We start from the raw sequence: 72,089 nt of genomic DNA, 5'->3' as shown, positions 1-72,089 counted from the left end.
TGCTTTTAACTGTGTATTGTTTTTGTTGTTCAGTCGCTCAGTTGTGTCTGACTCTTTGTGACCCCGTGGACTGCAGCATGCCAGGCTTCGATATCCTTCACTATCTCCGGAAGTTTGCTCAAACTCCTGTCCATTGAGTCAATGATGCCATCCAAACGTCTCGACCTCTGTCACCTCCTTCTCCTCCTGCCCTCAACCTTCCCAGCATCAGGGTCTTTTCCAATGAGTCAGCTCTTTGCATCAGGTGGCCCAAGTATCGGAGCTTCAGCTTCAGCATCAGTGCTTCCAATGAATGTTCAGAATTGATTTCCTTTAGTAAATTTCCTTTAGGGTTGATATCCTGATTGACTGTTTTGATCTCCTTGCTGTCCAAGGGACTCTCAAGAGTGTTCCAGCATCACAGTTCAAAAGCATCAATTCTTTGGCATTCAGCCTTCTTTGTGGTCCAGCTCTCACATCTTCTGGAAAGACTATAGCTTTGACTAGACTGACCTTTGTTGGCAAAGTGATGTCTCAGCTTTTTAATACTCTGTCTAGGTTTGTCATAGTTTTTCTTCCAAGGAACAAGTGTCTTTTAGTTTTATGGCTGCAATCATCGGCCACAGAGATTTTGGAGTCCAAGAAAATAAAGTCTGTCACTGTTTCCATTTCCCCCATCTATTTGCCATGAAGTGATGGGGCCATATGCCATGATCTTAGTTTTTTGAATGTTGAGTTTAGGCCAGCTTTTTCACTCTCCTCTTTCACCTTCATCAAAAGGGTCTTTAGTTCCTCTTCTCTTTCTGCCATTAGGATGGTGTCATCTGCATATCTGAGGTTATATTATTTAATAAAATGACAGTTAACTTTCAAAAACACACAATCTCAAAAATTATACAAGATAATAGGTGTTATAAAGCCCCAAAACAAGATGTCATGATAAAGAATAATGAAAGAGGATAAACTATACATTTACATTCATCTTCAGAGAAGTGGGTTCTAAGAAGCTGCACTTTACACTGAGAACTTGCAAGCTAGCCAGTCAGCAAATTTAGGCAAAGGGGACTCCCAGGCAACGGACCAGCATAAGCAAAGGCACAGGGTAAGATCAAGCAGGATGATTTAAAAGACTTGAAGTGGACACGATTGGCTGAGGGTCGAAAATGTTCAGGAACAACTAACAAAGACAGCAAGAAGGAGATCATAAAGCCACCATGAAGTTTGGCAAAGAGATTGTTGACTCACTGATTGATGACACCATCAATTCATTCATAAGAATGTGTTGCAAGACCATGACGAACATTTGGAGCACATTTCTTCTTTTCATTATTTTTGTATAAAAAAACAGACTCAAATCCACAACCTGATAGAAGAAGCTACTGGGCAGTCAGAACGTTGAGCCAGATTGTATCTGTTTCCTTCAAGATGATGCGTTAGATGTGTTAGACTCACCCACAAGGAGTAAGGTGACTTTCCTACATCCCTGTGGGCTTTGCAAGTGACCTGCCTTTCTCCACAAAACTCCTGCTCCTATATCTTCCTATTCCATTCCCTCAATCCCTCCAGGAATTTTGGATGCAAGATTTCCTCTAATCTCTTCTCTGGCTCCTACTTACCTCTCTTTAATCAAATTCCAAAGTCTTGAGGTTTGCCATCACTTGACTGACTTCTTAAGTGCCCTATTCTCCACCCTCTCAACATTCTGTCCCAAATGTCATGAAACAGATTTGGATTTCCAAGGAAGGACCCGAGAGATGCTTTCTCCATACTGTCATGAGGAAAATGGACCCTGGATGCATCTTCCCAACCTCAGCCAACAAGCTGATGACAGAAAACCAGGACACCATGCAGACTGCACCCCGTCAGGTTGGTGAGGTCCTTCCTTTAAGACCTTATAGGAATAATTTTAAAAAAACCCAAAACACAGCTACTACACATCTATGGGCAGGAACCTGAACTGTGAAATTCTAAGAGGAGAAATTTCCTTTTCGTATCCGCTATTAATAGAGGATTTTATTAAAGAAATTATGATTAATAATAAGGAAACATGTTCTAATTACATTCTGCAATTCATGCCCTTCTGTTAACATATACCCAGATTTAAATGTTCTTGTTTAATAGCAATTATACTCCATGCATTAACTCACCTTCTAAGAAGCATCAGGAAGCCTCTACATTATTGCTGCTCACATTTTCTTGAAGTCATTACTAAAGATTAATTACAAATTATTTTTATTGTACAGCACTGAATTAATAATATGTCCTAAACATTAAGTTGGTCTAGTGGTTTTCCCTACTTTCTTCAATTTAAGTCTGAATTTGGCAATAAGGAGCTCATGATCTGAGCCACAGTCAGCTCTCGGTATTGTTTTTGCTGACTGTATAGAGCTTCTCCATCTTTGGCTGCAAAGAATATAATCAATCTGATTTCGGTGTTGAACATCTGGTGATGTCCATGTGTAGAGTCTTCTCTTGTGTTGTTGGAAGAGGGTGTTTGCTATGACCAGTGTGTTCTCTTGGCAAAACTCTATTAGCTTTTGCCCTGTTTCATTCCATATTCCAAGGCCAAATTTGCCTGTTACCCCAGGTGTTTCTTGACTTCCTACTTTTGCATTCCAGTCCCCTATAATGAAAAGGACATCTTTTTTGGGTGTTAGTTCTAAAAGGTCTTGTAGGTCTTCATAGAACCGTTCAACTTCAGCTTCTTCAGCATTACCGGTTGGGGCATAGACTTGGATTACTGTGATATTGAATGGTTTGCCTTGGAAATGAACAGAGATCATTCTGTCGTTTTTGAGACTGCATCCAAGTACTGCATTTCGGACTCTTTTGTTGACTATGATGGCTACTCCATTTCTTCTGAGGGATTCCTGCCCACAGTAGTAGATATAATGGTCATCAGAGTTAAATTCACCCATTCCCGTCCATTTTAGTTCGCTGATTCCTAAAATGTTGACGTTCACTCTTGCCATCTCCTGTTTGACCTCTTCCAATTTGCCTTGATTCATGGACCTGACATTCCAGGTTCCTATGCAATATTGCTCTTTACAGCATCAGACCTTGCTTCTATCACCAGTCACACCCACAACTGGGTATTTTTGCTTTGGCTCCATCCCTTCAATCTTTCTGGAGTTATTTCTCCACTGATCTCCAGTAGCATATTGCGCACCTACCGACCTGGGGAGTTCCTCTTTCAGTATCCTATCATTTTGCCTTTTCATACTGTTCATGGGGTTCTCAAGGCAAGAATACTGAAGTGGTTTGCCATTCCCTTCTCCAGTGGACCACATTGTGTCAGAACTCTCCACCATGACCTGCCCATCTTGGGTGGCCCCACATGGCATGGCTTAGTTTCATTGAGTTAGACTAGGCTGTGGTCTTTGTGATTAGATTGACTAGTTTTCTATGATTATGGTTTCAGTGTGTCTGCCCTCTGATGCCCTCTTGCAAAACCTACCGTCTTACTTGGGTTTCTCTTACCTTGGACATGGGGTATCTCTTCACGGCTGCTCCACCGAAACGCAGCCACTGCTCCTTACCTTGGATGAGGGGTATCTCCTCACGGCCAGCCCTCACGACCTTGAACGTGGAGTAGCTCCTCTCAGCCCTCCTGCACCCGCGCAGCCACGGCTCCTTGGATGTGGGGTTGCTTCTCTTGGTTGCCACCCCTGACCTCGGGCGTGGGGTAGCTTCTCCCAGCCGCCGCCCCTGGCCTTGGGTGAGGGGTAGCTCCTCTCAGCCAGGCTTGTGCGCGATCCATCGCAGCCGGGAAAGTAGGGAAAACCACTAGACCATTCTGCTGCTGCTGCTGCTGCTAAGTCACTTCAGTCGTGTCTGACTCTGTGCGACCCCATAGACGGCAGCCCAACAGGCTCCCCCGTCCCTGGGATTCTCCAGGCAAGAACACTGGAGTGGGTTGCCATTTCCCTCTCCAGTGCATGAAAGTGAAAAGTGAAAGGGGAAGTCACTCAGTCGTGTCCGACTCTTTGCCACCTCATGGACTGCAGCCTACCAGGCTCCTCCATCCAAGGGATTTTCCAGGCAAGAGTCTTGGAGTGGGGTGCTATCGCTTGACCTAAATCAAATCCCCTATGATTATACAGTGGAAGTGAGAAATAGATTTAAGGGACTAGATCTGATAGATAGAGTGCCTGATGAACTACGGACAGAGGTTTGTGACACTGTACAGGAGACAAGGATCAAGACCATCCCCATGGAAAAGAAATGCCAAAGAGCAAAATGGCTGTCTAAGGAGGCCTTACAAATAGCTGTGAAGAGAAGCGAAAAGCAAAGGAGAAAAGGAAAGATATAAGCATTTGAATGCAGAGTTCCAAAGAATATCAAGAAGAGATAAGAAAGGAAAACAACAGAATGGGAAGGACTAGAGATCTCTTCAAGAAAATCAGAGATACCAAAGGAATATTTCATGCAAAGATGGGCTCGATAAAGGACAGAAATGGTATGGACCTAACAGAAGCAGAAGATATTAAGAAGAGGTTGCAAGAATACACACAAGAACTGTACAAAAAAGAGCTTCACAACCCAGATAACCACAATGGTGTGATCACTCACCTAGAGCCAGACATCCTGGAATGTGAAGTCAAGTGGGCCTTAGAAAGCATCACTACGAACATGGCTAGTGGAGGTGATGGAATTCCAGTTGAGCTATTTCAAATCCTAAAAGATGATGCTGTGAAAGTGCTGCAGTCAATATGCCAGCAAATTTGGAAAACTCAGCAGTGGCCACAGGCCACAGTTTTCATTCCATCCCAAAGAAAGGCAATGCCAAAGAATGCTCAAACTACCGCACAATTGAACTCATCTCACACGCTAGTAAAGTGATGCTGAAAATTCTCCAAGGCAGACTTCAGCAATATGTGAACCGTGAACTTCCAGATGTTCAAGCTGGTTTTAGAAAAGGCAGAGGAACCAGAGATCAAATTGCCAACATCCACTGGATCATCGAAAAAGCAAGAGAGTTCCAGAAAAACATCTATTCTGCTTTATTGACTATGCCAAAGCCTTTGACTGTCTGGATCACAATAAACTGTGGAAAATTCTGAAAGGTCAGACCACCTGACCTGCCTCTTGAGAAACCTATATGCAGATCAGGAAGGAACAGTTAGAACTGGACATGGAACAACAGACTGGTTCCAAATAGGAAAAGGAGTACGTCAAGGCTGTATATTGTCACTCTGCTTATTTAACTTATATGCAGAGTACATCATGAGAAATGCTGGGCTGGAAGAAGCACAAGCTGGAATCAAGATTGCCAGGAGAAATATCAATAATCACAGATATGCAGATGACACCACCCTTATGTCAGAAAGTGAAGAGGAGCTAAAGAGCCTCTTGATGAAAGTGAAAGAAGAGAGTGAAAAGTTTGGCTTAAAGCTCAATATTCAGAAAACTAAGATCATGGCATCTGGTCCCATAACTTCATGAGAAGTAGATGGAGAAACAGTGGAAACAGTGTCAGACTTTATTTGTTTGGGCTCCAAAATCACTGAAGATGGTGATTTCAGCCATGAAATTAAAAGACGCTTACCCCTTGGAAGGAAAGTTATGACTAACCTAGATAGCATATTAAAAGGCAGAGACATTACTTTGCCAATGAAGGTCCATCTAGTCAAGGCTATAGTTTTCCCGTGGTCATGTACGGATGTGAGAGTTGGACTGTGAAGAAGGCTGAGCACCAAAGAATTGATGCTTTTGAACTGTGGTGTTGGAGAAGACTCTTGAGAGTCCCTTGGACTGCAAGGAGATCCAACCAGTCCATTCTGAAGGAGATCAGCCCTGGGATTTCTTTGGAAGGAATGATGCTAAAGCCGAAACTCCAGTACTTTGGCCACCTCAAGGGATTGGGGGCAGGAGGAGAAGGGGACGACAGAGGATGAGATGACTGGATGGCATCACCGACTCGATGGACATGAATCTGAGTGAACTCCGGGAGTTGGTGATGGACAGTGAGGCCTAGCGTGCTGCAGTTCATGGGGTTGCAAAGAGTCGGACACGACTCAGGGACTGAACTGAACTGAAACATTAATTTAATTTGTGGTTCTCAGTCACTTTGTCTCAAAACTCCTCAGGTTTTCAAAAACCAAACACCCCAAAGTGTGTGTTTGTATGCATTTATTTATAAATATTCTTAGACGTAAAACCTGAGGAACTTCAAGAATCTTATTAATTCCTTTTAAAATGCCAACAGTAAATCCACTCCATACAAATATAAATGATATTTTTATTTTTAAAAAACTATATGTAAAAAAAAAGTACTGAGAAGAGTCACATTGGTTTTACATTTTTGCGAATCTCTCTCGTGTCTGGATTAATAGGTGTCAGTTGGATTCTCACATCTGTTTCTTCATTGGGATGTGGATAAAACGCATCATGTGGTCTCTGGAACTCTCCACTTACACTGATGAGAAAAAGAGCTGGGAAAAGGCCAAAGTCATCTTGGTATTGTCATGAAAGTAGCTCTGACTTCACAGGCACCTTACTGACCTCAGTAGTCCTAGACCACATTTTGAGAACTGCTAGCTTAATTAAAATTTAAAAAGCAAAATATATTTATTTATTCTAATATTAGTGTTTTCACATGAGAGGTTTCTCTTAATATTACCAATCACGCAAGCAGAAGGTATGTTTATATCCTATTCCATGTAAGAAAGTGTTTGTTATTAAGTAAGGACTTTGGCAAATTTGTTTTAAAGCATTTAGATGCATAAGCCATATCTCAGGTTCTGTGGGACTCACTGGGACACCCAATGGCCAAAGTGATGACCTGCAAAGGAAGGTGCTAGACTTAAGACATAGTTCATCCTATTCTCGAGAACTCTGCTCAATGCTATGTGGCAGCCTAGACAGGAGGAGAGTTTGGGGGAAGAAAGGATACATGTATGTGTATGGCTGAGTCTCTACACTGTTCACCTGAAGCTGTCACAACATTGTTCATTATCTACACCCCAATACGAAACAAAAAGGTAAAAAAAGGAAGTAGTTCTCCCTGTTCTTGAGCAGTCATTTGTGAGCAATTCATTTGGATCCATCATTCATTCAATAGCTTATCTCAATTCTATTTCATTGTCTAGAATATAGATTCCTATTTAAGGAAGCAGGGTGTCTTATTTGGGTGCCACTTTTGGGGAGAGCACTGACCTAAAACTGGCATCTGCTGAGCAAAATGATCATCAGAGCAATAATCAGCTGAATAAACATCGATTTACACTTTGCTGAGATCTGGAGTCAAGGAGGAATAGAGGACCATGGCAATCAGCAATGCGTATAAAGTCTGAGGTTGTACAGTAAGAGCCGGATACGATTGAGCGACTTCACATACATACATACATAAAGTCTGAGGTTGTACATTAAGTTGGAATTGGTTCCTTTCTGCCACTTACAAGCTGGGCAAGTGAGTGAATCTCAGTATCTTCTGTGAACCTCAGTATCTTCACTGGCAAAATGGGGATGACAATGGCAGTCTCCGTGGGTTTGAGGGAAGTTCATATAGGATAATATATGGAAAGTACTACCACTGAGCCTGATATACTGAGAGCTCCGAAAATGGCAGCTGTGATGATGTGGACCATAGTAATGATGATGTTGGTAGCCAGTTGATTCCAGGACCCACAGAGGGGCCTCCAGGCTGAAGCTATAGCCTTCCTCCTCTCCCTGTATTCCAGCCACAAGAGCCATCTTTCAGATCCTCAATTATGCCAGGTTTATCCCAGCCTCAGCGCTTTCCTAAATGCTACTGCCTCTGCTCAGAAGCACTCTGAATCACTCCAAACTCACAGGCACCAAGTCTGTTATGTATGTTCCACAGCTAAACTCTTCAGGTTTTACAGAGAATTTGTAAACAACTGGAATGGGTTTTTGGTGTTTGTTTGTTTTTTTTTTTTTGTCACCCTCTACCCAGTCTTCTCAAGGATACAGTTCACACTGACTATCTGCTTGATGCCAGCCAGTCCATTTACCCAGAAAATGCACCCCTGAGTTCACTTTTCCTAGACTGCCTGAAGTCTTGTTTGTTTGTTTCTGTTTCCCTCCCCCTCTCTTCTATAAATCCTATTTTGGACCTTTGTTAATTAAAATGACTGATCCCTTTAATCTACAAATAAACACAGTGCTGTTAATCCACCAAGTTTCTCTGCATGATTCTCTGACATTGCTTAGGAAGCGATGGGTTCCAGTAAAATTCTGTAAAGTGCCAAAGTTCACACAGGTTACAGAATACTATAGTATTCTATAGTATACTATGAGTACTATACCTTCCTTCCTGCCACCAAATTAACAAGCTTAAAATCAGCGACTACAATTCACTTTTGCCATCAAGAATCTTGTTTTATTTCATTGAAGATATCTCACTGTGTTCCAGAATATAAAAAATTAGCATGGAAAAAGGACTGAGAAAATAACACCACATTTTAGGTCACAGCCATCATTTCAAGGATAGAAAAAACTGTTGATAAATGAATAAAACTTGATAAATTAATTCAGCAACGTAGCAGGATACAAGATTAGCATACAGAAATCAGTTGCATTTTTTACACTAACAATGATATGTTAGAAAGAGAATGTTAATAAAAAATAAAAAAAACTTAAAAAAAATTACTTAGGAATAAACCTGACCAAAGAGGTGAAAGACATATGTGCTGAGAACTATAAAACATTAATGGAAGAAACTGAGATGATTTAGACATGGAAAGATATCCCATGATCTTGGATAGGAAGAAATAATATTGTTAAAATGGCCATAATACCAAAGTAATCTACAGATTTAACATGATCCCTATTAAATTACTCATGACATTTTTCACAGAACTAGAACAGATAATCCTAAAATTTATATGGAACCATAAAAAACACAAAATTGTCAAGGCAATCCTGAGGAAAAGAATAAGGCAGGAGGCATAACCTTCCCAGACCTCAGATAATACTACAAAGCTATAGTAAGCAAAGGGACTTCCCGAATGGTTCATCAGTAAAGACTCCACCTGCCAATGCAGGAAACTCAAGTTTGATTCCTGGGCCAGGAAGATCCCCTGGAGAAGGGGATCTAAAGTATCCTCCCCTGTGAAATCCCATGGACAGAGGAGCCTGGTGGGCTATAGTCCATGGGGTTGCAAAAGAGTTGGACATAACTTAGTGAGAAATTGTGCTGCATAAAATACGAGATGAATAAATTACTTTAATGTCATTCAAAAAAATAAACAACAACAGTAATCAAAACATCATAGTATTGGCACAAAAATAGACATATGGATCAGTGGAATAGAGCGGAGAGCCCAGAAATATACCCACACACCTGTGGGCAATTAATCTCAGAGGAAGAAAGAATATAAAATGGGAACAAGGTAGTTTCCTCAGCAAGTGGTATTGGGAAAGTCAGCCAGCTGCATGTAAATCAATGAAGTTAGAACACATCCTCACACTGTATATAAAAATAAACTCATACTACATGTTAAAACTCTTAGAAGAGATGATAGGCAAAACCTTCTCTGACATAAGTTGTACCAATGTTTTCTTAGGTCAGTCTCCAAAGGCAATAGAAATAACAGCAAAAATTAACAAGTGGGACATAATCAAACTTACAAACTTTTGTACAGAAGAGGAAGCCATAAACAAAGAAAAGACCTACAGAATGAGAGAAATTACTTGCAAATGATGCGACCGACAAAGGCTTAACTTCCAAAATATACAGACAGTTCATAGAACTCAACAACTACAAAAAAACCCAAACAACTCAATCAAAAAATGGGCAGAATACCTAAATAGACATTTCTCCAAAGAAGACATACATATGCCCAAGAGGTACATGAAAAGATGGTCAACATCAATAATCATTCAGTTCAGTTCAGTCGCTCAGTCGTGTCCGACTTTTGCGACCCCATGAATCACAGCACACCAGGCCTCCCTGTCCATCATCAACTCCCAGAGTTCACCCAGACTCACGTCCATCGAGTCAGTGATGCCATCCAGCCACCTCATCCTCTGTCGTCCCCTTCTCCTCCTGCCCCCAATCCCTCCCAGCATCAGAATCTTTTCCAATGAGTCAACTCTTCACATGAGGTGGCCAAAGTACTGGAGTTTCAGCTTTAGCATCATTCCTTCTAAAGAAATCCCAGGGCTGATCTCCTTCAGAATGGACTGGTTGGATCTCCTTGCAGTCCAAGGGACTCTCAAGAGTCTTCTCCAACACCACAGTTCAAAAGCATCAATTCTTTGGTGCTCAGCCTTCTTCACAGTCCAACTCTCACATCCATACATGACCACAGGAAAAACCATAGCCTTGACTAGACAGACCTTTGTTGGCAAAGTAATGTCTCTGCTTTTGAATATGCTATCTAGGTTGGTCATAACTTTCCTTCCAAGGAGTAAGCGTCTTGTAATTTCATGGCTGCAGTCACCATCTGCAGTGATTTTGGAGCCCCAAAAAATAAAGTCTGACACTGTTTCCACTGTTTCTCCATCTATTTGCCATGAAGTGATGGGACCGGATGCCATGATCTTTGTTTTCTGAATGTTGAGCTTTAAGCCAAGTTTTTCACTCTCCACTTTCACTTTCATCAAGAGGCTTTTGAGTTCCTCTTCACTTTCTGCCATAAGGGTGGTGTCATCTGCATATCTGAGGTTATTGATATTTCTCCCGCAATCTTGATTCCAGCTTGTGTTTCTTCCAGTCCAGCATTTCTCATGATGTACTCTGCATAGAAGTTAAATAAGCAGGGTGACAATATACAGCCTTGAGGTACTCCTTTTCCTATTTGGAACCAGTCTGTTACTCTATGTCCAGTTCTAACTGTTGCTTCCTGACCTGCATACAAATTTCTCAAGAGGCAGATCAGGTGGTCTGGTATTCCCATCTCTTTCAGAATTTTCCACAGTTTATTGTGATCCACACAGTCAAGATAAATATAAATCAAAACTACAGTTAGGTATCACCTCACACCAGTCAGAAAGACCATCATTAAAATGTCTATTAATAACACACGCTGGAGAGGATGTGGAGAAAAGGGAACCCTCTGACACTATTGAAAAGAATTTAATTTGGTCTCGCCACTGTGTACAATAGTGTGGAGGTTCCTCAGAAGACAAAACATACAATTACCATGTGATCCAGCAATCCCACTTCTAGGCATATACCCAGACGAAACTATAATTTGAAAAGATACGTTCACACCTATGTTTCTGGCAGCACTATTCACAGTAGCCAAGACACGGAGACAACCTAAAGACCACCGACAGGTAAGTGGATAAAGAAGAGGTGGTGCGTATGTGTATAATGGAATACTGCTCAGCCACAAAAAAGAGCTGAATAATGCCACCTGCAGCAACATGCATGCAACTAGAGATTACCACACTAAGCCAGATAAAGACAAATGCCATATGAAATCACTTATATATGGAACCTAAAATATGACACAAATGAACATGTCTGCAAAGGAGAAACAGACTAACAGACGTGGTTGCCAACAGGGAGGAGGTTGGGAGAGGAGCAGACTGGGAGTTTGGGGTTAGCAAACACAAGCTCTTATGCACAATAGAACGGATGGAAAAGCAAGGTGCTACTGTACAGCGCAGGCAACTACATCCAACGTCCTGGCATAAACCATAATGGAAAAGAACATAGAAAAGAATGTATTTATATGAATCAATTTGCTGTGATTTCTGAAATCAACAGAATCAATTTGCTGTACAGCAGAAATTAACACAGAATTTTGCAAATCAACTATAAAAGAATTAATAAGACCACATAAGAGAGAACTGGATCTCTAATCACTGCCTCACACTTCTCCCCTTGGAGCTATCCTGCCTTGTTCTGCTTCACTACGTTTCTAAACACAGCTCTAAACTTGCCATTCTTCTCAAAAATGTCCAGTGTCCATCCCATCACAGCCCACAGCCTAAAATCCCAACTCTTTACCCTGCTGTTTGCATCTTTCTGTGATCTGGCTACAGCCCACTTTATCAAACTCCTTTACTTCTGAATGCCAGATGTGTTGTTGCTGTTCAGTCGCTAAGTCGTGTCTGACTCTTTGTGACCCCATGGACTGTAGTACACCAGGCTATTCTGTCCTCCACTGTCTCTCAGTTTGCTTACATTCATGTCCATTGAGTCTGTGATGCTACCTAATGACTCTTCACATCAGGCTGCCAAAGTATTGGAGCTTTAGCTTCAGCATCAGTCCTTCCAATGCATATTCAGGGTTGATTTTCTTTAGGATTGACTACTTTGATCTCCTTGCTGTCCAAGGGACTCTCAAGAGTCTTCTCCAGCACCACAATTCAAAAACATCAGTTCTTCAGTGTTTGGTCTTCTTTATGGTCCAACTCTCATATCCGTACATGACAAATGGAAAAATCATAGCTTTGACTATATGGACTTTTTCAGCAAAGTGATGTCTCTGCTTTTTAATACACTGTCTAGCTTTGTCATAGCTTGTCCTTCTAAGGAGCATTTTTTTAATTTCATGACTGCAGTCACCATCTGCAGAGATTTTGGAGCCCAATGAAATAAAATCTGTCACAGCTTCCACTTTTTCACCTTCTGTTTTCCATGAAGTGATGGGATTGGATGACATGATCTTTGTTTTTTTGATGTTGAATTTCAAGCCAGCATTTTCACTCTCCTATTTTACCCTCATCAAGAGGCTCTTCAGTTCCTTTTTACTTTCAACCATTAGAGGGGTGTCATGTGCATATCTGAGATTATTGATATTTCTCCTGGCAATCTTGATTCCAACTTGTGATTCATCCAGTCCACTGTAAAACTCTCTTTATGAAAGAAGCAAAGGATTGGTTTACATTCAGACAGACGTTTCTTCTGTCACTGGTACACACACTAGCTACTTTGAACAGTATTGCCAATACAGTTCTCTTTCCCTGGAATGCCTCCCAGTCATCAATATCTAAGATCTATCTATTATTTAAAGCCCCATTCAAATGCTACCATCCCCAGGAAGTCTCCTCTATTCTTCCCCACTGTCACTGATGCGCTCTCTTACACTACTCAAATCATGCCTTCTTATTAACATTCTGTATGTTCATATTCTGGGTTTCCTTGGTGGCCCAGCGGTAAAGAGTCCGTCTGCAAGGCAGGAGCCACCGGAGACACAGATTCAATTCCTGGGTTGAGAAGAACCCCATGGAAGAGGAAATGGCAACCCACTCCAATATTCTTGCCTGGAGAATCCCACAGACAGAGGAGCCTGGCTGGCTACAGTCCATGGGGTTGCAAAGAGTCAGACACAACTGAAGCGACTCAGCATACACTCACGAACATGTACATATTCTAACTCTCCCAGTGTTCCCAGTCCTCTTCCTACCTGATGGAAGGGCTGTGTCTTTACGCCTCTACATCTGCCTCCCTCACCCCCACCCTCTGCACAGGTCCTGGCATACAGTTAGTGTCAACTAATGACCTTAAGCAAACTGACAGACAAGTACATCATGTCTGATCCTGACATATCTGATCCTTGACTAAACTCCATCAATGACTTCCACCACACTCAGATTAAACCCAAACTCCCTAATAGCAGCTATAAAGCCACGAGTGATTGTCCCTGTTCACTTCTCCAGCCTCATCTGGTGCTACCTCCCCTTTGCCTTACATGTGTGTCTCTCCCTGATAAGTCCCTTGAGCATATAAAACTCTGTTGGGCTCACAGCTTTCACACACACTCTTCCCTCTTCTAAAACCCACTTCCTCCCATTAATTTCCTAGTCCACAATTTTTGGCACTTCAGGTTTCAACTTAAAAGCCACATCCTCAGAAAAACCCTCTTGGATACCTATCAGTCTGGACCCTGGCAGGAAGCAGGTGTCACATGTTAAGGCAGCTAAAAAGGTGTTAGAAGGGCTCTATACAGAGTCCCTTGGCCTGCAAGGAGATCAAACCAGTCAATCCTAAAGGAAATCAATCCTGAATATTCATTAGAACGACTGATGGTGAAGCTGAAGCTCCGATACTTTGGCTACCTAATGCGAAGAGTCAACTTATTGGAAAAGACCCTGATGCTGGGAAAGACTGAAGGCAAGAGGAGAAGGGGACAACAGAGGATGAGATGGTTGGATGGCATCACTGATTCCATGGACATGAGTTTGAGCAAGCTCCAGGAGATGGTGAAGGATAGGGAAGCCTGGCATGCTGCAGTCCATGGGGTCGCAAAGAGTCAAACACAACTGAGCGACTGAACAACAACAATCCAGAGGCCTGGACAGGCTTTAGGGACACCAGGAGGAGGGGTCCATTACCTCTCTCAGGCCTGACGCAGGAAGGGAGGATGTACCAGAACCTGGAGAGTAGTGTAAGAGAAGGTTACCTTAAAGTTTTGGTGGCAGAGGGCCACAACTAAGCAGGGGGATTGGTAGAGAAAGCAACTAAGGAAGTAAACACCCCAGCTTCATTCTTCTCCCACCATCCAAATAGCCAGTCTCCCACTGGGAGCAAAGGAGCCGTTTAAGGCAGTCCCTGAAGGCCAGCCTCTCCAGAAGGATGAAGAAAGGTGGGAAAGAGGATGGCAGGGATGAGCAGAAACTAACCAGCATGCCATCCATTCTCAGGTAGACCCTCCTATTTTATTCTGCCTCAGAGAAATCCATTCTCTTCCTTTTTAGTGTTTGATACAATCTTCACTTTCATATCTTTTTGCTGAATGTCTATAAGCACTTTCAGATGGTAAACTCCACGGCCACGGAAATCCCATGTGCCCACTGAAGCACTCTCAGAATCTAACATATAGGAGGTACTGAATAAATACTTGCTAGTGAATGTGTGAACACATTCATCAGCCAGAGACACGGTAGCACATATAATTACGCACGTACACATTTCAATTTCAAAGGGAGAAACCTTCTTTACAGAATTAAGAAATGCCAGGAAATTTCACATCAAAGTCAATTCGATGAAAACAAAATGCTGCCTAGCATAGAAAAATCACTCTAACTTCAAAAAGAGCTGATCATTTTCTAAGAAGAGGAGAAAAAATGTCCTTCCTATTAACTTGCTGTGAAAACAAGCTGAGCCAGGCTAGATAAGCTATCGCTGTATTATACAAAATTGTTATCGCCCCCAATCCACATTGCAGATTGAAATAAGGTCAAGTGGAAGAATTCCTCCCTGCAACCCCTTCTTCTCGATAAAACTCAGTAGCTCCCATATCCAGCTTAATAGCTTCAAAAGAAGGTAACTGGTAGCAAACCCTAAATTCCCTCCTCTTGGCCTAAGGGTTTTCTGCATCTTCCAAAAGCCTCGATTTCTCTGAGCTCTTGCACTCCCATTCTGAAGAACACAGATAAAACTTTTAAATGGAGTTCTGCATATTACCTGGTAAGAGTATTTTATTGATAGTTGAATCTGATACCAAAACACAAATGTTCACATTTGTTTCTCTCTCCTATCCCCCAACACACTCACACTTTGATGAGAAGAGGGGAGGTCTTTTTCCTGATAGCATTTTACACAATATGATTCCAAACACTTCATCTTTCTCTCAGCTCCTCAAATGACTCATGTGCCTATTCTCTGCAACCACAAGACTCTTGTGTTTGGGGCCCCTTTTACTGGAAGATGCACCCCTCTTTTCTCCAACTAGTTCTGTAAAAAACAGGCTAAAGTTAACACCTGAATCTTAAATTGGTTGGAGGAAGAATCAAGGCAGTAAGATAACTGATATCATACATGTAAGGCACGTACAATAGCTCCTAACACACAGTAAAAGCTCAAGAAGTGTTATCATCATCATTAATGATTACTTTCAAATGATCCTTCAGATCTCTAATCATGTATCACTTGCTCCAGGAAGATTTTATGTCCCCTAAACAAGATCAAGTGACCCAAGCACACCCATTCATGTAACTGGGTAACTTTCTTTCACTGCACTAACTACAATCCATATGATCCGAATATCGTTAACCCTTGAACAGCATGGGGGGTTGGAGGCGCCAATCCTCTGTGCAGTTGAAAATCCGAGTCCAGCTTGTGGTGCGCCCTCTAGTATCCAGGTCCTCCATATCTGCTGTTCTGCATCCTCAGAGTCAACCAACCACAAACCATGTAGCACTGTAGCATTTAAAAATCTGCATGTAAGTGGACCATGCAGTTCAAAGCTGAGTTTTTCAAGGGCCAACTGTCATCACAAAACAATGTGTGTGCTCTAAATAGGCAAAAAATTCTGTGAGGATTTGAGCAGCAAGTGAATTTGTTGTTAATCACCATTGTATTCCTAGTTTCTAGGCAAACTATTTCACACTTGTGGTCAAAATACATGTTAAAGGAAAAGATGAACAGGCAACCTCGCCTCCTCTGTGGCATAGTAATCACCACTCCTTTCCTTACACTTTTTCACGTTCGTTATTTCAAGAGCTCTAAAGGTTAAGTATTGGAGGAAATTGATGCATTGAGAAGCCACATGACCAGAGATCCCAGTTCCCAGAGTCACAAGTGGGCCAGAACCCAAGTATCTCTTTTTCCAACCATATAGAGTCCTGGGTCTTGGCAGAAGGTTTCTGTTGTGGACTGAATGTTTGTTGTGTTGCTGTTTAGTGATTAAGTCTGTGTCCAACTCTTTTGCTACCCCATGAACCTTAGCCTGCTAGGCTCCTCTGTCCATGGGATTTCCCAGGCAATAACACTGGAGTGGATTGCCATTTCCTTCTCCAAGGGATCTTCCTGCACTAGGGATAGAACCTGTGTCTCCTGCATTGACAGGTGGATTCTTTACCACTGAGCCACCTGGGAAGCCCTGGACTGAATGTTTATGTCCTCCCAAAATTCATATGTTGAAGTCCTAACCCTAAGTGTGATACTATTAGGAGATGGGAACTTTGGAGGTAATTAGATAGAGGTGAGATTATGTGGTCAGGTTCCTTATGACGGGATTAGTGATCTTTTAAGACAAGAACAGAGGGTTTTCTCTCTTTCTCTCTGCCATGTGAGGCACAGCAAAAAAGCAGTCATCTGCAGTACAGGAAGGTTGCTCTCATCAGACCCAACCTTGGTGGCACCCTGATTTTGGACTTCCCAGTCTCCAGAGATATAAGAAATAGATGCCTGGTGTTTAAGCCTCGTAGTCTGTGGTGTTTTGTTTTAGCAGCCGGAGCAGACTAATACCGTCTTCTATGGTGGGCAGGAGTGGAAATGGGGGATTCTGTGCCACACTCATGGGGCCTTCGATCTCATTTATATAGTTTCCTGTGCAACTGTTAACTCCAACTGTTAAAGCATAGTTCTAAGAGAGTGTGTGGAGAAAAGGCTTTTTGTTCGCCACTCTACTTCCTGTACACACAGAAAGGCTACACTTTTCAGCCTCCCCTGTATTTAGATTGTGGTCCTATGACTGAGTTCTAACCAATAGAATTGCAGGCAGCAGTGGCATAAGCCACTCCCTGGCCTGCCCATTGATACCATGTGCAATCTTCCAGCGCTTGGAGGCCATGAGGGCCATCTGTCACTCAGAAGACTTCACATAAGAGAGAAATTTTGATTTTATTAAGTTCCTGACAGTTCAGGGTTAACTTGTTACTGCTGCATATCCTAGTAGTATCCTGCTAATACAGAGAGGCAGAGTAGACAATAGGAAAAGAAATGAAGGCAACAAGAGTTTGAGGCCCAACTCCACCATTAGCTTATGAGATGGCACGGGAAATTCACCTGTTTAGCTCTGCATTTTCTCAAACATGAACAGATTACCATGGATGGTCCTTGACTTTGCATATTACCTGGAAGCTGAACTCAGCATTTCATTAAATTCCTCTCTCCAGCACATACACACAGCTCCAAAAGCAATGGTAAATCATACTGCTTGACTGACAAATCTGTTGGCTGATCACAAAATGGATTATATCTAGAGAGACCATATGTTTTGGGGTTTAGCGAGGACAGTGCTCCTTTAGGCCTATTCTCCCAGTGTATTTCAATGAAATTAATATTAGAAGAACCCCCTTTTCCTCTTAGGCATCCTGTTTTAAACAATGCATTGCAGGCTGGGCTGGTTATATCTCACACAACATAAAGCAACACTTACCAGACATCTCTCTGTTCAAACTTTTATTCTCCCTTTAGCTTGAGTCTCTACCATCTTCCACCCCACCCCCAACATCTTCCCTGGGGCTCTTTGCTGGATCCTCTGTCCCCAGCCCAGTAGCTAAGAAGGAGCTCAGAGAAATATGCCAACTCGTACCTCCTCATCATATTTCATTGCTTCCACATGGCTCCACTCTCTCTGTAAGGGCAACAGAATGCCATAGACTTCATGATGATCTTCAGAAACAAAAACAATTTGGGGAGCATAAGCAAACGTTTAACAAAATGCCTTTGTTTTCGCCACAGGAAAGTGACTACACATTAACTTCAAAGCACTATTCCCCGATGAAGGTGGAATGACACTGTGAACAGGAAAAATGATCTTTAAATGATAAACTGCCTCTAGACTGGGCAACTGTGAACGAACTATGAATACCGGGTGGAAAGCCATAGATTTAGGCTTCTCACCATGTGGGACCTGGAAGCTGTGCGTATAGACACTGGTTCTGGCGGAGCTTTGGGCTTTTAAACCAGAATGGCCCCTATGCCCAACTGTGCAGTCGTTACAGAGCCAACACCGGTGTTGCTGGGGAGCGACCGCCATGAAGACAGTGAAAAGACACACTCGGTGCTGCCTCTCAGCCTGCTATATTTCCTCTGCTGTATTCTAGGTGAGGTATGTCTCTGTGGTTGTGCAGATCCGGTTATTTATCCTTGCTATTCAAAGCATGGCCCTTGGAGAGATAGCATCAACATTACCCAGAACTCGTTAAGAGTCAGCCTCAGTCCAGACTGCCTGAATTAGAATCAGCATTTTAACAAAATCCTCCGGCAATTCCTATGCATAATTAAAGTCTGAGAAGCAGTAGTACAGATGAGCGCAGGACTAGAACCGGTGGTCACATAGCAGGCTCATAACCAATTGCTGCCACTCCTAAGAGATCTTATGCACTCCCAGATCAAATCAATATCCGTGCGTATTTTCCCCTTGTTGTTTCTACTTTTTATTTGTAATTCTTTAATCACAACATTATGATGTTTTCCACATAACCCTGTAAGAACGATGAGGTCCTTTTATTTTAACCTAATTAATCAAGTAACTCTTTGCCCAATGCAACAGGGACTACGGCTTCCACAATGTTTTAAATGTATCCAATTTGGAGCTTTATTTTCTCCCCCCAAAAGTGGTTATCAAGTTCCATCACTTCAAAGAAGAAAAAGGGGAAAGAAAGGCAAAGCCATATGGCCTCCAGGGTACAGGTCTCTCTGGTCCCATGAAAGTCCAGGAGACCTGGGCCGATTTTGCTTAGTCTGGATGCTCCAAGGGGCATTCACAGGGAAATCAAAGGCAGAACCTCATGGGAGGAGCTTGCCATTAAGAACACCTTGCCAAGCCACACCTGGGTATCAGTCCTTTAAGGGTAGGGCAGCTTCTAAGATTTTGCCAAACTGGCAGATGAGTCCCTTGTACCAATGTGTGTGTGTGTGCTAAGTCACTTTCGTCATGTCTGACTCTTTGTGACCCTAGGTCTGTAGCTTGCCAGGCTTCTCTTTCCATGGAATTCTCCAGGCAAGAATGCTGGAGTAGGTTGCCGTGCCCTCCTCCAAGGATTTTTCTGACCCAGGGATTGAACCTGAGTCCCTTATGTCTCCTGCATTGGCAGGCAGGCTCTTTACCACTAGTGCCACCTGGGAAGCCCCCTTGTGCTGATGCACTGCGCTTTCTCAGTTCCTATGGAAGATTTTCAGCTTGTCCAGCTACTTGTCAGTTACTGCGTACACTTCTCACCCGAAGGACAGAATGGGATATCCCAGAAAGCAACTTTACATGTCAGGAAGAAAAGGGCACATAGCACATGCTAACCACCTTGTAGGCTGGTTTCAGAGGGAGAAACTTAATTTTATTTTTTATATATTCCACATTCCCTGGAAAGAGGTAGTGAAAGATAGTATGATATTCAGACAAGAAAATAACATATTTCCTATGACCTATGGGAAACTACACACATTTAAAAAGCAAACAACGGTATAATGTATATTTAATACAATCCCAAGTACTGCTAGTGATCTCCCTATGGATATGGATTATAGGTTGTTTCCAGTATCTTCTTTACGAAAAGAATATATATTTGTTATAAACAATTAGGGACCAACAAAAAGACATGTAACATGAAAATAAAAGAGAGAAATATACTTGGTTAAATTGCAGCTGGGAAGTTAAACCAAGAAGGGCACAAGGACAGATGAGAAAAGAAAGGGAAAGAGTTTGGGAGGAGAGAAAGAGGAAGAAAGGAAAGAGAACAGACATCTTTGGACGGGGGACGATGGAGGAAGAGTTCTGTTGCCTGAATATGCACCCAGTGGTGTATTTCACTAAGTTAGCATCTAAAACTTCAAGAAGAAAAGTTCAGACCTTTCCAACAAATGTAAACCAAGTACCCGCTGTGTATCAGGAGGTGTTCTAAGGTGTTTTTAAACACAAGATCTATCTTTTAACTACCCTAAAAGTGACAATGATTGTTGTCATATTACCAACAAAAACAGCTGAGACTTGGGGTGACTAAGTAGGATCCCTCTCAAAAATCACAAGCATCTTGCTGCAAGTGCTCAACAGAGGTTCATTTCTGAGTAGAAGGAAGGGGAAGGAATTTGAAGTCGGGTCTGTGTTTTCAGGACACCTCTCTAAGCCCTCTCCAAACGTCTGTGCTCCTCTGTAGCTTCACTGTCAATGCCCTTCCCGGAGAGTGCTCCACTACCCGCTTTTCTAGTTTTTCACACCCTACTGCCCCACTTCCTGGATTATGCCCTGTGCAAGCACTCACATTTTGGCATTTTTTATCTGCCAATACCCTCTTTCTTTGCACAACTGAAAAGTTGGTGTTAAGAAGTTAGATTAGGTTGGGACTTCTTTGCTCTCCTTTCCAGTAAAAATAACAGCCACAAAAAATGGATTGGTGCATTCTGCTGTGGTTCACATCTTTTCTCCTTTGCTTGGCCCTTAACAACTAAAAATATGCAGCGCTGCACCAGTTAAAAGCGCCTATTTAATTTGAATTGTTTATTCCAGGGATAAATCAATTTTTACTGCAAAACAAAGACCAATTGAGCTGCAGATTTCGTAGAAATTGAAAAAAAAAAGAGTTAGCTCACTTTAAAGAGAAAAGAAAAGGTCATTTCCTGGTTTTGTTAACATCAGGAAACAACACTTTGGGACATCTTTCAGTGTCAATCTCCACCCTCAGTGAAGTCCGAAAATCTAACACAATCAGAGAATAGGGGCTGGACTTTACATGAAAAAAGTTTGAATATCTCAGAAACAAGGCATTCTTCTCTTCAAAAGAACAGATCCTGACCTTCTGAAAAGTTTCCAGACGTCTGCCGCTCCCTCTCCACACTTTATCTTTCTCCTTTCCTCCAAATAACATCTGTTCATCTGATTCTTCGTTCACCAAGTACATTCCAAGAACACCCTAATGTCCTTTGACATCTCTATGTCAGAGTTTCTCTCTGCTTCCATTTCTAGACATGGGTGAACACATATGCTTAGAAGCAAGGACTGGGGTAGGGAAAGAGACAGGAATTTGGAAGACAGAAGGCAACAAGAATTGGGGCGGGGACCCGGCCTGGGATCTCTTCTCTGGGACAGTCTCATGTTTAGACCTCATTTATGAAAAACTTTTTAAATGGCGTTTTTCACCAATATTATGTATTTTAAATGGGTTTGGTAGGTAGATTATAGATTAAACATTTACTGGGTGCCTGCTAGTTGCAGACACATGTAAGTCATTTCCTGCAGGGACATGCTGTGTTCTCAAGGTGATTATAGTCCATCTAGGGGAACGAAGCCCTTCGGTAGCTACCTAGAGTGCTCAGATGCTCAGTGTCCAACTCTTTGTGACCATTTTGGACTGTAGCCTGCCAGTCTACTATGTCCACAGAATTTTTCAGGCAAGATTACTGGAGCTGGTTGCCATTTCCTCCTCCCGGGGATCTTCCCGACCCAGGGATCTAACTAGCATCTCCTTGTGTCTCCTGCACTGCAGGCAGATTATTTACCCGCTGAGCCATCAGGGAAGACTCTGAGCCATCAGGAAGCCTAGCTTCCTAGAGTACAGGCAACATAATCACACAGTGCTTACAGCAACTTGCTCTGCCATCAGGCAGGCTATGTCAGAATGCCAGCTCCAAGTTTAAGTTTCCTTATCTGCCAAATGGGAATAACAGCATTTATGGGCTACTTGTAAAAACTAATATATGACATTATCAATGTAATGTGTGTGGCACACAATATGAACTCATTAAATGTAAGTGGTGGTTGTAATCATAAAATAATTACTCTCATCATTATTGCTTGGAGGTATAGGTGTGCTATGAAGTCCTACAGAGAAAAGAGGGATATATTATTTCTTACTAGAAGTTGGGAGTGGAAGCTCAGAGAAGAGAAAACATTTGAACAGCAACTTAAAAAAAAAAAAAAAAAAACTGTTGAATTGTTGGAGCAAGAGATATAAGATAGGGAATTTGATGTTGGAGTGAGGATGCTACCTGCAGAGAAATGGATTCAGGGGAGAGATTAGCAGGTGAGGGGATCAGCATAAACTGCACCTGGAAGGGTGGGAAGGTTTATGAGGGATCAGAGATTGAAAAGGAAACTTAGGGGAAGGCCCGGGAAGCCTTGCAAAGGAAACACAACCAGGGTTCCACAGGAGAGATGCTAAAAGATTTTAAACTGGAAAAGAAAGGCAATAAGACAACCTAGAAGAGTTTGGGTGGATTTTTGCTCATTAAACTAATGTAGACGTCAAAGAGGTCACCTCAAGGAAGTCCCCTAGAGAGGGACAGGTGAGTTCGCGTATTCCCACTGTGCACGTGTAACACCCTGAATCATCTGTTATTAATATCAGCCATGTCATATTTCAATCACTTATTTAATTGCCATCTCATCCAATTATAAGCTTCCTGAGGGCAGCATAGGAAGCTCCTGTACACCTAGTGGATGATGTGTACCACATCATTCTTTATCTTCTCATGTCTTTTTTATTGATATGGAAAGACCTTTCCTCAGCTTTGCAAAAAAGTACAGACCCACCTCTCTTCTTTGAATGACAACTGAGTCCTTATTGTGTTGTTCAGCTGCCCAGTCCCATCTGACTCTTTTCGACCCCTTGGACTGCAGTACATCAGCCCATAATTGAGTCCTTAAGCACCATGTAAATTAAAGGGCTTTCTAGTCCTTCAACTCTACTGGAAGACCCTAGAGGTTAGGAAAGTAAAAGTGAAAGTGTTAGTCGCTCCGTTGTGTCCGATTCTTTGCAACCCCATGGACTGTAGCCAGCAAGGCTCCTCTGTCCAGAGAATTCTCTAGGCAAGAATACTGGAGTGGGTTGCCATTTACTTCTCCTTTTTTCCCTTGAATCTCTTGCTTCCCTAGTAGTTACCTATCATTAGTTTTGTGTCACTGAAAACCATAAAGCAACATGTCTTTTTAAATATTGCAGTATTTTCAACTTGTTAAAACGGCTTTTATCCTAAGTCATTGCCATGTCATACTTTCAATTCATAGGTTACAATCATTTGCTGAACTAGAGTAGAATTATGCTCTGATAAACCCATCGTAAATTGAAGGTAATTTTTATAATTTGAAAATTGAAAATGTATTTAATACACCTAACCTGCCAAGAATCATAGCTTAGACAAGCCTACCTTAAACGTGCTCAAACTCTTACATTAGCCTATAGTTGGACAAATTCACCTGCCACAGAGCCTATTTTATAATAAGTGCTGAGTATCTCATGTAATTTAATGAAAACTACCCTGAAAGTGCAGAACAGAATTGTCGTTTCCCCTGGTAATCTTGTGACTGACTGGGAGCTGCAGCCACCACTGCCCAGCATCAGGACAAAGTATCATACCTGTGTTGCTAGCCCGAGAAAAGATCAAAATCCCAAACTCAAAGGGAGGTTTCTACTAAATTCATATCACTTTCACACCATCGTCAAGTCAAAATATTGTCAGTTGAATTATCCTAAGTCAGAGAGTCTATTTCAAAGCACCTATACAAGCAGCAAAGGGTCCACGTCTCCATTTGAACTCATCTGCTTTTTACAGTCAAAGAGTTCTGCAACCCAATGTGCTTTCTTTCTTCTTTGCCCTGGTTACCAGGAAGCTCAGGCGTGTGTGTGTGTTGTGCTCATGACAATGTCATCAGCCAGGATTCCTTAATCCATTCACTTTACACTCTACCTTCATATCTGGGCTCCTACTGTTTGCCTTGTTGTAATGGCTTCAGTCCTTACATATTTGTGCATTTATTTCAAGTTGCCTCAAACCCTTTTTAAAGTAGGCAGAATTAACATGTGTGTATTCTTGTATACATGTATATTATCTAGTGTTTATAAACACACACATGTGGATATATCCAATACTGAAAGTATATCTATCTATGTATTTCCTAGATGTTTTCTGCCACACCTCACTCTCAGTTCTTACGCAAGCATGACTTAATGTAAACAGAAGTGAAGATTTTACAGAGGAGTCTTGGGAAACACATTTCTATTCCTTTCTCCAGATCCTTTCTTTGGTTATTCTGCCCTGAGCTTAATACACTAAACCGGGGATCACTGAACTCTTCCAGTGAAGCGCTAGATAGCAATAATTTAGACTTTCTGGGCCCTGAGATCTCTGTTACAACTACTTCATTCTGCCATTACAATGCAAACAGAGCCACAGATGGTGCATAAACAAACATGCATGACTGTTTTAATAAAACTGCATTTGTTAAAATAGGTGGTGGGTTGAAACTGGCCAGTGACCACAGTTTGCTGACCCTGCCCTAAACCTGCCCTGACTATATCTTTCATCACTGGATCCTCTTAGGGAACAATCACTCTGGCTAACACCAATGTCTGATGTATTCAAGTTAGTTCCCTTCAGCAAGATAAAGGCCACTCCGGTTAGCAGGACAGGACCCACTCTCCTCAGTAGGTAGTTTCACTGCCAGTTTTACCGCTTTAAAATACCCATGGGGTATTTTTACACAAGGAGTTTTGGGTGTTTTTTTTAAGATTTGTCTCTACTACATACAGTGATCATCGCAAAAGAAGTTTAGATAAGTACTACAAATATATCTCTATCTGCAAAAGCAATAGTATTTCTGCAGCGTATAGCCATATTTGAGGTTAGAAAGAGGGTTCAATCAAGGGATTTAAAAAATGAGTCTTCATGGCAACACTCTTCTTCTCTTAATGAGTTTCAGTTTTCTAGTCTACAAAATAGGGGTAGGATTTCACCTGCCTAAAGGCCAGAGTCTGGACAAGATGATCCCTTCTAGGTTCTTTCTAGAAGCTGGAGAAGTTATTTCCCTAAACCAATGATTTCCAAATGGTTTCAGAAGTCAGAATTCCCTTGGGTGCTTGTTAAAACACAGATTACCATACCCCAGCCTGAGTTTCTAACTCAGTAGGTGTAGAGTGGAGCCCCAGAATTTGCAGTGCCAGCCACTAAGTTCTGCTATTACTGGTTCAGGGACCACACTTTGGGAACAACGAGGTGTCTACATGATAGCAGTATTAGTCTCTCTTATGGGGAAACAAAGGAGGGTAGGGGGATCCTACAGCCGGCTCGTATTTGTGTTTTTAAATGGGATTCCGTCTTGAAGGGATGAGAGATTAAGTCTGTTTGCTCACTGCGTCTCAGATGCTGCAGCCACTCCTCAGCAACTACAGGCTGAAAGGAGGCTGGTGGTGACTTTCATGCAGCTGTGATGGAACGTAAGAGCCAATGGGTGAGCCATCTGGAGCAGGACAGGGAAAGGTGGGACCACTGAGAAGTCAGGGACACCTATGCCATCACACAGTTCTTTTGCATTAGCCAAACTTCTAGAACTTTCTCTTTCTATAAACATAAAATCAACTCATTCATTGAGTGCAGATTGACCATAGGTAGCCCCTGCATCAAGTAATACAGGGTGGGATGTGAGGACTCAGAAGACTAGAAAGGTGCAGACTGCCCCCAGAAACTCTCAATCTTAAGGGGGAGGCAAAATTCACACATGTTCACACACTGGACAGACGTCAAGACAAGCAGATAATGAGATGCAGTGTTATGTGGCATGAAGACAGTGGGCTCTGGAGTGAAGATGCTGGACCTGAGAGGTCTGGATAGGCTTTCCCAGAGGATGGATCCAGGCTGGCAGGGGCCTCCAGGGACAGGAAGGATATGAAGCTGTGAAAGGGCGAGGAGAATGTGACAAGAAGCCCGAGTGTGCCTGGAACATCAGTAGGAAGCAGATGAGACCGAGCACAGAGACTTCTAAGTTATCTACCCCTCCCCAGGGGAACTCCCCTACCCCACTCCATCTTGGTCACTTCCATTCCTTTAGCTCAGTTTCCTGGTTTGAGGATTGAGGGGTTTGAGCTAAATCACAAGTTTCCCAATGTTGTTCCACCTTGGAGAGACCTCTGGCTATTAAATGATGAATGAGCAGCCTGCAATCAGCCCTTCTTCTCCTGACTCTGCTCTAGCCGGAGAACTCCACTTTCATGACTTTTAACACTCACTGTACTGCGGGTGCTTCCAGAAAGGATTTGAAAATCACTCAACAAGAAGCTCTGTAAAAACTCTTTCCATTTGTGCACTGGGTGGCTGAATAGAGAGGAGAAAAAAGCCAGCTAACCCAAGAGATGGGACCACCAGGTGGGCCGGGCTAGCTTCAGGCACAGCTTGACAGCAGATGAGAGTTTAGACCAACGGGGCTGAGAAACAGGGAACCACAGGTGGTTCAACAGTAGAGGAGTGCCACACGGAGAGGAGCGAAACTGGGTCCGCAGTCCAACAGGGAACCGAACTGATGTGAAAATCTCAACTGCTCAGAAGGTTTTGAATTAAAACAAAGGGTTTTGAATAAAAACAAAATAAAAATCTTTGAATAAAAAACAAAGATTTTTTTCCCCCTTGTCAGCCTTCCCTCCCAGGACATTACACTGTATGCAAAACTTGTGACTGTAAGACAAACATTTTTTTCCACTGCTCTTCTGAGCCCCGCAGGCCTTCAGGAAGACCTGCACTTCAAGCAAAGTCTTTTTATTTTTCAACACCCACAGCTTCCATTCAACAATCAGAAGTTTTCCACTTTCATCAAAGAGACTGCAGAGAAAGGCCAAGGGAGCAGCCGGTTCTCAGCGGCTCTGGGCGGACGACAGAGCCCTCTGCTTCCCACTCACTGCCCCGAGCCCACCACGGGACACAGTCTTCTCCCTGAATCAGCCAGGTGCGTACCCCCGAAGACGCTGGCTTGCTTTATTCCCACCTCAGTGACAGATCCAATGGATATGTGCACCCGCTTCTTCCCAAACCAAGTCCTACTTGGGATCAAGGGAACCTCATCTTCCTTGTTTATGGTACACTTGAAGGCGGGGGGAAAAGGGGATGACAGAAGATGAAGTGGTTGTATGGCATCACCAACTCGATGGACATGAGTTTGAATAAGCTCCAGGAGTTGGTGATGGAAAGGGAAGCCTGGCATGCTGCAGTCCACAGGGTCGCAAAGATTTGGACACAACTGAGCGACTGACCTGAACTGATGGTACATTTTATACCACTCTATGTAGCCCCCCAGAATTTACCTCTTTTTGGCTCTTCCATTTCCAGGATCCCTATGATTTTATGGATTCACTGGGAAGGAATATCCAGACCAGTTCTTAAGAGTGACCCAAGTCAGGTGATGCTCAGTAGTGGGGTCTCTGCAAAGGCCAAAGTCGCAGTAATCCAAGCTCGGCTCTGGACACAGAACAGTTCCTTGGGGGGCTCTGGGATTTCTGTGGGATCGCAGATACCCAGCAGCTGAAAAGCGCACAGAAAGGGGAGAGGTGCTGCAAAGGACTGGGTACTTCCAAATGAACTTTTCAAACAGCTACATCCGGAGGCACTGGTTATGCAGTAATTCACTTTTTAAATGGTCTTTTGAAATGGAGATGATTAGTAGTCAGATGTGGGCAGCTCTGCCTGCCTTGAGAATCTATCCACTCTGTCTAAATTCCAGACTATTTGGAACATTCAACCAGAATGGTCCAATACCCTCTGCCAAGTCTATTCCCATTCAAGAAGTACTCTTATATCACGCTCTCATTTGATCTTTATGGTGCCTGTCAGTGCAGACAGGGAAAAAAAGAGAGGGGCATAAGGGTTTGTACAAGGACCCAAGACCATAAGGGAGAGGGGGAAGGCTGAGAGAGGACCTCAGGTTTTCAACCTCACGTACAATGACAGTAGCAGGGATTCCGGGGCCAGCAGGGTTTAACTGTTTACCCAAGTGATTCCATTGATCAACATTTGCAACTTTGATTGAGGCAGTGTCTGTCCTCTCTGATTCTCAATTTTCCCATATCTGTAAAAAAAAAAAAAATCTTAGCTGCCTCAGAGGGCAGAGGTGAGGGTGAAGTGGGGCATTGTGTTACTCTGAGACAGAAGAGGCTCGACTGTAGTAGTCACACGTGCGCACACACACACACACAGCACATACAACTCGCACCACACAGCATGCAGATACTCCGCACATGCACAGCACACACATACCACACGCCCAGCACCCACACGCACACACCACCAGGACACACACACCCCTGCACTCCTCACCATACCACTTCCCTACCCCCACCCTCGCTGCCAGCTGCTTCCCCTTTTTCTGAGTTTTACCGCAGGTCCAACTTTACATGCAAATTTAACAGATCCCAATATACTCTGGAGGATTTTTTTGTTCAAAATATCGGTGTTGCCAGTTTGCTGCTCTCAGACAGCATCTTTGAACCTGTCCCCCAATTTCATCCTGCCATTAAGCTTTTCTCCCTGTGGAGAAACTTCCACATTTGTGGGCTCTTCCTTGCCAGAGATCTGGTAGCATTTCCAGTTCTTAAGAGGAGCCAACATCATCAACCCCTCTGAGTCATTCTGCCACGGTCCGGGGGATCCAGCCTCCCTGCGTGTGCTAAGTCGCTTCAGTCGTGTCTGACTCCGTGTGACCCCGCGGACGGTAGTCCGCCAGGCTCCTCTGTCCATGGGATTCTCCAGGCAAGAATACTGGAGTAGGGGTTGCCATGCCCTCCAGGCCCAGCAGAGAGAGATTTTCTGATGAGGACTTTTGAGCCACAGGCCGCGCTGAGGAGAACGTGCAGCTTCTCAAGCCGGAAGGCGTTTTGTGGCTGAGTCTGACTGAAACAGCAGCTGCTTTGTGTGTACGCGCGCGCGCGCGCGCACACACACACACACACACACACACACACACACACAGCAGCGTAGGGAAACCGTCATTTTCCTACTCGGCCTCTGACATCAGCCACCTTCTCTATAGCTACAGTTTCTCTTCACTCAAACTGATCCCTGGCGATGAAAAATGAGCCTGTCCCCCACCCGTCCTGCTGCCTTTCGCCTCACGCCCCCAGAGAAGAGTTTCTTCGTGAGGCAGCCGGTGAAGGTTTTTTTCCAAGTCACATGATCCAGGATGCAGGGGGAGAATCCTTCTTGGAACAGAGATGGGCCTAGAACCGAATCAGATGAGGAGAGATAAGGTGTGATGTGGGGAAGCCTATATAAGAATGGACCCAGGGCCGCAGCGAGCACTCAACCCACTGGCCCCGTCCCAAGACACAGCCATGCATGTGCCCGCAGGCTCCGTCACCAGCCACTGGGGAACCACGGGCCGCGGGTACTTCTGCTTCACCACGGCCTCGCTGGCTCTGTGTCTCGTCTTTGCTGTGGCGACCATTATGGTGCTGGTAGTTCAGAAGACGGTAAGTGGACTTCTCTTCTTTGCCTTTCCTTTCTGATTTATGTTCAGTTTCTCCACAGAGACTTCGGGATAAACGAAGCAAAGAACCAACATCAACAGAGAGAGGGAGCAAAGAAACGGGAAACTCACTCCTCTCAAATAATTTGGCTTTTTGAGGGAAAATTTTCTTGAGCCATCACCTCCAAACTTTCTATATACACCTGAGCCAAAGAAGGGAGAGGAGCTTTTAGCCTTGAGAAATTTTCCTAGAGGAAGGGGATATATATATATACATGTATAGCTGATTCACTTCGTTGTACAGCAGAAATGAACTCAACACTTTAAAGAAATTATACTGCAATTAAAAAAAAATAATAACTGTTGCTGATCTAAAGACTTCTATTAAAGATGGAAGAGACAAGGAAACTTAGTAACACATTTGTACAACCAGTGTCATGTCTTTGATGACTTCAGAGCAGATTCCAGGATTCTGTATTCTTAGTCCAGACATTCCTGAGATTTCAGAGGCCTCGGCCAATGCTAAGCACTTTTTCTAGCCAGGAGTTAAGTTTCAGAGGCCAAAACAAGAAAAGAGAGCAAGGAAAGGAGGCCAGAGAGAAGACCAGGGCTCTTTAGAGCTTGGACATGTCAGTGTTAAAGCTCACAAGACAAGTTCAAAGCTTCCTCCTGACCCACTGCTTTGAAGGGCTTAGTGTGTCACAAAAACACAGCTCATGGAGGCAGAAGGTAGAAATGTTTTTCACACCTGTTCCCTCTGAGACTGCTCAGAACCCCGAAACTACAAGCAATTATGGGTACACACTGTGAAGTTAAGCGGTCTCAGGAAATTTACCTTTGTTTTTTATAAGTAAATGGTAAGAATTACTATGAAAACAGAGGAGGTGAAGGAGGAAGCTTATTCATATTTTAGGAAATTGGTGTTTACAGCAAATCCAGCAGGATGTATTTTAGAGAAAATACTGTACTGAGAGTATATATTGCTCATGAATTTTTAATGAAGTAATTTTGATAGTTTAAGAACTGTACCCCCAATACTACCACCCCTTCAAAGTACGTACATTTCTATTTATTCCTTCAAAGCTCTCATTTTTCATAGTATTTCAATCCTGCAGAATTTGTTCTGGTTTCCTTTAGTTGTCTTAGGTTGAATGCTCTTTACCTTATTGATTGCTGAAAAGAACCAGGCTTTAAAAGGCTTGGGTATCTGCTTCTCAAGTGTCCTCAAGAACTGACATTTAAATGAAGCTTTGAAACTCATACCTCCATAAAAGTGAAAGATAACAGAATTGCTAGCATTTGAGACTTAGATTGTAAAGTTTATGAAACTCATCATTTATTGGGCTCATCTACATCTACTAGGAATAACACACTTGAGAATATTCTGCTGCTGCTGCTGCTAAGTTGCTTCAGTCGTGTCCGACTCTGTGCGACCCCATAGACGGCAGCCCACCAGGCTCCCCCGTCCCTGGGATTCTCCAGGCAAGAACACTGGAGTGGGCTGCCATTTCCTTCTCCAATGCATGAAAGTGAAAAGTGAAAGTGAAGTCGCTCAGTTGTGTCCGACTTTTAGTGACCCCATGGACTGCAGCCTCCCAGGATCCTCCGTCCATGGGATTCTCCAGGCAAGAGTACTGGAGTGGGGTGCCATTGCCTTCTAGGACCCTTTTTATTCTGTACAGACTCTATAACTTCTGTAATTCTAATCTGAAGTAAATCAGAGGTGTATCATTTTACAGCAAGAGCCAAAGAAAAGAAATTAAAGTGGCCTTCGAAAATGTCTTCAGTTAGATTGTAGCTAGAACTGGTATGAGAGAGAGAGAGAAAGAAAGAAGGAAAGAGGGGAAAAGAGAGAGAGAAAGATATAATCCTGGTACGTGGTGTGGTGCTGACATATAAAGCGAGGAGGAGCTCCAGAATGCTCCTAATTCAAGTCCCACATTTGGTTGAATTGATTCTTTCCATGAAGGAACTGGAGTGGATCTTTCTGCCTCATTTTTGTAAATGTGGAAAACAAGGAACAGAAAGGGGACACGGCTTGACCTAAACTGTCCTGAGAAAGTGGGAGTCAAGACTGCTTGGCTGTTTAATGAGGCCACTGTTCCCTTTAAGGACACAGACAGCCACAGCAGCACTAAAAAAAAATCTCCCTTCCTCCTCTTCTCTTGGGAGTGTGTCCTTCCTGGCGTCCAATTCCTTGACTTCCCCTCACTCTGGGAGATGAAAAGATTCACTTCACAATCTGACTCTAGGGTTTGATGTACTATGATTTCTTAGCCTGAGAAATATCAGTAACTTGCTTAAAAGTACTGTGATATACAAGTTAAGTGTTTTATACATACCATTTCCAATAATTCATTCAGATATTAACTGTCAGAAAAACTAAGAAGAGAGAGTTATCTCCTTGAACTTGAGTTACCAGGTTCCTGTGGGAAGAGGCTTTAGTACAGGTACAACTTAGACAAATGAATTGACTCTTAATAGGACCCCCAATAAAAGAATCAATGGGAGATACCTAAGGACCTTAAACTCATAGCCCAGTTATTAAAAGTGAAATGGATTGATGGCCACCCAGCAGTCTTCTGAAGGTGGGTGGGGGCAAGGTGAGAACCATGAGCTGGTTCTACTGGCCTAAGAAGTCCCCACCGTTACTGTGTGTGTGCTCAGTCGTGTCTGACTCTTCATCCCCATAGACAGTAGCCCCCCAGGCTCCTCTGTCCATGAAATTTTCCAGGCAAGAATACTGGAATGAGTTACCATTTCCGCCTTCAGGGGAATCTTCCTGACCAGAGATTGAACCCGGGTCTCCTGAATCTCTTGCATTAACAGGTGGATTCTTAACCACAAAACCACCTGGGAAGCCCCCAGAAGTCACAGTTCTAAATAAAAAGACACATGTACAAGCAAAATTTAAACCAAAATTAACTTATAATATATAATAAGTGATGGGATGTAGGCACATAGGGCTAACCATGAAACCACAAGTTACGGAGATGGAATGTTTTCCCAGGCAGATCTAAGAGAAACTTCACTGGAGACTGGAGTTTCAGTTTGGCTTGAGAAATGTGCACAATTTCAAACAGGTCTCCAGAGATCAGAGGAGAGAGTATTCCTGGCCAATGGATCAGCATGAGGAAAGTGAGAAGTGTAGGGCATGTAAGAAAATTGACAAAGATCGCCTTGAGATTTGGTTTGAAAACCAAATAACTCCAAAGGCAAATTCCTTGGGAGAGGCAAAGAACTTAGGTTTCAACCTTAAAGATTTCTTGAGCATCTACTGTGTGCAGGACAGTAATGTTCTAAGTAATGGACATAGAACCTTGATCAAAGCCAAAAATATCTCTGTTTTCATATTACTTATGGAACTTATTGCCTATTGTCTTAAGTCTCTGAAGTGGCTGTATTTTACTGACCTTTAAACCATTATATTCATTTAAAATATTATATCCACGTGGTTTAAGAAAAGTAAATAGTAAGCAAAGGCAAAGAAAAAAGTAGAAATTTCTCACACCCTCTCCACCCAACCACCAATTCCTCTTTCCTGAGATAAGGACAATTGACAGATTCTTTCATGTCTTTCCAAAAATCTATGCTCTATAAATATATAGTACACACACGTCATTATAGCAAACCCGTAAATTTGCAGCTTGCTTTATTGACTTAATAGATCGTGGAAATCCTTCCATGTCAATACATGGAAGTCTATCTCATTCTTTTGAAGAGTCACATAGCATTTTATTGTACTTCATATTTCATCTGTGTCTAGTGAAGGACACAAGATTTTCTCTAGAAGCTTTGCTCACTGTGCACATCTGCAAGTCTATCTGTGGGATAAATCCTTGGAGGTGGGAATGCAATGTGTATTTTTCAAGAGATTGTACACAATACTCTTGAGGAAGTAGAAGTCCAACCAACAAAGAGACAGATCTTCATGGAAAAGAAAGAAAATTGATTTCTTATGAAGTAATTACAACAGAGTATATGCATTTGTGTCAGAATGAAATGTCACACAACTTATACAGCAAAGCAAAGAGAAAAAAGTTTCTCATATCTCCTCCAGAGACAAAGGGTTATAAATAGATCATATATAGGCTATAAGGTGGACAAGCTTCCCACGTGGTTCAGTGATAAAGAATCCACCTGCCAAGTGGGAGATGAGGGTTTGATCCTTGGATCAGGACGATCCCCTGGAGAAGGAAATGGCAGCCCACTCCAGTATTATTACCTGCGAAATCCCATGGACAGAGGAGCCTAGCAAGCTTCAGTCTATAGGGTCATAAAAGAATTAGACAGAACTCAGCAACTAAACAACAGCAATAAGGTTGACGCTAGAGGTGTTCACAGTTCAACTGGCTTGGAGGCCTTCAATCTTAAGAAATGTTTCTGTTATAAACAAGAAGCCTGGTCTTGTCTAGCCCCTGGAGACATCTATTTACATTTCACAATGTTAGAGTAAGGAAGGGCTCATGTATTCTAGAAAGAAGAGAAAGCAACTGCCTTCTTTCCCTTTATAAACAGAGAAAACTCCTTTTATTAAAAAAAAAAAAAATTACCCTTCCAATGCCACTCTACTTCCCCACCGAGAGTTGAATTTAGGGGAAGTGATTGGAGGTGACGGTGGCAAGGTTTTAGATTTGTTTCCACTCCAGATAAACTACAGGGCTGAACTGAAATGCCCTGTGATAGTTCTCTCTATCCAACTTACTCTCTCCAATGCAGTCAGTTATTTATCCGAAGAAGTCCACTGAGCAACTTCTCCAGGGAAAGCCCTAGGCTAAGCTGTAAGGGAAGAACCCAAGTGGACAAGGTGGGAGCCCTGTTTTCTGGGAATCTCTAAGTTGGAGAGGTGAGGCCCAAACCCTCACGTGCTTGAATCTGGGGCAGAATGGCACTAAATGTGGGCTTCCCAGGGGGCACTAGCGGTAAAGAACCCACCTGCCAATGTAGCAGATGCAAGAGATGCAGGTTTGATCCCTGGGTGGGAAGATCCCCTGGAAGAGAGCATGGCAACCCACTCCAGTATTTTTGCCTGGAGAATCCCCAGGGACAGAGGAGCCTGGTGGGCTGCCATCCATAAGGTCACAAAGAGTTAGGCAGGACTGAAGTAACGTAGCATGCAAGCGCTGCACTCACTGCCATAGACCAGAAGAGAGGAAGACAATTTCTGCTCGGGGTGAGGAAGGGGTTTGCAAAAGAGGTTAGAAGGGAAGCTGAACCTCCTCCAAGAATTAAAAGGATTGTGTCTGATTCCTGAAGTTTTATTTTGAAGAAATTTAAACCTACTGAAAAATAGAATGGTAAATACCCATATAATCTTTCACCTAAATTCAGTAAGTGTTGGTATCTTGCCATATTTCTGCTCCTTTCTATAAATATGAAAGAAAGGTTCCGTCAGGGTGACCTTTCACCCACACGCATTTCAGCACCCATCTCCTGCTTACTGCGTGCCATTATCATGGCCAAGAAAGTTAATGTTATCTTGGCAGCATCAGTTTATAATAATACATAGGCCATATTTTAATTTCTTCCACTTGTTCAAAAACGTCTTCTATAGCTGTTGTGCCTTTTGTTTCTCGATCCAGAATCTACTCTCAGGTCACATACAGAAATGGTTTCATCTGTTTTACCTTGGAATGTTACTATTTAAAAGGTGGCTCTGGGAGCTTATTAGAAATGCAGACTCTTGGGCCCCACCTTAGACGCAATGAATCAAACTCTGCATTTTAATAAGGTTATTGGAGAAGGAAATGGCAACCCACTCCAGTACTCTTGCCTGGAAAATCCCATGTATGGAGGAGCTGGGCAGGCCACAGTTCATGGGGTCACAAAGAGTCAGACACGATTGAGCAACTTCACTTTTTTTTTTTGGTGATCTATATGCTCATTAAAGTTTGAGAAGCAATGATCTAACAGTCTCTTCTGCTCTCTGTTGTTTTTTCATGACACTGACTTTTTCAAAGGATCCAGGACAGTTCTATTGTCACATTTTGGGCCTGTCAATGTTTACTCACAATAATATTCAGATGAAACATTTTGGGCAAGAAAAGGACATAAGCAATGTTATATTCTTCTTTTTCGCAGCAGGGCTAGAAGCATATGTCAGGTTGCCCCATTATTGGCAATAACAGTTAGTCAGTTGATTCAAGGCATGACCACTGTCTGTCTTCATAGTGAAAGTGAAGTCGCTCAGTCGTGTCTGACTCTTTGCAACCCCATGGACTGTAGCCTACCAGGCTCCTTCATCCATGGGAATTTCCAGGCAAGAGTACTAGAGTGGGTTGCCATTTCCTTCTCCAGGGGATCTTCCTGACCCAGTGATTGAACCTGGGTCTCCTGCATTGTAGGCAGACGCTTTACCATCTGAGCCACCAGGGAAGTCTTCTTAGTAAACCACTTTAATCTTTTTTATTAAGTAATCTACAGGGTAATACTTCCAAGGCATTCAAAGATCCTTCATTCCATGGTTTTGGCATTCTTTGGTGATGACCCTCAACTGAATCAGCCAATGCACTGAGGGTTGAGGGATGACGATTGCCTAATTCTTTCACTTCTTCTGTACTTGCTAGCTGGCATGCGTCAGTGGAGAAGAGCTCTCCATTGAAAGGATGGGAGCAAGAGGAGATGGTGCCAGGCATTCTAGGTGGGGCCGGAGTAAGGCCAGGCGCAGAACAGAGATCAGTCCAGACTGCACCAGGGAGCAGCAGGACTTAGAGCCAGGTGGCAAGAAGCACAGATAGAAGATGACAGGAAGCCACCCCATCAACAGACTAGGAAGGTCTTCTGAACCTATCCATAAGCTCAGCTCCACACTCAGCCTCCAGTAGCCATTTCCCCCATTCCTGTGGACAGGCAGACCTCAGTGTTCTGACTATGTGTTGAGTAATGTTTTTCAGTTCAGTTCAGTTCAGTTTAGTCGCTCAGTCGTGTCCGACTCTTTGCAACCCCATGAACTGCAGCACACCAGGCCTCCCTGTCCATCACCAACTCCCAGAGTTCACTTGTCTTTAAGACCTTGTTATTCAGTGTGTCCCTGGCCCCAAAGCATTGGCATCATCTGGAAGATGATTTCGTCATTTCATTAGAAATGTAAAACCTAAGGGCCCATCCCTGACCTACAGAATCACAATTAGCATTTTAACAAGACCCCTAGTGAGAGAAGCACTGCTTTAAGCCCCTGTATTCCAACGACCACTTTCACTAACATTAGCAAAACCAAGGCTACCGAGGACAATTTTCTAGGACCTCAATCCACTTTATCATGGAGTCTCAGGAGAATTTCCTGCCCCAGCTGCATCCTGCCCTACCCTAGAGGGGCGACGTGGCTTGGGATTGAAGAGCATTGCCTTTGAAGTCAATATGCCCCAGTTTGAATCCTTTCCCTCCTATTCACCATCTAAGGGACCTTTAGCCACTAAGCTATTTCTCTAAGTCTCAGTCAATCACTAATTCTTGCGGTAAAGATAAAATAAGTTAATGCATGTAAAGCATTTAGCCCCTGATGATTCAGTACCCTCAGTCAGTCAGTTCAGTTGCTCAGTCTTGTCTGACTCTTTGCAACCCCATGGACTGCAGCATGCCAGGCTTCCCTGTCCATCATCAACTCCTGGAGCTTGCTCAAACTCATATCCTTTGAGTCAGTGATGCCACTCAACCATCTCATCCTCTGTCATCCCCTCTGAAGTACCCACATTAAGTGCTTAATCACATTAGTTCAAAAATAAGAGAGGCATTCCTGGTAAAGGTCTCCATGGCCCACCTTACAAGATGTGAGGCCACCTGGCATAGTCCAAACATCAGTTGTCTTTGGCCATTTTCAATAAGAGAGGGCATCTTTTGTCAAAGTAGATTTAGGAGCTGATTTCCCTGCACAGGATTGCTCTGTGAAAAGAAATAAACCTTTCAAGGTATTGAGACAAATTACACACTTCATTAGGATTAAGAGGGTAACCAAAATAGCCACCATTTCCAACCACTTGCTAACACTTTATGCATAATATCTGACAATGTCCATAACTTTATGTATAATATCTTATTATGTCAATAATCCAGCAGAGAGAGGAATTATTAGCAATCACAGTGATTAAAGGAAATGGGAAAACAAAGAGTCCTAGGCAGAGAAGATGACTGGAACAGCTCATTCCACCTGGGAACAAAAAGGTTAAATGTAGGGAGGGTTCCTCCCTCCATACACAGAAACATTGTTGAGGATACCCATGAGATACTCAGAGTCTGAAAAAAAAGAGACAGAGAGAGAAGCATACTTAAGGAAATGTAGCTGGTTGGTATACATGGAAACCAAGTTTCCTGAGCTACTAAAGTGAAAGTGAAAGTAGCTTAGTTGTGCTGACTCTGCGATCCCATGGACTGTATAGTCCATGGAACTCTCCAGGCCAGAATACTGGAGTGGGTAGCCTTTCCCTTCTCCAGGGTATTTTCCCAACCCAGGGATCGAACCCAGGTCTCCTGCATTGCAGGTGGATTCTTTACCAGCTGAAACACAAGGGAAGCCCAAGAATACTGGAGTGGGTGGCCTGTCCCTTCTCCAGGAGATCTTCCCAACCCAGGAATGGAACCAGGGTCTCCTGCATTGCAGGCGAATTCTTTACCAACTGAGCTATGAGGAAGCTACTCAATGGAGCTGAGAATGAAAACCTGGGAGGGCCCATTTGCTTCTATCTGTGTCTAGCCTGTTTACTATTTACCTCAAAGCCAAGTTGCTAAGCATGGTAGTTCACATTTCTCCAGCCAAGACCCAGATCCCCAGGCTAGGTTTGGGAAAGAATTCTTAGACTGGGAGGTACCTTACTAAAGAGGAGTAGATAAACGGACAGCACTCAGCATAGTGTCAAGGGCATAGAGGGTCCTCAACAAAATGTAATTTGTCATCTCTTTACGCCTACTTCTCCGCCTCCAAATGCAAAGACGGCCAACAGGAGGGCGCCTGGGTGGAGGGGAAGGAGAATGAGCTGGTCTGTCCTTGGCTTCTGCAGACAGCATCTCTCTAGGGGCATAGAAAGGGCACTGAGAATTTCATTCTAGGATCTGCCACCAACTCACAAATATCTCAGTCTCCTTGTCTGTGAAAATTGGCTTGATGGACTAAAGGATGCCTTGGCTCCCCTCTGGCCCTGATCCTTTGATCCTGTCTACTGGGGGTAGCTAAGGGAAGCTATGGAGACCTGTTCTCATGCCAGGAGCTCTTCAAGGCAGCAAAAGTCACGCTTCTGTCTTGGATGCCATGGGTCCTGGGCTAAGGTTTAAGCAACAGGATTCTTCCCTGTACTATGACATGTTGTTTTTGACATCCTCTGTCTGAAGCTAGAAAACCAGAGAGCCTTCAAATGACCACACCCCCACTTCACCAACTCAGACTCCCCTAAATTAGATCTCTGCTCGGATAGTATTTCTTACAGCCTTGCTCCTCAAATTGTGTTCTGTGGGCCAGGAGCTCTGCTGTCACTTGGGAGCTTAGCAGAAATAGACTCTCAGGCTCCACCCACATCTGCTGAATCAGAATTTTCATTTTAACAACTCCCCAAGTGATTCGTACACATGTTCAAGTGCTATCTGGAAACATGCTGCCTCTCTCCCTCGTAGCTCTTGCCACAACTTGCAATTCTAGTTCTATATTTATCTGTATGTTCTGAATGACTGCTTTAATGATTGAGCCATAAAATCCACAGGATGTCTTCCAATGACTGAGAGCTTGGCACACACGATGTGCCCATTTGACACGTGCTGAATGTACAATCCTCTGGTATTTCCCAATTGCCAGTAGCCACTGCGATGGCTCCTCGGGGCTTGTTGCTCTGGCATTCTCTCCTTGTCTTTGGATATGTTCCAGGGCAGCCAATGAAGTCCACCATCTCAGCACCACACTTAAATGTAGATGTTTTTCTTCACATGTGTGCACATCACACTAATCGATGGACATGCTTGGCAGTAAGCCAGATGTTTATTAACTTATGAAAGGCTGTTTGTTGTCTCAGGAGGCAACCAGGAGGGGAATCTATGACATCAGATTTTCCTTTGAACTGTGTGTGTACTTGAGAGACCACAGATGTACCGCGCTGTTTATTAGGTTAAGAGCTTTCAGCCAAGGCAGTAAAATCATAGACTATGGAAGCAAATAGGAAAGGACCTTCCAAGCCAAGTTCATTTCTTTTCCCCTGATAAGCTGAAGCCCTCGAGTTTATACTGACTTCCTCCTCCAGATCAGTGCTCTGCAGGGCTGTGCCTCAGGAGACCTCCTCGACTCAGGACCATCCACTTGGGCTGGAGAGGAGAGTCACTGATCAGAAGAGCTGTCAGTGGAAGGAAAAGGACAGAGTCCCTAGAGCAGTGGCAGAATAAAAAGAGAACTCTAGATGGTCCTAGGTGTTCTGACACAACACTAAGAAAATAAGACGCAGGCAACAACTAATTTCTTGCTCGATTAGACATTGGGAAGTTGTTTTAATCCATGAAAATGCTCACATTTCTTTAGGTCTTTATTAATATCTCAGTCCAATACACTACAGGAGACCTTGATCTGGGTAGGTCAAAAGATACTTCACTCCTTATTGCCAGGACAGTGAGGGGTGTCTCCAAGGTTGAGGTGGGGGAAAGGTGGAGAGAGCCCAAGGTGGGAAAACTAGTCTCTGAAGAATTTTTTTAACTTCATTTATTTTTATTTTTTTAATTGGAGGATAACTGCTTTACAATGTTGCAATGGTCTCTGCCATATATCAATCAGAATCAGTCATAAATAAATATATATATATATATATATATATATATATATATATATATAGGCTTCCCAAGTGGCGTTAGTGGTGAAGAACCCAACTGCCAATGCAGGAGACATAAGAGATGCAGGTTCGATCCCTGGGCCAGGAAGATCCCCTGGAGAAGGGCATGGCAACCTACTCCAGTGTTCTTGCTTGGAGAATCCCATGGACAGAGGAGCCTGGTGTGCTACAGTCCATAGGGTCACAAAGAGTCAGACACAACTAAAGTAACTTAGCACACATGTGTGTGTGTGTGTATATATATATATATATACACACACCCCCTCCTTCTTGAGCCGTCTCCCCCTGCTCCCTATTATACCCCCTAGGTCAATCACAGCGTGCCAGGCTGGGCTCCCTCTATTACACAGAGCTCCCTGCTAGCTATCTGTTTTACACATGATAGTCTGTGTGTGTATATATATATATATGTCAGTGCTACTTTCTCAATTTGCCCTACCCTGAATGTGCCTTCAGAAACTCGGCCTCGCTCCAGAGAGACACAAAGGCTTCAGGACATTTGATATAGAAGAGAAAAGCAGGAGTAACATTTGTTCCTATGTAGATTTGATGTTGGTACATAGTAGAAAACCTCAAGAGATAATTGATATTTGGTCTCGGTTGCAGAGTGCTCATTTAAAATTCTGAATTAAGTGCAAACTACATTTTACATAGAAATGTATCTCAAATAGTTCCCATTTGCGTTCTCTTCCATTAGAGGTCATTTCTATATAAAACCATCAAAATTGCCTTTATAGGTCATGTCCATTTGACGGCCTCTAAACCCTTCGGTTCAGATGGTAAAGCATCTACCTGCAATGCGGGAGACCTGGGTTCGATCCCTGGGTCGGGAAGATCCCCTGGAGAAGGAAATGGCAACCCACTCCAGTATTCTTGCCTGGAGAATCCCATGGACGGAGGAGCCTGGGGGGCTACAGTCCACGGGGTCACAAAGAGTTGGACACGACTGAGCGACTTCACTCACTCCTTCCCCAATTTGAGTCAGTTGCAGCGAAGGGGATGAATATAGGGCCTGTTATACAGAGGGAAGTAAGTCAGAAAAAGAAAAACAAATATCACATATTAAGGCATATATATGGAATCTAGAAAAATAGCACTGATTAACCTGTTTACAGGGAAGACATAGAGACGCAGACGTAGAGAACGGCTTCTGAAAAATTTATCGGGGTGAAAAACTGCCCATCTGCTTCTGTTGCTTACTTGCTCAGAACATGTGAGCAAGACCTCCTTTCCTCCCCTCCATTCCCCAACCCCGCAGGTCCTCCTTCAGGAGCCAATCTGCTCTCAGATTGTCTGCCAGCAACCTCTTTCTTAACTGTGTGATTATTTATATATACAGTTATGCTTATTCTAGAATAAATAAAACATAGGTGAATGTTAACATAAATAATATACATTTATGCTTATTTATGTTATATAACGGAGAAGGCAATGGCACCCCACTCCAGTACTCTTGCCTAGAAAATCCCATGGACAGAGGAGCCTGGTAGGCTGCAGTCCATGGGGTCGAGAAGAGTCAGATACAACTGAGTGACTTCACTTTCACTTTTCACTTTCATGCACTGGAGAAGGAAATGGCAACCCACTCCAGTGTTCTTGCCTGGAGAATCCCAGGGACGGGGGAGCCTAGTGGGCTGCCGTCTATAGGGTCACACAGAGTTGGACATGACTGAAGCGACTTAGCAGCAGCAGCAGCAGCATGTTATATAAGTATTTAGATATTAGAGTCAAATGTAAATCTGCAATAAATCCACAAGGACAGGGACCCAATTTAATCATTTATGGTATCTTCACAATGCTTGGCACATAGTCATTCTATCAATTCAGAATTTCCAACCACAGGAGAAATAGTACCTTCCCAGCTATATTTACAACATACTTTCACTGTTTGCTGAACCAAATATAGAAGAAAAGAGCCCACATATATTTATACACTACAGTTGTTTGCCTTATGTTGACAAAAGTAAGAAAAAGTAGTACATGTGGTGGTGCAAAGAAAAAGCGCTGGACTGAAAGTTAAGAGCTGCAGATTCTCGCCCCTGATGGCCATAAACTTTTTACCTCTCAGCTTCCAGTTCCTCACCTGTGAAACGTGGATAGTAATCCTCCAATATTATTTCTGATAAACAGGTTGTAAAGCTCATGTAAACTAAGTCAGTGAATTTGTTTGTTTTTTTTTTTTTTAATCTTAAGAGTCAGATGGAACATAAATTCTAAATTACACAATACTTTGAGGGCAACCAAAGTGAAAAAGAAAAAGACTAGCTGTTTCAATCTGACGACATCCTCATCCATTTTTTTTTTAACTTTTCTCTTTCTTCTCTTTCAGGACTCCATTCCCAACCCGCCGGGCCAATTCCCCCTTAAAGGAGGTAAGACTTTGGAATTAGGAGTAACTGTGCAGGGGATAGTCCATATCACATCACAGATGATTAACCACCAGAAACATCGTGAGTGTCCAACAGAGTGGGTGGGGGCAGAGGTGGGCTGTCAGGGCCAAGCTGCTGCATCTCCATTCCTCCGAGCGGCTTCTGAGCTGTCCTCACGTCCCCACGTTATCCCACCAGCCCTCAACTCTCCCACTAGTGAAAAGTCTGCCTCTGGACAGGCTGGCCCATGGACCCAAGAGGAACACAAAGCGCTATTGTGTTAAGAGCTTAACATCTAGAGTCAGGTGGTGTGGATCTGAATCTTGGCTCTACATCCCACCTGAGAAACTCAGTTCCTTATCTATGACATGAGAGTAATAATAACAACCTCACGAAGGTATTGGAGAAACTGTTAGATCTCTTCTGGAAACTGCTTTGCATGGTGACCAACATATAGTAATCATTAAATAACTGGTTACAGCCCAAATGCATAATGAAGTTGAGGGTTTGTCAAACAGACCTTCCCTCGCCCCATATTTTTCTATCACTAAAGTCACTAATCAATAGGTTGTCTCTACTAGCCTCAGATTGGTGAGATGCAGAGTTAGGTTAACATGGAAAAGTGAAAAACTTTGAGACCATCTGATATATGTTTTCATTGCACAGAAAAGGAAAAGTAAGACCAAGTGAAGGGTCTTGTTCAGGGTATTGTAGAGTCAAACTTAGAACCCAGATGTCCTCATTTCAGAACACCAACCTTCAGTCCTGTCACCTTTAGAACCTAGACAGCAAGCACAGTTGGGTGACCAGACAGCTCAGAGGAAAAAACTAAGAGAAAGAGTGGGTCATCATAGGCACCTGGACAGACACACCAGGGCGTGCTTGGGACCAGAGGACACACGTGTGTGGATACAGTTCCTCACACCAAGAGCAATCACACCTGGAGTTCCTTCAGGACACCCTGAGCTCTGCTTCTCCTTCTGTTTGTCACCCAGAGACTTGGAAAGTAAGGGCAGAATCCCCTAAATGGAGCAGCACTCTGTGTATTTCAAAGCAGACTGATAATTACAGCTTTGTCAACAATAGCTGAACTTTGGCTGAAATTACTTAGCATGAGACCTCGATTCCCACCAAGCCTCTGTAGACTGTCACGTCAGAAGGGAGCATGGCATAATGCAGAAGCTAGCTAGCTTCTTCTGTAAACGACTAGACAGTAAACATTTTAGGCTTTGTAGATTGTCAACTACAGGGGGTCTCACAAGTGATCCCCTTTTCCTGCAGTCAACTATACTTTCCTCTGAGAGCATGTCCTTTTCTATGTTGTTTTTGTGTGAAAATGTCCTTTCTTTTACAACACAAGGTTGATACAGATGGGAATCAGGTTGGTTTGCTTTTTACTCAGAGTTATTTTGTCTGTTTGTTTGAACAACAACAGGCAAAATAAGAAGCTGCCCATTCTGTACTGGTCACTGAAATTTACATTTTGGAGTCCTTAATTTTGGTTTTGAAGTAATTATTTTGGTCTATAGAAATTTAAAATTTTGGCAGCCATGGACTAGAACACTTATCAGATCCCTTCTTATATGGGCCATCACTGTGGATATCAGAACACAAACTAATGTAAAACCAACCACAGTTCACAATTCAATGTCTTTGCAGCCAGATTTAAAAATGCTAATAATTCTCCCTAGGGCCATGAAACTCTTGTTAAAGACCTTCCCACTCTTACCCTAGATTTATCTTAGCCTCCATCCTATAAGCAAACAACTTGGGGATTAATAGTCCTGTTTGGCAGGTGGTGAGCTGAGGCCCAGGGAATCAAGGTGACTTTTGGAAGGTCGTCTAGGGAACTGATGGCAGAGCAGGAGTCAGAATCCAGGGCTCCTCTCTAGCCCCACATGATTGTTGCCGAAACTCAGCCTCTGTCCACTGGTGCTGAATAGAAACATGGGGACAGAGTTTTGGGTGAAGTAGAAAAGAGAAAGTAGAAAAGAGAAAAGCTTTTACTGCTTTGCCGGGCAAAGCGGGCCACAGTGGGTCCATGCCCTGAAGACGATGTGACCTACCCTGGAGGCAGTAGTGAGGAGTTGTGTTCAAGGAGCAGGGTGTGATCAGCTTGTTCTTGGATTGGTTGGCAACAAGGTGAAATTTCAAGCATCGTCAACCTTCTGGGTCAACCTTCTGGTTTCAGTCTAGGGTCTATGTTCTTGTGGTCAGCAGTTTTCATCTGGAAAGGGGTCTGCTTCCTGTAAAAACAACTTAGGAATGTATGTCAGGCCTTTATCTGTATCTTTCAGGAAACTGGGAGTTTAGTGATTCTGTTATGTGGCTGAATGATAGTCTATAGATTGTTACCAGTTTCTTAGCCCAACAGCTCTTCCTTGCTTCTACATCTTCACATTTCCCAATCATTGACTCTTGAGTCGGCATTTTAAGACAAGGACACAGGGGCTCATACACAGTTTCACGATGTGCTTTGGCCATAAAATGTCAGTGACCTACTGTGTGTGGTCCTTAATGAAAGTCTCCACCTGTCTTAACTTGACCACCTACAGACACGGTGGTCAGATGAGGTGGAAAGAATACCACCTTGGAGCAAGACCTGGGCTCCAGAGTTGACCTCCACACCAGCAGGCTGCGTTTTTCAGGGCAGGTCTGTAACATACAAAGACGGTGCACTGAATGAACGGGAAGGGTCCTTCCAGCTGTGATGCTTTATGATATTCTAACCTTTCCTTCAATATGTAAATACAGAAGAAAAAAGTCTAAAAAGATGATTCCTAATAATCTTGAGGAAGTCTGCAGGCTTCCTGCAGGAGGCACAGCCTCCTCCCCAACAAACCCCCTGTGAACAGGCAGAGGCAGTGAACTCCCTTTGGAAAAACCATGGCAAGACACTCCGGGCAGAGGAGCGCTGTTTCCCAGAGGCTCCAGGGAGGAGGCTCTGGGGGCAGCGTGTGGTTTGCCCCTCAGGTGGATGAGAGTGGAAGCTAGACTCTTACCAGGGAGTCCTGTGCTGCCGGCCGGTGGAAACTGTCCACTAGGAAGCCAGCAGCAGCCCAGAGCTTAGCAAACAGGGCCAGGAACACACACCAAAGTAACATTAACACAGGACGACACTTAGCTGCAGGGAAACCACGGAACACCAAGCCTTTTCTGTAAGGGGAGGATGTCTGAGTCCCAGCACTCACCTCCCACTCCCGGCCAGGAGACTTGTCACCGGCAGACCGCCACCTCACCCCCACGCTCTTGTGCTTAGGACCCGGTGGCCTGGCGGCGGCTCAGCTGAGACTGCGGACAGCCAGGCAGGGCCCCGGGAGGAGGACCTTCTCCCTTCCTCTAGCAAACAGAGTCACTAGGGGCTCCCTCACAAAGCTGCTCAGAGGGACCACAGATACAATTCTTGTCTGCCACGCGGGGGCCGGGAGAGGGGGGCTGTGCTGCTTCTCGGCATCCTCCTTCCTGTCTCCTGCCTCCCGCACGTTCTGAATCCCACGCATTCTCATGTATGTGCTGTATTTGCCCCAACCCCAGAACAAGCCCCCATGCCTGATCGCCCCAGAGTTCCAGAAGCACCCACGTGTGTGTGCAGCAAAGCTGGCAGCAGGATTTAGGGATGTGGAGAGGCTGGTGGGGTGGTGCCTCCCAACATGGAAGCAGAATGGAGTTTCAGAGCGTACGTGATCGCGAAGCCTCTGCACTCTACCCACCAGGTGGGGCACTCTCAGGAGCACTCTTCCCTTGGGTTCAGCCCTCTAGCACACATACCCCCCACCCCCCACCCCCACCTGCTTCCATGTCCTTCTTCCCAATTTCACCACCCATCACTTCCCCTCAGAAACTCGGCAGAAATTCAAACTCCTGACTTCATTGCAAAATAATTTTGATCACCTCAGCCCCAGGCATTTCCAACATCCCAACAACCAAATATCAGTTCTTACCTGCATTCCATAGACGACTTGTAAATCAGTTTTTGTTTTATTCCCCAGCTAGGCAGGTGCGAGGATGTGATGGGATGAAGATAGTAAACACTGATGGGGCCTTTGCTTTGGGCCAAGCACTGGGCCGAGGGCTTCGTGATTCACTCGTGCAGTCTCACAACAAACCCCAGGATAATTATTAGCCCCTTGATAATTGTTAAGTAGGGAAACAGAGAGATTTACCAACTTGCCTAAGATTGCACAGCTAGCAAGGAGTGGGGCCTGACCTCAAAATCCAAGCTGATGTGCCTGGGAGCTCTTTGGCTTATCCAGGATGTCACGGTCAAGATGCTGAGTGCAACAGGACCATGCTTCCGTAGTGTCCCCACCAGGGCTCCAAGGCCAGGAATCCCCCCAGGGCTCTCTGCACTTCCTCCACTCCTGCTCCTATAGCTGTTTGTCTTCCCGTCAGTGAAGCCTGCTCTCTGGTGTTGAGCTCCGGGCCACTAAGGCACCTCCACACATGGCTCTGCACGAGAGCCAGGGCTGTGGGGAGCGTGAACAGCCCATGGCAGGGGATCTGGAGGCCAAATTCAGGCTCCAGCTTCGCAGTGGAGGATCCTAAGAACTGGGAGGATCCTCCCCCCACGCCCACTGTGGCCAGTTAAGATAGTCTGCCTTTCCTGTGAGCGTCACGTGCACACTAATATCCAGAGGTTCCTGGGGGCCCTGAGGAGGTGGAAATAGTGGATAGACCACCTGGAGGAGTCCTGAACCCCTCTTGTGTGTTCCCCATCTCGCAAACAAATATCTTAGGATTCTCTCACCACTTTCGTAATACCATTCCAACAATGTCCCATGTTTGCCTGGCTTGCAAGCTACTCTCCTCCCCCACTCCCTCTGCTAAAAGGAAAACGTGGGCATTTAAAAGAGATCAAATAAGGTTAGCTAATTGCAGCTAGTGAACCCACCCCCAAAGAAACAATACAAGCTGCCCATGGAAGGCAGTGAAACTAAAACAAGGAGCTGGTTGCTCAGCAATCGCCCGCTGTACCTGGGGTCATGTAGCTGGGATCCGGATGCAGGCTGCACAAGAGGCAGGTAGAGATGCAGCAGCATCCTCCTCCAGAAGGGCTGAACACAGCAACCAGAGACCTCACATCTGTCAGGTGGACAGAGCTGGACCTAACTGCCCGGTCCGCTGGTTGTCGTAGTTCCCCCCCACACTAAGTGGGGATACAACTGCTCAGTGGTCACTGCTTTTCACGTAGTCACAGGCCTCAAAGAACTTATTTGCCTCTGTGTTTACTTTAAACCTATTCACTCAAAGCTCACTCCGAAAGTGTCTTTTTCTTAAGGCAGTGCTAACCGGGATCAGGACTCTCTCTAACAGAAATAAACTAGAAAATGGGCCACACAGAATAAGGTGGGACAGAGTCCTGGAGAGGCCATCAGAGTGCTAAAGCCATCTGTGTCTAATCCCTGCCCCTTGTCACCCACAGGAGAGGAGAGGGAGGGGGAGATGCGGTGGGGGGCGGGGGATAGACAGGAGGAGGGGAAGAAAAAGGAAAAGAATTCAGATCATCGAGGCGCATATTAACACTTATACTTGAATTTTTCACATACACATGTCACAAGTCTTTAAATCTAGGAGAAAAATCCCCATCCTTCACTTTGGAGAAGAGGAGAAAAAGACAAACAGAGGTGGGGGAGGGAGGGAAGGACAGAAGTTAGAAAGGAAGGAGGGAAAGAAAGCAAGGAGGGAAGGAAAGCGAGTTTGTTTCTCAAACTGGCTTCACTACATGTTTCATCCAAGCTCTCTGGACACCACACGTGTTGTCTTAAATTTCTGCAAGCCCTGCTGTGCAAGCCCTGGGCCAGGAAATGGGAGCCAGACATGAGCAGATCTCTCTCTGCCTTTTCAATTAGACTTTAAAGGTGCTTCTTAAATACCCTCCAAAAATATCAATTCAATCTGCACTTAGTATAAGTGAATTTCCAGGAATTACACATCAAGTCAGATAGCTTTATCTTACATACTGCAACAGGTCAGGATTGAAGAGACCCCAAGGGAATTCCCTGGCAGTCCAGTGGATAGGCCTCTGTGCCATCACTGCTGTGGGCCCTGTTCAATACCTGGTCAGGAACCAAGATCCCACAATGTGCCATGTGGCCAAAAACAAAACCCTCAAAATCCCAAGGAACCTTCAAGGGATTCAAATGAATTTTCACTTGATCTCAACTTGTATTTACTGGTGACTTTCGATGTTTAACACTGAGCATGTCAGAACAGCTACTCCTCAAATGCCATCTGTAAACCCAAGGCTACCTAGCCCTTTGTTTAACGAATGGCCTATTCTGGAGTTTCTCCTTGACGAGTTAGCCAAGGAAATCGGAGCACTGAAGTCAGCTGAAATGACCCTGAGGTTAGGGATTCTCTGTGATTCCGAATTCCACTGACAATGGCGAGGCTCTCCCCTAGATGTCGCTATTGCGACTCTCCTGGATATCGCGCCAAAAGAGTGGAACTCAGAAGCCAGGACATGGTAGACGCAGAGTCATGAGGATAATTCCTCTCCTTCTTGGAAGGATTAAAGTATTTTCAACAGATGACGAAGGGCTATTCACATTGTCCTGAGACCATCCGATGGCCTCAAACACTTAGGTACATAATTAACAAACTTCAGTCCACCAGATAATGTCATGGGCTCTGGTTTAACGAGCATCTCATTGGCCAGACAAGCCTGCTAAGAGCGCTGCTAAGCTGTGCTACTTCAGAACCAAGGGAAGAGTTGGGGAAGAGGGGTCTACCGCGTGCTGGGTTATCTCCTCCAAGCCGTGTGCTGTACAGGCCATTTGACATCCATAACCTCATTGCATCTTCGCAACATGCACACGCTGGGGTTGACTATTGCTGTCCCCACTTAACAGATGCAGTAATTGAGGGTCAGTAACAGGAAGGGACAGGTCTGACGTTAGAAGCCTTGACCAGGACCCAGGTGCTTTCTTTGAGATGCGCTGTGTCTGTTTTGCTCCAGTATTAACCTGGAAGGTACTTGGCACTCAGACCACACACTTTCTGGCTGGAGTGGTAGGTGTGGCTTGTTTTGCCCGTTGGACATTGTTGCATCTTAATGGAAGCCTGACAGCCCCTGACTTGTTACTTGGCAGGGTTCAGCCCGTGAATCTGAAGTCACCTGCTGGCATTCCCCGGGAAGAGGAAGTCCGGATGGCTCATTAGCACTTGTTTTCCAGGCACACACAGCTGTCTGGTCAGTTTTCAGGCCAGTGTGTATGGCGGCTGCACACCCACTTATTCCTACATTTAAAGCCTCTCTGCTCCACGGGAAAACTAAAAACCAGGGCAGAGCCCAGGACTAGGAGTCAGGAACTCTGTGATCTGAGCCCAGCTCTGCCACTTAACCTACTGTGGGGTCTTGAGCCAGACCATTAGTCCCTCTGGATTCAGCCTCTCCACTCACAGATCTAGGGTCACAGTTAGCTTGGCATCCGATGGTCCTTTCGGGTCTAATATTTTGAGATCTCAAGGAGGGTTCCCATCTTCACGTTGCATTGTTCTGACTTCTATCTAGAACATGACCCTTCCAACCACCTAAAGCAGCATTCTCTCTCCCTATCTCTGTCTTCTATGCACCTGACCAGGAGGGTTTTGTTGGCAAATATTTCTCTCCAGGCTTCCTAACAAAGCCCAAGGAAATGTCATGATCCTTCTAGAGGAGACCAAAGCTTGAGAGGATGGCTTACAAATCTTGCCCACCTGAAGGCCTTGGTTCTCAGGCACTCACGAAGAACCTGAGTTGTCTAAAAGATGGAATGCCCGACAGAAGCAAGGGGTCCCAGACTGTGGCCCGGCCCCACCACTGACTCATGGGGTGACCTCGGACAAGTCTGCTGTGGGGGTAGCATTGGGGAGCACATGTGTTATGTAGTTACCAAGGCTGGGCCAAATGATTTCTCAGGGAAATTCCAGTTCTATGAACCATGAAAACCCTTACAGAACCAGGTTGTTCATAACTTAGGTTATTCCCAGACCTAAAACACTCTGTTCTACTGCCACAGGTATCCGGAAATCTTAATGCGTGTAGACAGACTCCTAGATGGGGTAGAGCAACGTGCTCAAAAGATAGATAGTTGGAGCTGGGACTGACTTCGTGTCCCTGCAGCAGGCCTGGCAGTGTACAGCTGAGTCTACACAGCCGTCTAAAATCAGCTAGAACGGCCCTTCTGGATCATCTGATCCACCCTGCTCTTCATCTAGCATGAGACACAACTGCCCAAAGAAAAGTCCTAGGTTTTAACTCCCGGGCCATCCACTTGCCATGATGTGCGGACTGTTCTCCCCTCCCCTCCCTAGTCTTTAGTTCTTCAAATTAAACCCCTCAGTGCAGCTAATTTGGTTGGGAAATAAATGAAACAGAAGTGTGTTTTGCTCCCTGCTGCTAAGTCGCTTCAGTCGTGTCCGACTCTGTGCAACCCCATAGACGGCAGCCCACCAGGCTCCCGATCCCTGGGATTCTCCAGGCAAGAACACTGGAGTGGGTTGCCATTTCCTTCTCCAATGCGTGAAAGTGAAACGTGAAAGTGAAACGTGAAAGTGAAGTCGCTCAGTCGTGTCCGACTCTCAGCGACCCCATGGACTGCAGCCTTCCAGACTCCATCCATGGGATTTTCCAGGCAAGAGTACTGGAGTGGGGTGCCATTGCCTTCTCCGTGTTTTGCTTCCAATGCTCCCCAAATTCAAACTTCCAGGAATACTATAGGATTCCTGTCTCATAACCAAAAAAGATTACATCATGGGCTCACAGGGTGATAAGGAGACTCAAAGCCACATGGCTGATGACCCATGGAATATTCATCTAGGTCTTGACAAGAGCCACATGACTCTCACACCAGCCCAACACATCTCTGAACAGCACTAACTGGTCCAACATTTGAGCTGCCAGCACTGTGACTTGCAATGTGTGTTGTATGTCCTTAATGAAAGTCTTCCCACTGCCTCCTCCGGGAAATGGGAACAAGAGCGGTGTCCGCCATTAGCTGAGCGCATCATCTCCTAAAACTTCCAGGAGCCATGCTGTTTGGGCCCACAGAGCCAGCCCCCATCAGCCCTGGCCCTCCTAACAGCCTTGAAAGTCGATAAGCACCAGCAGCGTGCCTTCCCCAGGCTCCTCTCCACATTCAGCAGTTCCATTCCACCGAGAGCTCCTCTGGAGCCCTGCTTCCCCAGTCCCTTCCCTTAGCCAACTCAGTGATGTCATTCTTCGAGAGAGTTGCCTCTGTTTTCCCTTCTTTTCGAAACATCTAACAGATTCTTTAAGAAAAACTAAGATAAAAAAAAGAAAAGAAAAACTAAGATACACCATGGCATTTGACTTCAGGAAATGCAAAAGCTTCAAAAGTAAGTTTTTTTTTTCCATCCTTGGGTTTCTCAGAATTACAGCTGAGGTCAACCCAACAAACATACAAAGACCAAAGGGGAAAGAAAAAAAAAAAAAGAACCTGCATGTGTGAGAGGCGAGTCCAGGCTTGTACTTCTACATCCACCTGTTAAGAGAAGCTCACCTGACAGATGCCACGAGTGGCAAGGTGTGAGGGGGTCCTTGGCCAAGGAGGAGAGCTGTTCACGGTGTGACATGCTGGCCTGAGCCGAGGGCTTGAAGCTTAACCTCCCATGTAATCTAACCTGACCTGCAGAACCAAGGACAGAATGAAGCCAGGTGTCATCCAGCCCGGAAGGGGAGGCCAGGCCAACCATCCGCATTCCCTTCCTCAAGCCCTGAGAGCTGAGCTGACATCCACAGAGGGAAGGAGCAGAGACAGACTACATGATTCAGCTCGACAAACATTTACAGAGTATCTTCTGGGCTGGCAGTGGGGGTATGGAAACAGTAGTCTCTGCCCTGAGGATTCATGGTCCAATGGAGAAGGCAAATAAATGGAAGGAGAGGTCAGAGAAGGGTTCCCAGAGGAGGTGGCTACCAGGCAGTGCTTTAAACAAGGCACAACTTGCCAGTGAAGAGGGGGATTCCAGATGAAATGGAAAGCCAGCATGGTGTAATTGGGGGCATCCCAAGGGCCCAACCTCCAATAGAATGGTCAAAATTCCACTCAGGCATTAGAGTCAGACAGCCTCAGCTTGAATTGCCCCTCTACCACTGACTAGCTGTGAAAATGTGACAAGCCACATACTTTTTAAAGACTCAATTTCCTTATATACAAGAGAGAAGTTTCTAGAGTACCTTTCTTGTGGGGTGATAGTGAGAATGAAATAAAAGAATGCATGTAGCAGGCTTAGCCGAGTAAAAAGAAAATAGCCATCCGTCATTATGTACTAGCTAGCACTATTATTCCCAGCACCACTGCTGCTACTGGTGGGACAAGTTCAAGAGGCAACAGGGGGAAGAGGGAAGGCGAGGGGGGAGACTGCAGAGTTCATTAGGGATTAGAACACAACGGAACACAAATACCATGGGGAGGAGCTTGGCCCTGATCCCGCAGTCACAGTGGGTCAGAAAGGGGTTCCGAGCAAAGAGACACAGCCAGACATGTCTCTCTGCGATTCCTTTGGACCTGACGTTCCATACCCCAAAAAGAGAAGGCTGGGCCTTCTCATAGCCACAGCACATTTAAGAATGAACAGCCCTCTGTTCCCTGGTGGCCTAGTGGTTAGAATTCAGGCTTTCGCTGCCTTGGCCTAGGTTCAATCCCTGGCCAGGGAACTGAGATTCCACAAGCCCTGTGAGGCATGGCTCAAAAAAAAAAAAAAAATAAGGAGGAGCAGTCCTCGTTGCCTCCTTGCTATGACTGCACACCCCAAGAGTGTGGGCTGCAGGCAGGATAAAGCTGGAGGATGAGTGAGGGGTAAAATCAAAAGAACGAAAGAAGAAGGGCAGCTGGCCCTCCAGCCCTTCTCACCCAAGAGACCTGTGGACCAGAGCCTCTTCATGCCTCCAGGGGAGATAAGAATGAAGACAGACCCCTGCTTCTGCTGGGGGGTGCCTCTAGCAGTGAGCTTGTTCAGACAGCAGGGGGAACTCTTCACTTAACTTTCTACCACTGCAAGCCCCCACTGTAAGGACGACCAGGAGGGATTTTCCCAGGCCAGGACAGAGGGCAACGGGGAAGATTGTGAGTCCAACAGATGCTACTCTAAAATCCCCGTGAGCAAGCCCGCTAGGATGTGGCCGCCTCAACCGAATGGCTGCCTAGTCTCTGACAGATGGAATCATCGGTCGTCTCTGTCATCTCTGGTGACACCATCAAAAAGATGTCAATGTTAGATCCTAGATCTGCCAGTTCTAGAGATTACGGAAACCAAGACTCAATGAGAAGAAAAAAATGCCCAGAATAAGCTGAGTTCATGAGTCGTTGCAGGAAATGTATGGCTTGGTTCTGTGCATACAAAATAGTTACTATACTAAGAAATGCAGCTGCCATCACCAGTGAATACATTTAAAATATTCTGATTTCTTAAATTCCACAATGACATAAACATTGTCTTTTCTCCCTGCCAAGGAAGCTCCATATAGCAGGCTGCCTGCTTAGGTCTCTATGATCTTATAGCCTTTTAAAATTGAACACCAGGATGTGTTTACCTCCTCTGTCTGGCAAAATGGCCTTGGGGAGGAAGTCTGGTCTCTGAAATCAGATAGACATGGGAGTGGATATCAGGGTTTCCTCCAACTTGCAATGACCTTTGCTGTATTGCTGACCATGTCTGGACATCAGGGTGAGCTTTGCAGAGCTATTCTGAGAATTCAATCAGCTGGAATACACAGAAGCACACTCTTAAAGGAAGGATGGCAATAACTACTACCAGCCTTAGTGTTCTAACCGCCATTGCCTGGCCGAGTGACATAGGACAATGCACTGAATTTGTCTAGTACCCACACTTTTTTCCATCTCTCAAAGGGACTTAGTCAGCCCTCTCTCACAGAGCTGTTGCAAAGATCCAGTGAGGTGGAGTATACGAAGTGACAAGAATGGCATCAGGTACATATAGGAAGTCAGGCCCTGTTGGTTTCCTTCCTCCAACTTCCACAGTCTTTTGTAAAAGTCCATGTGGAAGCAATCAAGTTTAAAGAGAAAAACTCCTAAGGTACTTGATGGCAAAATGAGAAATAAACAGGTTTTCCTTTTATCCCCCAAATGGAAGCAGAATAGTAATTGTCTCCATCAAAGGGTCATGGGAAAAGATCTGCTATCTCCTTTTCCCAGAGCAGAGAGAGGCATTTAACATGTGGTCTTATTTTCAGGGAATTGCTCAGAGGACATCTCATGTATCCTGAAAAGGGCTCCATTCAAGAAATCATGGGCCTACCTCCAAGGTCAGTAACCAAAACCAGGAACCCCAACCATATGAGGGTCACTCCTGCGGCCTTTCTCAGGTTTCTGGGCCAGAGGTCACAAGCAGAGGCTCACGGCCAAATGTGACCTGCGTGTGTATTTTGTTTAACCTGTGTGATAATTTTTATAATTTGAATTTTAATGGCATAGGGGGAGAGGGGAGAGCATTACTCTCAAAAGCTGCAAGATTCCTGCTTCCTAAACCTCATCCACTCCTTTAAGTTTGCCTCCCTGGCCTGTGAGGGAATCGGTGCTCCACCCCCACCCTTCTTCATTCATCTACGGCCTGCAGGCCAAGGGTACTGTCGTTTCCCGCATACATGGGAAGCAGGCTCTTAATCTCTGCCTCTATCAAGTCATTCACAAGAGAGTCACAAAACTTCCTGGTGTCCAGATTGATAACTTAATGACCATGTTGGCACAGGCCCCACTTGCATATTGCAGCATGCTTCAGGTAAGAGGTCCCTTAGAGACGAAATAATAAGAGGCATTTATGCTAGGATAGATGAGGTACAGAGGAGATGGCCAAGATTCTCTGCAATAGCCATCCTGCTCATTTTCAAAATTCAATTTTGCAGTTAGATTAGTTCTCATTCTTCAGTTGAATTGCAATGAGGTTTAAAGGGAAGCAATTAAAATGAACATCCCAGCTTCCCAATTCTGAAAGATACCTGGACCCATCAGGGCTGATTTTAACTTGTCAGTGAAAAGACTCAGAGACTTGGCTTCTGACACCAACATGTCTGCTTAGAGGGCCTGCTAATTCTCTGCTCCTCTATAAATCCCAGCTGGGAGGAATCCCTTAATGTGAACTTAAGAGGTCTGCACAATGATGTCTGGCTGCCCTTTTAAAGAGAGGAAGACATTTAAAACTTCAGAAAATGAATAGTTAAGGGATGCATCTGAATGTGAAAGAACAGACTGAGGTTCTCCTAGACTTCTTGACCCCTGAATTGGTTACTAACTGAACCAAACTGAATGCTTTTTCTCTGATACTTAGTGCAATGCTTACCCGATAGCAGTCCCCTGTTGATCAAATGTTCATTGATTGATTGAATATATGTCCATGATAGCCCAAAACTTATAAGGTATACAGTCCAGGAACTTATAGTCTGAAAAGGGAAAAGTAAACCTTATAATAATAATAATAGAATGATAAAATGATTAAGTGGAAAACAATTACCTCTGGAGGGGGTAAAGGTCTAGGACTGTGTGTTTTCTGACCCTTCAGCTTTATGCTTTAGAGAAAAAGCAGAGGGATGGTTTTGTACCTGTACCTTAAACATTTAGCAATGCCTAGGAGTAACATGGAAGGTATTCCAGACAGCTAAACCAGCAGGCAATATTACAGAAAACATGGGGCTTGAATGGGGAACCTTGAATAAAAGTTTCAAATTTTCCAATCGGCATCCGAAATTTGCCTAATGACTCTGAGGTCCTTTTGTCTTTCTCCTTCCAGTGTCAAAGCATATAAACAAAACCCAGTTGTCTTGGAACAAAGATGGCATCATCCATGGAGTCAGATATCAGGATGAGAACCTGGTGATCCAGTTCCCAGGTTGGTACTTCATCATCTGCCAACTGCAGTTTCTTGTGAAATGCCCAGAGCATGCCGTCGACCTGAAGCTGGAGCTCCTCATCAACAAAGACGTTAAAAAGCAGACCCTGGTGACAGTGTGTGAGTCTGGAGCACAAACCAAGAACATATACCAGAACCTCTCCCAGTTCTTGTTGGAACACCTCCAGGTCAACACCACCATATCAGTCAAGGTGGATAAATTCCAGTATGTGGATACAAACACCTTTCCCCTTGAGAACGTGCTGTCCCTCTTCTTATACAGTAGTTCAGACTGAACCACCCCTCCTGGCCTTTGGGAAGAAAGCAACTCCCTACCACACAGCACTTATCCTTCCAGACACTTGGGGAAAACAAGAGAACTTTAGGCCAAGACTGAAAACACAAAGGGAATTAAATAGTACACTTCCATCCCCTGGGAAGATCCAACTCAGGGTTAAAAAGAGACTTTTGAGTGAAGTATCGTCCAGATAGAAGGTGGGGACGCAATGTGGCATGGTGGACAGAGCCACGCATGGGAACCAGAAGGGATGGATTTAGGCCCAGCCCAATCACTAACTCACTGTGTGACCTGGAGCTAGTCCTTTCCCTTCCCTGGAACTTGGATTTCATGTCAGAAAAGCCAAGGGGCTGAGTTTTAACCCTTCCAAGTCTCCTCCATCTCAGAAGAGCAGGAAAAAAAAAAAAAAAAGGTCTCTCTCATCACAGACCTGAGAGCTAAGATTCCAGGCGCTGTTCCTGAAGCCCCCAGCCAAAGGAAAGGCCCCCACACTGGCATAAAACTGATGGTACTTAGGAGCCTTCTGGCTGGCATGTCACTCGGGATTTGGGGATGAGGTTCAGGGCGCCTTGCTTGACAAATGGAGTGGACAGTAGGATCTAAAGTGTGCAAAACTGACCATCCTGAATCTAATACCTTGTGGGTATTTGGAAAACCACCCGGCCAGGCTTGACTCTGCCGGAACTGAGACTGACAATAAGACAACAGGCAGCTTTTGTTTCCCGTCAGGAAAGTGCCATGCGTTCGGCAAGTACTCAGTCAGCGCGCAGCCGCCACGGTGATCAGCCGTTTGGTAAGAGAAGAGCGGCTGCTGTCTCCCACATGAACTCTTTCCCCACTTCAAACAGCTCTCAGGAAACCATTCTGTGGAGGGTTTTTAAGGCCTCACTGTGTTGCTGACAGACGATGATGACTGAAAATGGTGAGGACTTGTGACTAACGGCCGCCTCCTCTCCTGATCTGGGTGATGAGGCCATTTCAACCTACGTTTACATGTGTCCATCCGCGAGGGAGCACCTTGTTTGCTCGAGAGAAGGACCACTGACTTGAAATGTAAGCTCGTGAAGTTATGCTTCAGAGGAAAAAGCAATGCCTTAACTGCTATGTAAAGGAAGGGAGTAAAATTTGCATTTTTCTCAATTAGGAGGAAAGAAGAGAAAGGAGTAGGAACTCGGGAAAGCTTGTCAGAGAAGGGCTAGAAATGATTTAAAAGAAGGGAAGTAAAAACAGCAGTGGTGGTGTGGATGAGAGGGACTTCGGAGAATAAAAACGGCTAAGGGAAAGATTAAAGTAATTTGCTGAGCCAGGTGTTACATTGACCGCTTCCTAGGTCTCCACTAAGAAATGTTCAGTGAAGTCTACATTTCTCTTCAACACTTTCTGGAGCAGATTCTTTGGGAGGAGTGGGCATTGGAAGAGATGTTGAATTCAGCAAATCAAGTGGTCTGTGATAAAAAAACAAAACAAACAAACAAACAAAATAACATCGGTTTTGAGGACCCGAAGCCACAGAATAAGGGGGCACATGGCATTTACACCCTAACTCTGTAGGACAAAAGAATCATGCTTAAACCAACTCATGCATTCTTGAAAAAGTATCTGCAACCTAAGCATGTGGAAAATTTTCTACTGTCTCATATATTAACTTGAGAAAGTTTCCATTTTCATTTTTAACCAACACTCCAGAGCAGAGGTACCTGATATTTACCTCCTGAGGGGTTCCTAATCTCAGTCTCTGTCGGGCAATGGCCTGAAAGCCAGCATCTGAAGACACAGAATTTAAAGGAATCCAGTAGCAAGACAAACAATTAGAATAATAATCATTAATAACCCAATGTAGGGATAATACAGAATCCCTGGTGGCTCAGATGGTACACAATCTGCCTGTAATACAGGAGACCTGGATTCAATCCTTGGGTTGGGAAGACTCCCGGAGAAGGGAATGGCAACCCATAGGGAGTGGATGGCCTAGAAAGTTTAAAATGGAATTCTGTCACTCCCTGAGTGTTACCAACCCCCTGGTAATGCTGTGAGCAAATGACACCATCTACACAAGTAAAATAAGTCATTTTTCAAACTGGGAGTCCAGGCTGCCTGAACGTATGCCTCTTTGGTAAAAACTCATCTGGTGCTCACTCATTCTACCCTCTCCCATCCCAAACACATAATTACACACACACACACACACACACACACACACACACACGCACAAACTATACTTGTAGAACTTGCAGAGGAGGGTGATGGACAAGTTGATGAATAATAACAAGTGAGTATAAATGTATTTCTGCCCTTGGGAAAATCCACAGGACTGTCTTTCTCCACATTTGGTGACTTCTTCCTCACCCCATTTCTCCATCACACATGGATGCCTCTGTAACTTCCTCATCCAATTCCTTCTCAGAATCCCCGCATCACACAATTCTTGGCTGGGAGAAGGGCCCTGTACATCTGGGGGCAGTGGGGGGGCTGATAGGATCAGGCACTAAAGAAAGGGGTGCTGGAGAAACTGGGCAGGACTCACCGAACGGGGGAGGCTTCCGGAATCCCTGCACACTGCTGACTGTCCTGGTACTGGGGACAAAGCTGTTGAGAGCATAGAGGAGCACTGCCCTGCGGCAGGCCTCAGTCCTCAGGGATTCCTCTGTTTCTCCCTGACTCTCTCAAAACAATCCAGGATCATCATTCTAATGTGAGACAGGTGGTCTGTAGATTTTTGTACATGGTCAAATCACGGAAAAAGTTTAGGGTCCCATGATGTAAATGTTTCATCTCTCGGAAAATGAAGAAATATATGATATGAACAATATTTTGCAGTAAAAAAATTAAAAGTTCTTTGTTTTATTTGAGGTTACATAGATAGGTGAGTGTATATATGTGTGTGTAAGTAGGTATGTGTGTATGCATGTACATATATGTATACTCTATGTATGCATATGTGTATGTGTGTGTGTATACAGTTTCCCCTAATAATTGTTTTACGGGTCATCTGCTTAACCTGGGGTCAGGGGAAGAAGCCTGATTATTGCTCTGGGCACTGCAAAATTTATATATTCTTGTATTTATTTTTAATTATGAAAAGAACAGAAAGTAGTATTTCTCCCATGACTCACCAGTATTTAATAACTATTAATATTTTACTATATTTGCTTCTGCTTCTTTTAAACAATAAAAAATACAGGTAGAGCTGAAGCCTCCCTGCTCTGTTCACTTCCCTGTGCCCTCCCCAGAGCTAATACAGCCTGGGAGTTTGCATGTTCCCTTCACTTGGTGGCTCAGATGGTAAAGAATCCACCTGCTATTCTGCAGGAGACCCGGGTTCGATTCCTGGGTCAGGAAGATTCCCTGGAGAAGGGAATGGCTACCCACTCCAGTATTCTTGCCTGGAGAATTCCAGGGACAGAGGCGCTTAGGTGGGGCTATAGTCCACAGGGTCATAAAGAGTTGGACATGACTGAACTGAGTGACTAACACTTTCACGTATATGGTTTTATATTTGTTTTCCCATAGGAATATATAGTACAAGTCTGTGTGTTTTTAAATTTTTCAATAAATGATATCCTACTTTATATGGCATTTTGTGACTTGAAATTTTCATATAACATTAAGGTTCTGAGATTTATCTAAGCTGACACACACAGATCTATTAATAGCTCATTCATTTAACTGCTATTATACTATTTCATTGTTTGAATACATCAGAGTATGCTCATTCTCCTACGGATAAGGATGTGGCTTGCCTTCTGATCTTGCTGCAATAAGGATCTTCCTGCATACTTCCCATCCCTTGTTGCCATTTTTCAATACAGCAAAGGGATTCTCTTTAAAACTTAGAAAGAGCACCCTAAAGCTACTACGTTCACCTTGACCAGTGAGGGTTTACAGTCCTCTGTGGTCGCAACTCACAAGCTGGAGCCTTGGAATCTAAAGAGCCATTTCTGTATTTCCTAAGAACCTCTCTGCTCTGTGCTACCATCCCACACAAAGTCCGGAGTGCCAGTGTGGTGCCAGGCCCCAGGCCAGGTGCCAGCCTGTGTGCCACGGCTCTGCCAGGCTACTGCAAAATCAGCTCTAGTTAGCGTGTGCTTGGAACGTCTTGCCAAATCACTCCAGGGCTCCCCTGGACCTGGTTCTCTTTCTGGAGAATGAATGAAAAATCTAGTCTGCAAGAGGGGTAAACGCAACACCAGAAGGAAATTTCTCCCGAGACTAAACATCTATGTTCCTTGGCTCAGGTCCCTTTTCTCTTCAAACTCCACACTGTCTCTCTGGGTGACTGAACCAACCCCCTTGCCTTCAAATGACACTTTCTTGCCAGTGACTGCATCATCTCTACATTCAGTTTGGTTCTTTTCCTAAAATCCAGTCCAGTCCAGTAGCTATTGTGCTCTAGTTCTGAGACCCTGCAGTGGGAGACTGAACTCAGTGACTAGTGCAGTGGCTCTCAAGCTCTGTTTCACTCTTTTGCCTTGACCCAGGGGGGAAAAAACACCTTACTTTGCAAACAACTGCATGTGTGTGTGTACATACAAACAACACACACACCCCAAAGACAAACATTTCATTAAGTAATACTTACCCTTATTTGTGACTACGGAAACAATTTTGTTGTGACCACCTGAATTGATTTTATAATGTTCTCATGAGTCACATCCCACAACCGTTCAAGCTTTCCCTGCCTCACAGGTGGGAAAGTTAAAAACAGACTTTCCTTATTCCCTTGCAGCTCAGGCTTTAGAATGGTTTGGTCTTAGATTTTGGGATGTTCATCCACTCACTCAGCATGCACAGCTGTGCAGGGCTGTGGTTATCTTGTAGCTGCAGGGGTCTGCCGGGGTTCCAATGTCCAGCTTAGCAGGTGTGGCGAGCCTGGCTGTAAGGACAGGAGAATGCATTCTGCTGACATGGTCTGTTGTAGATTCACGTTGGTTCTAGAGCTGGCAGTAGCAGTGGCTTCCTTATTGGGGGTGGTTTCCTGTTTGAAATGGTGATGCTGTGGCTGTAGAGGGGGCAACTTCCTGACTGCAAGACTGTTGAAGAGACAGCAGGGACCACAGAGGCTCAGTTCCTAGGAGCAGCCTTAGAGGTTGCTCCTGAGAGCTCAACCTGGATTCTGTTTCCTCAGCCCTCTTGATGATCCATAAGCCATTTAATGCATAAACGCTAAGTTGCTTCAATTGTGTCCAACTCTTTGCAACCAAATGGACTGTAGCCCACCAGGCTCCTCTGTCCATGGGATTCTCCAGGCAAGAATACTGGAGTGGATTGCCATGCCCTCCTCCAGGGGATCTTCCCAATCCAGGGATTGAACCCATATCTCTTAAGTCTCCTGCATTGACATGCAGGTTCTTTACCCCTAGCACCACCTGGGAAGCCCAAGCCATTTAATACACTGGGATAAATGCCTTCCTGCTAAACAAGCTGGAGTGACGTCTGTTCCCTGCAACCGATCCCTGATGGATACAAACTCAACCTGTATACAACCGACCTCATGATACACATCCCACACTTGTCACCATCCCCATGTCCAAATTCCAAGGACTACCCGAGACTCCCATGACCCTTGTTTCCTACCTCCCATCCAATCAATATCTGTCCAATATCTGTGGGTCCTCTGGTCTCAGCTACCATCACCTCCTAACTCACCTCCCTGTCTCACTCCTTACAAATTATACCTCCAGACAGAAGAACAGCTTTCCATTGTTCTTGGAACTGACAGCAATAATTATCATTTATCAAGCTCTTATATGTTATATACTTGTCATGTACTCACTCATTCAATCCTCAAATCAGCCCTAGGAGGGAGGCATTATTACCCCCACACTGCAGGCAACAATTACATTGAGACTCTGAGACACAGAGGTGTGGTCAACATCACACAGGCCAGGGGTGGCAGAGTTGGGATTCAAGCCCTGGTTTGTGAACATTCACCTTTCAACATCCATGCACCAGCTGCTATAAGCCCAGCCTTCCTAAAATCCAAGCTTTCCAAACCAGCTCTGTCTCTCTCTGCTGCTGCTGCTGCTAAGTCGCTCAGTCGTGTCGGACTCTGTGTGACCCCATAGACGGCAGCCCACCAGGCTCCCCCGACACTGGGATTCTCCAGGCAAGAACACTGGAGTGGGTTGCCATTTCCTTCTCCAATGCATGCAAGTGAAAAGTGAAAGTGAAGTCGCTCAGTCGTGTCTAGCAACCCCATGGACTGCAGCGCACCAGGCTCCTCCGTCCATGGGAGTTTCCAGGCAAGAGTACTGGAGTGGGGTGCCATTGCCTTCTCCCTGTCTCTCTCTAGAGCCTGCCTTTCTCTTCAGCACCACACCTTTATACCAACCTCCCACCTCCTACGTCCTCTGCTCAAATGACACTGAACTTCTCCCAGTTCCTCAAACCTGTGTTCAGCCTTCCCACCAAGTATTTGCATATGTTTTTTCCTTCTTCCTGGAATGCTCATTTCACTCTCTTTTACTTGATTAACTCCTATCATTGTTCTGAGCTCCTTAACGAAGTCCTTCTGGATCTTCTGGCCTCATCTAGTCCCCTGCTGTACACTCTCACTCTCGCCCCATCCTTAGCTGCATGACACTTTACTGTTCACCCTGGTTCTCCCTATAGCTCCTCTCCAACATCCAAAGTCCTCAACAGCAGGGACCCCGTCAGTCTTACTCAGTGTTCAGTCCTCATAGTCTAGCACAGTTCCCGATATATCTGACAGCTGTTCCATAGCTATATTTCTTAAATAAGTAACCAAAGAAAATCTCCTCAAACATGGGCCCTATTCTGGAGAAAAAATACCAAATAAGCCACCAAAAAAAAAAAAAAACTTAAAAAGACTGAAAGCCATCTTCTCTTACGAATGTTTCACAGCACTCAAGAGGGTCAAGAATGCTGATTAAAGAGAGGGCAAATTTTCAAAAGACAAAATCCACCCCTGCCATTAGAGAATTTGGAAAAAGACAAACCCTGACTGGTTTCATTAAACCTTTTCTGTAAGTCAGATGTAATATTTGCTATATAATCCATCTCTTCAGTTCAGTTCATTCCAGTTGCTCAGTCGTGTCTGACTCTTTGCAATCCCATGGACTGCAGCATGCCAGGCTTCCCTATCCATCACCAACTCCCAGAGCTTGCTCAAATTCATGTCCATGGAGTCGATGATGCCATCCAGCCATCTCATCCTCTGTCATCCCCTTCTTCTCCCACCTTCAATCTTTCCCAGCATCAGGGTCTTTTACAATGAGTTGGTTCTTTCCATCAGGTGATCAAAGTATTGGAGTTTCAGCTTCAGCTGAAACTTTCAGCATTAGTCCTTCCAGTGAATATTCATGACTGATTTCCTTTAGGATGGACTGGTTGGATCTCCTTGCAGTCCAAGGGACTCTCAAAAGTCTTCTCCAGCACCACAGTTCAAAACCATCAGTTCTTCGGTGCTCAGCTTTCTTTATAGTCCAACTTTCACATCCATACATGACTACTGGAAAAACCATAGCTTTGACTAGAGGGACGTTTGTCAGCCGAGTAATATCTCTGCTTCTTAATATGCTCTCTAGGTTGGTCATAGTTTTTCTTCCAAGGAGCAACTGTCTTTTAATTTCACAGCTGCAATCACCACCTGCCAATGATTTTGGGGCCCCTCAAAATAAAGTCTCTCACTGTTTCCATTATTTCCCCAACTAGTTGCCATGAAGTGATGGGACCAGATGCCATGATCTTAGTTTTCTGAATGTTAAGTTTTAAGACAACTTTTTCACTCTCCTCTTTCACTTTCATCAAGAGGCTCTTTAGTTCTTCATTGCTTTCTGCCATAAGGGTGGTGTCATCTGCTTATCTGAGGTTATTGATATTTCTCCCAGAAATCTTGATTCCAGCTTGTGCTTCATCCAGCCTGGCATTTCACATGAGGTACTCTGCGTATAAGTTAAATAAGCAGGGTGACAATACACAGCCTTGACGTACTCCTTTCCCAATTTGGAACCAGTCTGTTGTTCCATGTCCAGTTCTCACTGTTGCTTCTTGACCTGCATACAGATGTCTCAGAAGGCAGGCAAGGTGGCCTGGTATTCCCATCTCTTGAAGAAGTTTCCACAGTTTATTGTGATCCACACAGTCAAAGGCTTTGGCATAGTCAATAAAGCAGAAGTAGATATTTTTCTGGAACTCTCTCGCTTTTTCAATGATCCAGTGGATGTTGGCAATTTGATCTCTGGTTCCTCTGCCTTTTCTAAATCCAGCTTGAACATCTGGAAGTTCACAGTTCACGTACTGTTGAAGCCTGGCTTGGAGAATTTTAAGCATTACTTTGCTAGCATGTGAGATGAACGCAATTGTGTGGTAGTTTGAAAATTTGGAGCACTGCCTTTCTTTGGGATTGGAATGAAAACTGACCTTTTCCAGTCCTGTGGCCACTGCTGAGTTTTTCAAATTTGCTGGCATATTGAGTGAAGGACTTTCACAGCATCATCTTTTAGGACTTGAAATAGCTCAGCTGGAATTCCATCACCTCCACTAGCCTTGTTTGTAGTTATGCTTCATAAGGCCCACTTGACTTAGCATTCCAGGATGTCTGGCTCTAGGTGAGTGATCACACCATCGTGGTTATCTGGGTCATGAAGATCTTTTTTGTATAGTTCTGTGTATTCTTGCCACCTCTTCTTAATATCTTCTGCTTCTGTTAGGTCCATACCATTTCTGTCCTTTATTATACCCATCTTTGCATAAAATGCTCCCTTGTTATCTCTAATTTTCTTGAAGAGATCTCTAGTCTTTCCCATTCTATTGCTTTCCTCTATTTCTTTGCATTGATCACTGAGGAAGGCTTTCTTATCTCTTCTTGCTATTCTCTTACTATCTCTATAAGACTATTTGCTATTGGAATCCTGTCATAGCTGGAGACACTCTCCCTAGAGAGTTTATATCAAATTTCAGTGCACCTTAGGGCCAACTGAAAGACTTCTTAAACTCCTCATGCCCAAGCCACATCTCATATCTGTTAAATTAGAATCTCTAGGGTTAGGCCCCAGACCCCAGGATTGAGCTCCCACAATGTAAACTAAGTTTAAAAGTCAGTGGTTTAAATCCATGGTATCCATATTGTGCCCTGGACTAGCAACCTCAGCATCACAAGATAGTTACTAAAATGCAGATTTTCACACTCAACCAGACCTATTAAAACAGAATGTGCATTTTAATAAGATCCGAAAGAGATTCACAGGCACCTAATGGTTTGAGCAACACTGGTTTCCGTGACTTTCCCCGATAAGTGGAGAATACTCTGAACCCATTATGCTTCCCAGTTTCCCCCAAATTGATTTTGGGAAATGAACTCTCCCTTCCCTTCTGCTGTATATACAAATGTGAGGGTCTGGACACTGCCAAGGGCATCGTTAAGTCACTATGACAGTATTCATTTGAAATGACTATCACTGAGTTTTTCAAATTTGCTTTTCTGGCCCAGCTCTCTCCCCTGAGAACCTTAGGCAAGAGCTGGGACAAAGTTCTGGCCAATATGTCGAAAGCTTTGGCCATGGTAGAGAGACGGGGATGTACCGTACTTTCCCTGTGGCCAAGAAACACAGGAAACAAGTCTGAGGTCAGCAGGTGAGAAGGGCAGCTTAGAAACCTGAGTTTGAATCCTGGCTCAGGCCATCATTGACATGAGGAGCTCCATGAGTTACAAGCACTCTTTAAACTGAAATTTCCTCTGCTGAAAAATAAGAAGCATAATCCTTCCCAAAGCTGTGGGAGAACAAACACACCACAAGCTTGAAAAGCACACAAACGTGAAGTAATTGTATTGTATTTCACAGTCACAGGGGAGTCTGACGGTGGGGAGAGGAAATGCTTAAGGGGGAATGAAGGTGAATGAAGGTTCCTCAAACTCACCGAAGCCATCTCTCATCTGTGGCCAGAAAAACTAGCCATTGACCAGCAAAGGTGTCCGTGAGACAGACACCCGGGGGGTGCTTTTATACTTTGGGGCAGGGGTTCCCAACCTCCAGGCTACATACCAGTACCTTCTGTCAGATCAGCGGTGGCATTAGATTAAAAATGAAGTCCACAATACACATTTTGCACTTGACTCATTCCCAAACCTTCCTCCCACCCCCAGTCCATGGAAAAACTCTCTCATGAAATCAGTCCCTGGTGCCACAAAGGTTGTGGACCGCTGCTTCAGGAAAACTGGCCTGCATAAGCCAAAGGAATACTTGGAGACAGAGTACTGGGGGTCCTTTCCCGGGTCTCCCTCATGGCAGCACTGGACGACTGGTGTTGGCGTGTCTTTTTCCCCACTGAGTGTAGAATGTCTGGAAGGCCAGACTCCTTCTCTGAACCCCCAGTACCTAGATCTGTGTCTGGCACAAAGCCAGCACTCAGAAAAGTAGATTTCACCTGCAGCAAGACAGGGAGTCAGCGGATGAGGCTATCAGTGCAGCTGGTTTGAAGCAGGAAAATGCTGAATCGAAGCTTTATGCCTCTTGCCACTGGGAGGCTCCAAGGGAAAACCAGCTCAAGTATTTCAACATTCCCTTCCCTCCACCAGGGGCACAGGCACAGGAGACAGAACTGCCGTGACCTGACTCTGCCTTCTGCTCTCACAGTTAGTTTCCTTGTACCAGCTGGCCTGATGCACACAGCACTGGGTACAGAAGATGACAAGGGAAGAAAGGGCACCCGTCATGCGGCTGACCCAGCAAGATGAGGAAAATCAAGAAAACCCTGAAGGAGGCTTAATTTCTACGGCTGAAGTTACATTCTTACCCTCGAATACACAGTCTCAATTGGACCTGATTTGTCCATTCTCCTTGTTCATACCTAGCTTAATGAATCTATGTAATTGACAGGAGAAGGCAATGGCAACCCACTCCAGTACTTTTGCCTGGAAAATCGCATGGACGGAGAAGCCTGGTAGGCTGCAGTCCATGAGGTCACAGTCGGACATGACTGAGCGACTTCACTTTCACTTTTCACTTTCATGCATTGGAGAAGGAAATGGCAACCCACTCCAGTGTTCTTGCCTGGAGAATCCCAGGGACAGGGGAGCCTGGTGGACTGCCATCTCTGGGGTCGCACAGAGTCAGACACGACTGAAGTGACTTAGCAGTAGCAGCAGCATGTAATTGACAACACTTTCTGAATGCTTCTTTATGTCCAGGTTCTGGACATCATATTGAAGCCTTCAAAGACTGTAGCTCTTACATTCTCACACCATCTTATGAGAGACTGCCAGTCCCATGTTACAGATGAGGAGACTGAGACTCGAAGAAATGCATCAGCAAGTCCAGGTTTAAGCAGGTCAGGATATACATGCCCAAAGTCTGACTCAAGAACCACATCCCAAAGGACACTACACTGCTCTACTGTGAAGCCACTTGACTTCACACATGGGATTTCCTTGTCTACAAGGTCCGTGCCCTTCCTTTTCATCTTGGTTTGCTGATATCATTCATACAATCTCAACCCAAGCATTATTTCTCAAGAACCATTCCCAGGCTAAGTTAGGCATTCCAAGCTGGGCCTTGGTAATCTCATCTTCATCAAAAACACTTATCATATTGTGCTATAACTATAATTATGTGTTTGCTTCACTTGTCAAGCCTGTAGGCTTCTTAATAAGATAAGGCTTAAACAGAGTACATGCCCCCTGCCCGAGTCTACAAAATAAAGTGATTTTTGCTTCCAAATTAATTTGGCATGGTCCTCCACCATTCACACCCTACTTTGGATTCTTGAAGCTTGTCACTCTACATCACTGAAACTTTATGGTTCATTCTGGCTGTTCTAGAAACTTTGGCTGCTTCTCCTCTTGGTCACTGTCATTGCTAAGTGGAGAACCATGAACCTAAAGACACCAGTCACTCTAGGCCTCACTCTGCAGTCAGGCAACGTCTCACTCCCCACTACCAGAATTATCCAGGCCTTTTCATGACTGAGAGTCCTAACCTAACTTTTTCTGGACCCAGAGAGAGACAGAGAAAAGTGTGACCACCCCCAACCCAAAGTGCCAATTCATTTCCTGCCCAAAATTAACCACTTCCCAAAAATGAATGACTCTCTGGACATCCACTCCCTTCAGGGGAAAACCCCACCCCCACCTACCAGGCTGCCATCTTACCCTGTGACCCCAACCTGACAATCACCTAACAGCTCAATATCAGTACCCCCCAAAGTTTATGTGACTCATCCTTATCTACTAGCACCTTGCTGTTCTAGGATAGATTTCCTTTTTTTTTTTTTTTTCGTTTTGGGGATAGTTTTTATTAGACATGGGAGTCAATCAGAAAAAACCGAAGCTAGAACAACTTGAGCATCAAAAGGCTATTAAACCTTTGGAGAAAGGGCACTAGCGAAGGTAATATTTATGTACATATTATGCATATATTTCAACCTGGAGGGGATGAATACATGGGTGTATTCACTTTAAAATTTTGCTGAGCTGTACACTGATGATTTACGCACATTACTAAATTTGAGGAGAGTTCTTGATGCACAATGGTCATATGATAGACATTTGATGAATAAATGAAAGGTTTGTTGAATACCATCTTAGATGTCTGCACAGCACTTTCGAATTTACAAAACCACTCTTTCAAGTCACAGTTTAGGGAACTAACTTATGCACTCAGCCGGTAAGGGGCAGAGTAGGGGGCCCCTAGTATTCTAATTTCTTGCCCAGATTATACTATATTCTGGGGTCAGCAAACAATAGCTTTGGGGCAGTTGCGTGTTTTGTAGATAAAGTTTTACTGGAAAACAGCTGTGCCCACTCATTTACATACAGTCTATTACTACTACTGCTTTTGTACTACAATGATTACAAAATGAGTAGTTATGACAGGGACACAGTAAATGGACAAAGTAGGTGATTAAACAGTTAATCCCACTAGGGGATTTTTAAAATACGGGAGACCTCTGTAAATTAATGATTACTCAAGAAAGCGGCTTTGTTTAATCACAAAACCAAAGAGGCTTGCTTAGCCACAAAACTACGCAACAAAAGCAAGAGACGTGCCCCAAGACAATAAAACAATGGGGCATAAGACCTACATCCTGCCCAGTGAGCTCAGTGAGTTCATGATCCTTAGGATGTGCTCTCTGAACACATTGAGAAAAAAAGAAAAAGAAACAATTTGTGGACCATAATTCTTGTCCCTACATGAGGGACAAGAAAACTCCCCTGCTCAACTTGGAGGAGGAGCTGATGATGGAAGCATGAAGTCTGCTCGAGAAAGACAAAGAACTTCTTCTCCCCCTCTCCACTTTTCCTTTGATTATAGAAGTGTATACCAGTAAGTGGCATTTCTCACCTGCCCGCTTGTAAACCTCAGGCGTGTCCTATTCTAATAACTCACTCTTATCTATCACTTTGCCTCTCGCTGAATTCTTTTCTACACTGAGACATAAAGGACTATGGTAACAGAGGTCTGCAGAGCCCCTGAAATGACACCAGTTGGTTTCAGTTAAGCTAGGATGTAAGAGAGGTTCTATGGCCTGCTAACCTGAAATATTCACTATTTGGCCCTTTATAGAAAATGTTTGCCAACTCTGCCATATACTACTGGTGACTCCATATCTATTCAGATGTACATATTTACATACCACACACACACTTTCTAAATTCACTCACAAAGAGAACCATTTGGCCACTGCGTCTATCTGAACTTCTCAATACTGTTAGCTGTGGGAAGGGACTATCAAGTCTGCTGGAATCCTGTATAGAATACTTCTGGGCCAGTTCATGAGCTTTGACCATGGCAGTATCCTAACTTTATGAGCCACAAACTATAAGAAAAAAAAGTTTGAGGCAAGTCTATCAAAAACAATGAGAAGAAATAACTGCAAGAGGAGACAAAATCATAAAAAAAGAGAATTTTAAAATCACAACTTAGACCTCTTTAGCTCATGGTTTTGTGAAAACCCTACACACTCTTATAAGTGACCAACCCAGTTCAGTCTTGTATTAATATGATGGCTGATTCTGAAAATATTATTCTTATTTATTATTAATCTTAATGACTTCAGTTAGGAAAAAAACCTGCCAGGAGCTTTCTAAGTCAAGAACCTGAATTAACCTTTGAGGACGATGAGTTTTTTGTTTTGGGAAAAACACATTTGATGGAAACTTTTAGTTATGCAAACTGTTGTTTGTTGTTCAATCGCTTAGGCTCCTCTGTCCATGAGATTTTCCAGGCAAGAATACTGGAGTGGGTTGCCATTTCCTTCTCCAGTGGATCTTCCTGACCCAGGGATCGAACCTGTGTCTTCTGCAAGTCTCCTGCATTGTAGGTGGATTCTCTACTGTTCAGCCACCAGGGAAGCCCATGAGATGATTAGATAGCATTACCAACTGAATGGACACGAATGTGAGCAAACTCCAGAAGATAGAGGGGACAGAGCAGCCTGGCGTGCTGCAATCCATGGGGTAGCAAAGAGCCAGACATAAGTTAGCAACTGAACAACAACAACAATTTAATTTGCAAAACAAAGCAAAGATCTTTTTCTAAGTAAAAGAAGATTGAGATGCAAAGATTTTAAGTTCTTTATAATAATGAAAAGATTTTTTTTTTTAATAGAAAAGAGTTGTATTTGAGCCAAACTGAGGATTTGTCTGGATACCTACTTCCTAGGTTAGTCTGAGAAACTGCTCCAGAAAATCATGGTTCTCAACTCAGTTTTATACCTTGTCAGAATGAAGAACACCAAACAAGTCAGGGATACATTTCTTGAAAAGACTTTTTAATGTCACTTTCTAAAATAGGGATTCAGAATGCACCTTTCTAGGAAAATTATTGTTTGCTCTTAGATGTGTGTGTTTTTCTTCAATCAGCTACCAAGGGGGAGTTTGGATACAGATGAAGGAGGAAACAGACAGAACAGGCTCCATCTTGAAAGCAGGACTCCATCTTGGACTGGACTGTGGACTTTGAGCTAGATGCCCAGTATCTGTGGAAACAACATACCAACTGGAAAACCAGACCCCCCAGATGGAAGAACCCCAGGGCTCATACCT

At 44.2% G+C, this 72,089-nt stretch overlaps 1 protein-coding gene and 1 long non-coding RNA gene across 2 annotated transcripts; one reads left to right on the top strand and one right to left on the bottom strand.

Moving 5' to 3' along the window:
• Positions 1–19,133: 19,133 nt before the first annotated feature.
• On the bottom strand, positions 19,134–46,716 carry LOC109563392 (uncharacterized). The gene is made up of 3 exons (XR_002181346.2): positions 45,009–46,716; positions 37,540–37,661; positions 19,134–28,388 (listed from the first exon to the last, which is right to left on the bottom strand). It is a non-coding gene; the product is annotated as an uncharacterized lncRNA (long non-coding RNA).
• Positions 29,280–60,661, top strand: TNFSF8 (TNF superfamily member 8). Its single transcript, XM_019966805.2, has 4 exons — positions 29,280–29,787; positions 42,903–42,945; positions 55,139–55,210; positions 56,689–60,661. Exons 1-4 carry the CDS (start codon positions 29,593–29,595, stop codon positions 57,081–57,083), a joined length of 705 nt encoding a protein of 234 aa, XP_019822364.1. The 5' UTR covers positions 29,280–29,592; the 3' UTR covers positions 57,084–60,661.
• The last annotated feature ends 11,428 nt before the right edge of the window (positions 60,662–72,089 follow it).

This window comes from Bos indicus, chromosome 8 (genome assembly GCF_029378745.1).
Source record: "Bos indicus isolate NIAB-ARS_2022 breed Sahiwal x Tharparkar chromosome 8, NIAB-ARS_B.indTharparkar_mat_pri_1.0, whole genome shotgun sequence".
Lineage (NCBI taxonomy): Eukaryota > Metazoa > Chordata > Mammalia > Artiodactyla > Bovidae > Bos > Bos indicus.
This window is presented reverse-complemented; position numbering and strand designations above follow the sequence as displayed.

Excerpts from the sequence above, each read along its gene's own strand:
- TNFSF8 (XM_019966805.2), top strand. The coding sequence starts at position 29,593 with ATGGACCCAGGGCCGCAGCGAGCACTCAACCCACTGGCCCCGTCCCAA. Across the intron at positions 29,788-42,902 it reads TGCTGGTAGTTCAGAAGACG|GACTCCATTCCCAACCCGCC; the intron begins GTAAGTGGACTT and ends CTTCTCTTTCAG. Across the intron at positions 42,946-55,138 it reads CCAATTCCCCCTTAAAGGAG|GGAATTGCTCAGAGGACATC; the intron begins GTAAGACTTTGG and ends TCTTATTTTCAG.